The following is a 61,492-nucleotide window of genomic DNA, read 5'->3' on the forward strand; positions in this document are numbered from 1 at the left end:
CATGTCTCCAATGTCTAATTTCATACCAACGTCCTTGATACGCATGTAACGTTGTCCGTCCAATTCAACGGCATTGCCTTTTAACATCCACGAACCGGTCACATCATCTACGCACAAAAATTGAATGTTTTTATAATTTAATCAAATTTTAATGATAAGCTCATGAGTGATTTTGTATTTACATGACGTCACGTTGAATACGCCTTTGCCCATGATTGGCATCTGGCCAATTCTTCCCTCACCCTTGAATTTTCCATTAGAAATTACTTTTGGCATGTAAAAATCGACTTCTAATTCTAATTGTTCTGGGTCTTCCACAAGAGATCTAAAAACAATATTTACAATTAATTTAAAGTGCATAAAATCAAAATATATTTTCTTTAATCACTAAATATTTGGTTTTTGAAATATCCAATATTTTACATCTGACGAGAAATTATTTAGCACAAATTAACTTTAAGGGGTAGAAAAATATAATGATTTATTACTTATTTCTAATCTAATTACCTGACATCGACGATTTTTATAGATCCTAAACCATGATTGTACACATCTTTGAATAGAGCTTTTCCTTCGATTTGCGTAGACTCAAAATGCATAAGATATTCATTCAAATAGAATGGGTCCAAAGATGTGATATTTAATTGTGGAATTCCCTCTGAAAATTATATGATTAATTGAGTAATTAGTTTTTAAATCGTTGTAGTATATAAATATAAGAATATTAACCTTTGCTGAATTTTGGGATCAAGTATTGAAGAGTTCTCTTCACACAACCACTGAAGTCCTTATCATTTCTTTTACATGGATCTGAGTAAGTCGCTGTAACAAACAATTTATAAATGATATTATTTTATATTACTTAATGAATTATGATAAACATAATTACTTTTATAAAATCTTTTTATTGAATAAATTTACATTTTTTTTTTATCAAATATCCAGTTGAATATATTAAAGTTTTAATATATATTTAATATTTATATTATATATCTATATTATTTAATAATAATTAATAAGAAAAGTTAGTGTATTTATTAATCGATTTTCATATTTTTCGTTTTTCAATTTAAAAGAGCCCATTTATCCCATAGTGTATAATGTACATATTATATTAATGTTTTAAGCGTAATAAATAATAATGCATGGCTAAACCTTTTTTTAAAAATTACTATTATTATCTCATCGGATGATGCGTTTTGCGTGTGTAATCTAATGATGTTTTCATTTATGTATCTACATATATATATAATGTATCGTACAGTAGTTGACCTTCAGGTAAACTTCGTGTGTAGTACGATGTATTATAATTGTATATGTATAGACACCAGTACCAAGTCTCAACTAATTGAGTCTTGAGAGGACGTATACACATAATTATTTATGTTTCAGGGCCATACGTAGATATTCGAAAAAAAAACAAGCGTAATTTAAATTTATTATTATTTATTTCATAGTAAGTTTCCTTCGTAAAACATAAATGGAATGAATATTTGTTGTAAATTTAAATTTAATGTCGTTGCTACATACCTTTACTTTTAAACTAAATTATTTTCTTTGAACTAAAAAGAAACAATATGATATAATAGACTTGAGCTTTCGCATATTATTTATGCTTTATTGTATACGAAACAACTTTTACTCGAAATTCACTTTCAAATTGAATAAGTTATATTTATTTTATTATATGCATTATAGACTACCACAATCGTACCGCTAAACCGCTTATGTATGTCAGTACTTAAACGTTTTTGTACTCGTTTTAATATTCTGTTCTTTTGATCACGTCTATAACCTGCGGTCAATGATCTGGTCCTGCTAAATATATACCTATAATGAAAGTGTAACGCTACCTTCTGCGTTTATTTATATATATAATAACGGTGAAACCGTTAATTTTTTTATTTGTACGTCCTATTATAATATTTTATTATGGATACTCATAATATATATACATGCAATATCAGTGAATGTGAAATTTCCCCTGCAATGACAACAATCAATGCGTGTAAATTTGTTTTTATATAGACTGATACGCGGTATTATATGGCTTGCATTTTTTTCATTGCATCTGCATGAAATTTTACATTTTCACTGTCTTTCTTAGAGAAAATCCAATAGACTCTCACCAGATTATAATTTTCAAAATGCGATAATATCTGCGTATAAAACGCTACAGGGAGAAAAGGATTGATGCGATTATAAATTTATCGACACAGCTGCGTGCCAATTATTATTTAACGACACGCATCTCAAACAGGTATAATTAAGTTCTTTTTTTAATCACAAAACGTTAATAAGTCGAATAATACAATATTGTGACATATTGTTTTGTTTAGGATGTTTGGGTTGTACAGGAAAATTCAAACAATAAATAAATTATAACAATGCTGATTTTTTTATACATTATATATACCTACACAGGCCAATCTCGCGTATATTTGATTAGTTTTAATAACAACCTATACCAGTTGGTGTCCAATTATTGAATCGGTTCCTAACTTTTTAGATTATAGTTGAAAAGTTAATATGTAATATTTAACCTAAAACATGTCACATGGAGATTTTTTCAAATTTACACAAACATAGAAGTGTAACCTAAATCAGTCGTCAGATCTTAATAATATTATCTATAGCAACTAATTTGAACAGTGGTACTATTATGATGTTAAATATCTTTTTTTCGAGGACTAATTCGTGCATTTTATTTTAACCTGGGAACCAATCTAATACTTCTTCCTGTTTTAATAATCCAATATACGAGTATTATAACATTTATAACCGATTATAAATATATTATACAATATGTATATTTTATATATATATATTTTCTAAAAACTAATTTAGTAAACGTTTATATAACTATGTCAAGTATACAAATTCACAAACTGGATAATTTAAATTTGAATAACTTTATTCATTGAGATGTTTGAAGAAAGGTCGCCAAAGCATAAATAATTATTCTCTATACAAAAATATAGTCATACCTATTACATAAATTATTTAAGTATTTCTACTGTAAAGATATTGAATTAATTTAAGTATTTTGTTATGATATTCATTATTGCTGGCAGCTTAAATCATAAATATATATTAGACGTATCATATTATTAGGTATTATTAGTTTAGAACTTATACAAATTATTAAATGTAGTTATAATTTATACTATGATTTATATTTAAAAAGTGAAATTATTCTTTTAAGTTTTAACCTAGTTTATATAAAAAAAAATTAATTTTTACTTAAACTGCATTGTATTTATTATATTACTCAATAAAAATATGTTTTTATTTTGCAGCATACATGTTATTATATTCATTGAATTAAATATAATAGTGAAAATTATTAATTAAAGAAGATTATAATCGTTTTAATTCGTAGTCCACAGCTTCACAACGAGTAATAACATAATAGTAAATATAAATATAACCTATTATCGTGATTAAGATTATGATTTTTCTTATAGTTCATAGAAATGATTGCCTAATAGTTTTAGAAATCCAAAACTTGATATCTGGCGAACAATAATAATAGAAATGCATACCTAAATTATTTTTATATACAGTTAATATAAAATTTAATAGACGAATAATTTAAATAATTTCTAAACAATAACATTTTTTTAAAACAAAATAAAATTAGTTTCTAAGAAAACGCAATTGATTATTATAATACATAAGTATAGTAGTCGAAGCTCAAATTCTAAAATAACGCAGTATTAAAATAGATATATAACCACGGTTACGTGTGTTCACTGTTCACCCATGCATCAGATGATACACAGTAATACGACTTCCGCACTCTGCGTGTAGGCACAAAAAGGTGCAATTATTTAAAGATCATGTACCCATACCACACTCAACAATAAATTATATAACATTATATCATTATTTTATGCATTCGGCTATACATGTTATAGAGAACATGAAAGGAAAACAATAAAAGAAAATCATAACGATCGCGCTATCGGTATAATAGAGTGATATCATTATTTATTTATGGATTTTAATGGCATTTCCCTTTTTACAAAATATATAACAATGAAAACATGTACAGACTAATAACAAAATTATAACTGTAATTTAAAAATTAATTTGATATAATGAATAATAGAAGTTATGGATAGATAAATAAATAAATAAATAACAATAGATCAAGTTTCACGAGGAACAATTTATTATAAAAATAAAATATTTCTATACTCATAGTAGTTTAATATACGAAGTGATATTTGATGATGTTTTAATATTTCTGTCAATATTCTAGCTTACATAAGTAATGAAAAAAATATTTAAGTTTTTAAAATTATGAGGAAACGCAAAAAATCCCACATCAACAAAATTCAGATTTTCCAAAATATTTCAGTAAAAAAATTAAATAATACTCTTCCATACTCCTTTAAATTCTAATCATAAAATGCATGCCTATCTAAAAATTGACAACCGTCCACGAAGAAGCTAAAGGTACGTATAACGAGTAATTTTAAACGCATATATAGTAGACAATAGTCTATAATCGCCCTAATCCACTAATAAAAAAATCGAAAATAAAATTTAATAAAAATCAATCGGCAGGTGTCATCATTGAGAGTTAAACATTTTCACTTTTTATTAGTAATTTTTCATTTAATGTTTATTATATTGAAATAATTTATAATCTATTTAGTTATTTAGGTAAGTACTTGCGTATTTTTATGTATACTGTTTATTTTACCTTATTTTATAAATATTATACTTTTTGTAACTATAGGATTATATATTTCATTATTGTATTTTTTTTAAATATTATTAAATAATTCTTAAACGAATGAAACTCCGCTTATTGTTTTTTGAATAACACAAATTAATATTTGTGTGTACGCTGATGGCCATCGATGTTTAAGGTACAATATATTTCTTATAAATATATGTAAATATATTATAACATGTATTATACAATTGTATGATACGGGTTTGTTTAAAATGTATATACTTACGCAATTCGACGCCGCCGGACCTGATGATTGCCGCCCTGGCGACCGCGGAAAACGCGGCCAGTAAAAGTATAACTGCGTTGCGCATATTGTTGCAGTACAAGTGATTATCTTACTCGGTGTGTGTATGTGTTGTGCACGAACGATGGTCGAGCAATACGCTATCCGTCAGATTTTTAGTGCGCTTTATAGACGAGCCTCGAGTTCTTGGAGGGAAAGTGTATACATAATAAAATTTTATCGAGTCGTACGGGAAGGAGCATCATGATGCTAATCCGATACGTCTTCACCGTTGGATATAATTTATATACGTACATATATTATATATGATATATATGTATGTGTGTTTGTGTGTATAGGTGGGCGATATTTTGTGTTATTGCGACTAAACGATATTATACTATTTTTAAAAAAAAATTGTTGAGTATACGATTTTTAGGTAAACCCAGACACTCAGTTCTGTTATTTTAATTACCATAGGTCATCTGGTTAACACTGCGTTGTATTATTTTAAGAAATTTTTGTAATTTAGCGAAAACTGTAGAAGACAAACTAATGTAAGAAGAATTCCCCACAAAATATACAGCATAAAACTTATAGAAGCAATGTAAGACTACCAACGAACCAATTTCTTGTAACGCGCATTTTTACCTCAAAAATTGAAAAATATAACCGAAAAGATACATTTCTGGGATTTTTTTGTAAAGTATTGACGATAGTATTATATTGAAGAGACCAGTATGCCGATCACAAATTAAAATTATATTTAGGAAATATAATTATATAAAATCCTGTAAAAAAAGTAAGTAATAAGATATTTTTACCTTGTTTTTACTTGCAGGGAATTAGTTTGTTGGCATATACATTACGCATTAAGCGTTTATAAGCAAATCTATACTTGTGTTATTTTGTCATAATTAAATTCCAAAATTGTCTAAAAATAATATAGCGTAGTGTTAACCCTGCGGTAGTTTGCAATCACAATAACAGAATTGAATTTACCAGAAAATCGTAGATAGATTTGGGTTTTTCAAAAATATTGTGATGTTCATGATTTCAAATTAATTTATAAAAGCTATATTATAACTGTTAAATTTATTATATTATATAACCTATTGCACTTACCTACTTCAACAGTTGTTTATTATACTTGATTGTTCAAAGGGATACTTTTATATTTTTCAAACACACTTGCATTTATTTTTAGAGTTTTAAGGTCATAACATCCTACTTCTAGAGACCTAGACTTATAGATACATCTCTTTTCAAATAAAAGAGATTTTCCTTTAACGTTGTCAAACGAGTTTATGCAGCAGCGATCAATAACCGTAGAAACAACAAACTGGTATGTATACAAAATACGAATTGCATAAGAATAATTACAGTATAAGTAAGTTTCTAACAGTTATTACAAACACAAATTCGACCACGAGTACGAACGAGTTACATGGTATTAGGTATATTTAATATTATTATACCTACTAGATATATTGGTATATATTATGTTTTGTAAAATATTTATTGTATCAAAAATAATTACGAATCATAAAAAAACTATATTAAAAAAATCATTTTGATTTATTCGAATATAGTTTATCACAGGCATATATATTAGGTACATAATTAATTAATTATAATATAGTATTTCCTGATTTCGGGGCTGACAGTACAGGAAGTAGGTATATCGCGTAAAACTATATAACTTCACTAAAGTACATACTTGCACATCTCGAGGTCTCAGAATGTGTTACGGACACAGATGAGTATATTGGCCATATACACACAAAATCGAATATACCTATACACTGTTTATAATTAACAGTGTTAATTTCTTATTAATTTAGTATTATTATGCATAGTTAGGGCTTTAAGTGGCAGAAAATGACGAGGAGGGAAGAGAAACTATAATATTGTTTTAAACATTCCATATTCCATTAGTCATCATACATATGTATATTTAAATATTAAATAATACTACTCATATCTAATTTCAATCGAAACACAATATTATACATATTATGTGCTTATATATAATATACATGTCATAACAAAAAAATTGTATAAATATTTGACATAAAAAAACAATAAAAATTAATATACCTATAACCTAACATAACCTTAATATCATATTATAGAGATACCTATGAAATAATACTGTGGTATTATAGGTCTTATTTTATATACACAAACGTCACAAACTTTGGACATGATTTGTTAGAAACTTCTTGTACTTTACTTTTTCGGTTGTATACGAAATATTGATGTTTTTATGACATTTTATAAGTTAAAAAAACATATATGATATTGTAGTATGGCAGTAAGACGAATAACGCATATCCCTCTTCTGAAGATGGAAACTGCAATGCGGAACTGATATTACAATGACATAGTAAAATAAAAGTCGATAAAGGAAATGTAATATAATATATAATACCTAGTTAATTAATATACATTATTCTATTATACTAAATTAAAAATTTCAATAAAATATTTTATACTTCGGTAAAAACAAAAAGTCAATCAAAACAATATCATAAGAATTTTCTTGAATAAACATACTTTATAAGGTTCTACGAGTGAAAATGATAAAAAAATTAGTGTATTGCCAATAAAGTGTTTACTCTCATAAATGTAAATAGCATCTAAATCTAATTGTAAGCTATAAGCAAATTTCTTGTTATTATTTTTAAAACATTACGATGTCAATTATTATATTATGATCCCTTGAAAACATAAAAATGTTGCTTATTAATTTTACAAAATGTATTAGCATAAGAAAAATCCAAGGACACGTTTCCGGTTTCCGGAGGTTACTGTTTGGAAAAAAAAATAAGTGGAGAAATTACTATATTTAAATATGTGGCCAGGTTTGTAGTTTTTAAAAATAATGTTATAGGTACAAAAATTAATTCAGTTGGTTCATGTGTATTACATATAATAATATTACCTATTTAGTGTCAAAACTAACAAATGTTTTATACATTTATAATGTATCTACCTATTTAATAAATCAAAACAAATTTTTGATTTATATTATTCCTATTGTTATAAGTTATAACTTAATTTTATTACTATCACTAACTCTAAAGATTAAAAATTCATTTGAAACACAAGGTGTGTACTTCTCGTTTTTAATTTTTATCTTTTGCATTTTTCATAGTTCGAGTGAGCTTATATATAGTACTATATTTAATTTTCCAAATTCGTTCTTGGTTTGCAGCTTAGTCCTGTATGAATTTATTTTACAAAAATTAGGATATATGATCATTGATCAGCCGTTAGACAAAAACCATTCCATTTTATTTTTAAAATTTTTGAGGAAATGAAACGATGATAATACTATAACTTAAAATCGTTCAAATATATGTGTAATATGTGTATTGTGTACGTATAATGCGTGTAAATGTGGAATTGTATAACAAAATCTCAAGTACCAGATATTTGAAACTGTTTTGGTTTTTAACAAATGCAATAGGTTATTATTTATTATTATTAATATTGTTGTTGTTATCCATTTATACAATAAAAAAATAGGTCTGTGGTAAAACTAGTTTGTAGATGTTCAGGTTTATTACCGTACAGTAAAAGTAAAAACATGAAAAATAAATACACGCCGATTGACCACACAGTGTTATTGTATTGAAAATATACAGTGTCCCGTAAGGATTTGCTCATTGCGATATCTCCTGAAATAATGGAGTTCTCATAATTTTTTTTTATTTTAAAGTATTTCATATTATAATTCAATTTAATTTTTTGGTACAAAAGTTGAAAAATTATTTCTTATTAATAATTAAAAAAAAATTCGAAGATAGCCATTTTCTAAAGTTTATTTATCTGAACATTTTGACGTTTCAACATTTTATTTTCATCAATCTCATGATTTTTAATGTAATAGTTGTGTTAATAATTTAACAATTAAATACTAGTTAAAAACTTTTATTAAAACATTAAATTAAATTAAAATATGAAATACCTGTAGTTCGTGTTTTTGCAAGTCTTTTAAAAAAACATAATTATAATATCTCCATTAATTCAAGGGTTATCGCAATGGATAAATCCTCGCGGTACACTCTGTATTATGTTGTTATTACATTATGTTATTTGTCAATATCATCGTATTTAATCGTGTCTTACTCGAATGTGTATAATATATAATATATTATACTAACTCAGCCATTCCTTTTAAACCAGTTATAAATTATAGAATTTTAAAGTTTGGAAATCCTTACGTACCTTTATAGTCAGAATATGACGTTTTGTCCAAGTGCCGCAGTTCACAGAGGTATTACGAGTATATGCCTGGGCATTTATAAGGTTTTCTAATTTCAACTATTCCTCAAATCTTATAGGACATGGAATTTAACCTAGGGGACTTGATTATAAATTATATTTATAGATATACATTGATAAATTGGTAAATTGGTTATATCACATTAAATTTTCTTTACGTTTTTTTAACACAGCACCCTTCTCCAACTCAGTGTGACGCACAGTTTGAGATACTTCTTATCTAAAGTAATGTCGTCAGCTCTAGTCGCATACAGTCTGTGCTCTCGTGTAAGACATGATATAACGAGTAAATAATAATTTCAAATTTTAATAAAATTTATCTAATTCAAGAAAATTTGCAAATCATGGTGACATGTTATATTACAATTTTATTTACTAAGTGATGAAAATGTAGTGATAAGCTACTCATAATAAGTTATATAAAAATATAAAAAAATATATGCATATATATCACTTTTTTACATAGACATTTCAAGTTTAAATCGTATAGAAGGATATGTTTATATAATATATTGTGGTATTTTAGTATAAATTTAAATACTATTCTTATATGATTGTCATAATATATATTATTATTATTATTATTATACAATAAGTAATAACACGTTTCGTATTATACTATTATAATTTTAATCATTTATTTGAAATGTTTACTAAGAAGCGTGAATTTATACTTATATATTATTTTAAACAATAGTACTAATACTAGGTATACCTATGTATAGTAAGTTATAGACTCTTAAATAACAAAATACAGGACTATTAATTTAGATTTTAGACAATGAATTTTAACAGCTATTAAAAAATCAAAATAGTTATTCATAAACTACCTCCCGTAGTACTAAACTCATAAATACAAATTAATATTATAATAAAAGAATACGTTTGAAAAATATAAGTGTACATTTCTATTAAATTCTACTTCAAAAATATTAAATGTTTTTTTAAAGTATTTATGTACGTTTCAAAATTGTTAATACATTGATTCAACAATATTTCTTCAAAATGCTCTTTTGTACTTTCATTTTTAATTAGGTCTTTTAAATCTTTCATCTGTTTGTCTATATCGACCACATAAAAACTCTTCATTTGTTCAATCATAATTATTTTTAACATTTCAAAAGTACTCAAAATTTTACTCAAATCGTTGTTATAAATTGCGATAATAGTACCAATAATGTACGTTTCAAACGGATCATCGAATTTCATAGATAAAATTTTATCTAAATAATTGAACATTATACTTGATGAACTATTCATTTCAGCAATAAATACATCTTCTTCGTCAGTCTCTCTTGTTGTGATGGCACGGTGTTCAAAAATAACAATCCATACAATATAGAATGACGAAATGATCCATTTGAATAATAACCTTTGATAGTCTACAAGTCGATATAAGCTTATTATTATGCTTTCGGACATGTCCAAAGATGAAAACGGTATTATTTGCCCATACCAATTAAAAGTTATAAAATTAGTAGGTGATAAAAATGTTATTTTATTCTTAAAAATATTACTTTCAGCTAAATACGATAAATCATAAAAATTGGAGGGAACTTTAATAATTGGTTGAATAATATCCATCATTGTGTATTCTTCTTCAGGAGAAAATTGTTCTTGTGTATTTAAACTCAATTCAATGTCAGTATCATTAGATAGTTCTAGGGTTTTAATAGGCATGGTGATCGGTACATTGATTATATACAAAATACTATCATCAATACGATAATTATTAGACAAAATATATATTCTTTGGTAGTATTCAAAGTAAAAATATCGATTATTTACACGTTCACAGTTAGAAAGTTGGTAGTTATCTAATAAATTAATAATTAAATTTCCAATTCGCACAATCTTGTCTAATGTACTATTAATGGTCTCTTTTATACACATGGAATCACTGCATGATTTATTATATGTATCAAGTTCTATATTTTTTGTATTACGTAAATGGATTATTACAGCAATTAAGATTTTCAAAAAGTCATCACCATAGTATAAATATGCAAGATCAGAGAATATTTTCATAACCTGAGATAAATGATGAGCTAAATTTGTATGAAGTCTTATAAGTTTTTTAAATAATTCTTGTGCATCATCAGGACTCATGGGATCATCATTCTTACTGTTTTGAATAAAATGTTCAAAACGAAAGAAATTTATATATATGTTTTTTAATGATTTGCATTTAAAATTAGATTTTGTTTTTGCATTAATATTAGAGTTAACCGATGTAAATTTTAAGGATACTTCATAAACATAATCGGATTTTTCTGCTGCTTCCCGATGTAACAAATTGAAAACCCACCAAAATTGTTTAAACTCGTGGTTACTAATAAGCTCTATGATTTCGTCCAATGTCATAGAAATGAATTCAGGTTTATCGGGTAGCAGAACATGTGAAAGATTTTTCAATTTACGCTCTACTATATTTTTTGCTTGAATGATGTTTAATTTACCGATTTTCAACAGGATATTAAATTCATTGATCAAATCGATTGGAACATTTATCAATTGTAATTTTTTTAGCGATGTACTAAACGAATTCATGTATACCTTGGAATTCTTAATTTCCGTATTATTTATAATATTGTAAATAATTTCATTGATTTTGTGGTACACAATTTTTAATTGTACATCGTAAACCGACTTTAGATATTCATAAACAACATCGATTTTATAAGCTTGTATAGTTTTTTCAAACATATCTTTGAGCGACAGTTTTTGATTTTGACCCTCGTTACTTGTTAAAATTATACTTGCTTCTGTTATATATCTAACGCTAAGTGGATGAAGTTCATTCAAATCATTGGTGAGGGATAAAAAAAAATCAGACAACAACACTTTGTTTATGTTAAACATTGTAAACACAACGCTTGAGTAATAAAAATTAATTTGATTATCTAAATCGATTAAGCTTTTCAAATGTTCGTTAGCAAACTTTTGAAAATCGTAGTCTATATTATGATGCATTGTAAGATCATTACAAGTTTGAAATATAAAACGCTCAATTAAATTTATCATCTGTTCAATGATATTGAATATCGAGGTTAAATTTGTTAAAAATGCAATGTTATCATTATCTATAGTATGATCTGTGACGTTTATGACATATTCAGTAGCCACAATTTTCAATGTACTGTCATTATTTCCAATGTTTTGTTTTTTATATTTCATTTTTTCATTAGTATTAAAAGTGTCTGGATTTTCAAATGTTATATTTACATGTCGGATTAATAATTTATCAAAGTACAAGTATATCATGAGCAAAGATTTTAAAAAAAACGGTTTAGTTAGTTTAAGAATTGGTAAGAGATCGATAATTTTAAACAATAGATTCATTGTTAAATGTACGTTTTTCTGTAAATCAATTATTAAATTCGGAATTTGAAATTTATTCGAATTATGTTGTTGTGCCAGCCAATTTACTTCTATAAATTTACCAATGGTGTCTAGAAACACATATATAGAATGAGCGCATTGACATTGTAAAGCATTATACACTTGAAATGAAATAATGTCGATATTTTTTGCATTTACCTCGAATGTTTGTGTAAACAATGAATCTAAATTTATTTTTGAACCGTTGTTCATGTATACCGACTTGTAATAGAGATTATTCCAGATTGTCGCCTTGAGTATTTTCTCGGTAACTTGTTCTTGAGCATTTCTGCAGCATCCGTATGTTAGGCAGGTGGCTAGACTTAAAATGAATAAAAAAAATGTTTTCATACTGTACTATTTTAGTTAACTATTAGTTATGACTTATAAATGATATAATTATTATAAAATTTGGTATCGGATAGTGTTTCTTAAATTTTAATAGTTGTACTGAAATTAACTGTTTCATAAAAATGTGTTCTACTTATGTCTTACACCATCTGTTATCGCCAAAACAATTATTTGAAATTATATACGAAAAAGTCTGTGATTGTTTTTCTGTAACATTGTTTACCATAAGCACTAAACGACGTACACTTATTTATTTTTACGTAGTAGATACCTATGTAAAATAAACTTGAAAACAATAAAATAGAAATATCAAAAATGTTTAAAATATAATCGAATATAATCTGTAGAAAACAATAAATTATTTTTTGGTAGTGGATAAATAATTATAATTATTTTTTTATACTTAAGATAAACGTCATATTGGGTCAAGTACAGATGTATTACTGATATTATATGAAATTAATAAAATTACAATTACATTTCTTAATTTATAAATCACATAAATATGATAAATAATTAATACATAAACTTAAAATTAAATAATATACATATAAAAACTGGTATACTAAATGAAATTTATTTTTGATAATGGAAAAAGTCTAAACCAGACTCATATCTCAACTTCAAAATTCTTTCAACAGTGTTATTCTAGCCATAATTGGTTCGATAGGTTTTGATGTGAAAGTGAAGTGGGGCATGATCTGGAGTTATATTGTGGCTAGTGCTCGACTTGGCAAAATTAAAGTAGGGGGACTCTGTTAACTTTAAAAAAAAAGAGCGTCCCCATCACTTATTAAACGTTACTAATCCGTGGGGGCTACGCCCCTATACTCCTTATACCCCTCTTTAAATCATATGAAAAATATTTATGAATAATCAAACTAAAAAAAAAGTACTGTAAATATTATAATGTATATTTTAGTTATAACTAATATAATAACAAACTCAAAACTAACTAAATAAAAAACAATTCATTTTAACTATTTGTTTAAATAGTTCCATAATTTATCATAAAACGTATATTCTAGGATGCAATAGTAGTTAGAACAAATATAATGTGGAACAAATATTTTGTGGCACAATTTGTAGTGATGATTTAAGATAATTAGTTAAATAATAATAATAAATATCTCAATAATTATTAAATCTATGGTAAGAAAAATTATTATGAGGTTATCACGTGCGTTTTGATAAAAATTCAGAATGATGTAGTGTCCCCTGCGTTCCCCTTAAAAATAAAAATAGGGGTACACTAAAATTTCTGAAAAATTAGTTGGGGTACTCCGTCCCCCTGCGTCCCCCCCAAAATCGACCACTGATTGTGGCATGTGGAAAGGAATAAATTAATTTATCAACTAAGAAAGGAAAAAATCTACATTTTCCTATGGGTATATAAAGTATTAATTTAGAGATTATTTTTAATACAATATGAATTACGGTTGTTATGTCATTAAATATATTATTTTTTAGCATAAAAATCTTTTCTGCACTTTTTCCAGTTTTTTAATTTAGCAATAGACATTACACTATTAATTCATATTTTGATAAATGGCGAACTAGAGTACTACAGTATATAATTTTTAAACAACATATATCCTTAAAGTATGATGTCGATTTAATTAAAAATCCTAATGTTCTTATAGCTTTCAAACTAATTTGATCAATATGGAATGATGTAATCATGAGATCTTAGTTTGAGACCCTGGGGTAAATTTTATAGATTTTATTTTATTTTTCATTCGATAATATGACATTTTAAGACATTTAGAAACATTAAGACTTGACTTAATAAACTCGCACTACCTAATTAAATTATTTAAATCATTTTGAAGGGTAAGGCAATTCATTATGTTAATAATTGTGTAGTATAGTCATCAGCAAAAAGTTGAAACTTGTAGGATTTCAAACAAGAACCATTATAAAAACAGATATTAATATAATAATATAAAATTAAAATATAATGTTTCATAAAATATAATTACCAATTTATTAGACACGAACCTGTAAACTTTTTGGCTAAGAGGACTTCAACATAACTCAAATCTTTAAGGCTTTAGCTTTTAGGTACATGCAACGGGGGTTAATCAGAAAATTTAAAAAAACACAATTCCCGAGATATTGTGTCTTACAAGTACTTCTATAATTATGTAATGATATGTATAAATATTATGTCATTGTATTATACATTTTCTATCAAAATACTTCTAAATAATAAATAATAATATTGTTTACATACGATTTGAGTATAGTAATCTTTGTTTGTATTAGTTAATAGTAAATATTTATACTATAATAAATGTGAATGCAATGTTTTTCTAATTAAAGCCTTAATATAGATTTTATGAAGGGTTTATTTAAGTTAATAAAAAAAATCATAATATTATACTTTATATTGGTGACTTATGATTATTGATGGGTTTATAGATTTGAATACGATAATGATTTATTCTTGTACATTCTTATACATTATTACAATTAACAACATTCTAATCTTAGTCTAAACATATTAACATGCAGCTAATAGATCATTGCTATATATATATATATATAAAATATACTTATTTTAACTCTATCATGGGCAATTGGATTTACACCGCCTTATTATATATAACGCTTAGGTCGCTTATGACTTTATGTACAACCACTTCATCTGTATGACTATATATCACATAATATATGACATAGTTTTACCATTTACATTATTACGTATTTACGTATTTATATTATTACTTTATTTAAATTCACAAAAAATGATTAACTAAATGTCTAAATGCAATGTATATAAAATATGATAAGCAAACATTTTTCACATTTTTGATTTCTATATATTACCTACATGGATGGTTAAATTATATTTATTATTTACAGTGTTAGATTTATTTTGTTATTTGTGTACATATTTCTGTAGTGCGTTTAGGAATTTTTCCGTTTCCGTTATTATTGTTGAAATAACCAAAATGTAGTTGTATTTACCAGATATAATTTTTTCCTTAATATTGTTGAATGTTTGGTCCACATCGACAATACCAAATTTTTCAATTTCAGCGGTCACTGAGTATTTAATCTCATAGGCTTTTGCAAAATTGATAGTTTGATTGGTGCATATATTTTTGATAATATCGATGTATGGTTTACAATTTTCAGGGAATTCAAGAGATGTAAATCTAGTTAAATGATCAGCCAGATTAATTTGATCTAACGCTTCATATCCAGGTTCCATTGGACCACTACAAAACAAATTAATCAATGCAAAATACATCGAGGAAATAATCCATTTAAAATAGTTTGATACATATTCAACAAGGTACTTTAAACTCAACGTAGTTTTTAGTAAGTTTATTTGATCACGAATATTATTTACAACTCCATTCCAGTTGAAACGTATGTTTTCCGCGAACAATTTCATTATAGTACAACTAAAAAATTGATTTTTTTTAATAAAAAATAATAATCTATACCATTTTTTAGGTAAATATTGTATACTTCTACTTTTTTCAGTGTTTTCTGAAACCATATTATAATCTGGATCTTGTTCAATTGAGGAAGTGACTATTGGAATATTAAACAATAGTAAAGTATTATAGATGTCATAATTTAAAATTGGATTCTCTTCGAAGTATTTATAATTCGAATTGAGGTTGTTTGTTGTTTTACAATTACAAATTTGATAATTATCTAATAAATGCATAACATATTCTCCAATTCTTCCCAAATTATCTATGTTATTGTTCAGAATATTTGTTTGAATAGTTTTTTCAATTCTTCGATTGAAAAGATCAATATAAAAATGTATGTTTTTTAAGCGGATAAGCGTATTCATTAATATTTTTAAAAGATCGTCACTAAAATTGAAATTTTTAGATTGGGACCATACTTCGATGACTTCAGTCAAATGGTTCATAAAAATTAGATTATATTTGTGTATTTTTGCAAATATATTATCATCTTTTGTTAGATTAGGATTTGTAGACTCCAAATCTTTAAAATTTTCAATCATTATATTTATGCGGAAAAAGTTATAGTAAATATTATTCAATGTTTCGCATTCGTAATTTAATGTATATAAGTAATTGTCATTTTCAGCAAAGCCTGAATGATAAATTAACTTTAATGATGTTTCATATACATAATCAGAATTTTTTCCTGCCTCAGCAAAGCGTAACGAACAAAACACCCGCCAAAATTGTTGAAACTTACTATCTCCGATAATAGTAGCGATTTCATTCAAATTATATTCGGATGTTTCAGGTAGTTGTATATGTGAAAGTGATTTCAATCTATTCTCAACTATTTCTGCGGCTTTAAATATTTTATTTTTATAAAATTTCATCAGTAAATTTAAATCACTGATTATATCAATTGGAAAATAAAATATATCTTTTATCAGTTTTTTTAACGAATCAGAATATACATTATCATCATTTGATTTGTTTTTATTGATTATGTCGACAAGTTTATTGATTTGTTGGTAAATCATTTTCAACAATACATCGTAAATTGATGATAGATATTTGTAAACAACTTCGATGTCATAGGTTCGAATACTTTGTTTGAATATGTGTTGAATAGAAACTGCATCATAATCCTGCTGGATTTTTACACTAGCTTTCATCAAGTAGTCAATGAAAGGAAAGCAACATTGTTGCTCATCGGTAGGACTATTGTCTGAATTGCCAACCACACTAAACACAGAGTCACCGAATAAATCTATCAACATCGCATCGTCTACGTTGTACACAGTCGTAGTGTCTGTGTGCAAACCGTTCGAAAGAAACGACTGTATTCGGGCTTTTAAATTCGTTAGGTCTTCGCGAAGTTCGTCGAATGCGTATTTATCGGTTGTGTTTATGTCACTGGAACTGCAATTCAATACTATAAAACCGTGTAATAAATTCATCATCTGTGAAATCATGTAATGCACCTGAACTGAATCTGTCATAAACACATCGTCGACGTAATCCGCTAAATAACGATTTTTCTCGCCGTTGAACCCCGCGTCAATGATGTCACCTTGTATACTGTCCACCATGACAACGTCCTTTATTTCGTTCATATAATTGTGGAAACGGATTAATTTATTCAAATACAAATGCATCGAGAGTAATTGTTTCAAAAACGACGGTTCGTTCGATTTTAGATTTGGAATGATGTCATTGATTTGGAATATGATATCTATTGATAGAGCAATGGTATCGTACGTGATCTTCAAGTACGACACATCTACATCATTCTTCGAGTACTCCGGTTTTGGTGAACTATTGTCGCGATCGTCTGTCGAACCGTACTGCGGTGTCATATTTTGAATGACGTATCCAAGCGAATCGCTTATACTATGAGCACATTGACATTTTAAACCGACGATAAGTCCCATCAAAACTCTGTTTACATTCTTTTGACCTATAGTATTTTTGTCTAACAGGAATGGTTTTAAATCAATGTTTTCAATCTCGTTAATGTATACCGACCTGTAATGAAGTTTTGACCAAATCTTCACGTCGATGATGTGTTTGACGAACTTTTCTACGTCGAATTCGGGTTTACCTTCATTATTGTTGTTATTCTTATTCTTATTATTATTGGTGGCATAATTGGCATCATTGTTATTCATTATGGTATCATAGTAAGCATTATTAATAATGATGGCATCGGCGAGACCCAAAACCAGTAAAACGTTAACTATAATTCTTACACATAACATTTTTAATAATTGTTCTATTCACTTTTCGAATGTAATATGAGATACATTTTTTTCTTCAATTGTTTTAGTATTCATTTAAAAAAAATACGTTTTCAGTTTAAATGCTTTACACGAAAACAAATTGCGACTTTAATTTATTTGTACTAAGCAGATAGATTTGTTTGTTAAACTGCAGTTATACCATAAAAGTCAAATATTGAATTTTTTCACTTTAAGTAAAAATTTTAGATGAAAAAAATATCATATTCAGACGAATGCAATGAAATAAAATTTAGGTCAAGTAGAGTATACAATATTTTAGTGGCAACTGAATTTTACGTGCCTGATATTTAGGTATATATTATTTTTACGGACAATTGACAATTCACGGTGCCTATTTCATAAATAATTGTTTCACAAACTATACATTTTTATAATGTATGCATTTAGTATTTACTTTGAAAATATCTATATCTAATAATCAAAACCGATTAAACTATTTCTATTATAAGTCATAATAGCGCGATTCTATTAAGTTACTACCTGCAGATATAAAAGTTTCATAGGAACAAAAGTCTACAATATTATAATATTTTGAAAATTTCTAGAGTACGTCTTGTTTTTAATTTTTATCTTTTGGATTTTTTTATAGTCCGAGTACATGGAATATTAAATTTGATAAAAGTTATAACTTATGAGTTATGACAACGAACAATACATTTCTTGTGTTAAATGTCCATTATCTTAAGCTGCCATATCACACACGCATATTAGTTGTCTTCGCCTTACACAGACGTACATCATGACAAATTTTGCTTGCACAATCAACCATTATAATCTTTCATTCATAAAAATTAGAGGGAATTCGCCTACTATTAAATTCAAATGAAAATTTATTATCCAAGTCGACTCGGTTATTGTTATTGATATTTTCATTTTAAAGCAAGTACCCATACGATCGTTTTGAATTGTAAAATATGTGGCTTTAAAACATTCATAACTTGCTACACAGTTTTTATGTACCTATGCAATTTATTAGGTACCGGTACCTAATCTTTGTTTATATTAAATGTTTCACATTTTTTTTTTTTTTTTAATGTATTGTTAAGCTTTTTTATCAAATGCTTAGTTCTTCTAACATCAGTTAAATCCTTTGTAAATAATTTCTTAATTAAAATAAATGTCCGTTTGACCACTGATTCTTACCTCTTGTGTTTCATAGGTACTCGATTTTTCATTGTTGGCTCAATCTAACTTTATGATCAAGTTTACGCAATTTACATTTTACATACAGATTTTTCTAAAGCGCTCAGTCCTGTTAATCAACTCGTTCTATCTGAATACTCTAAAGTATTATTTAATCATAACTAATAAGAAACAACGTACCAAGTTATAAAATAGAATAACGCAAAATAATTATTATTGAAACTGTTTGAAAATAAAAATACTCAGAGCAGTGCCGTTAAGATTTGGCGCCCAGGGCAAAATCAAAAATATTTCCCCCCCCCTCATTTTATTTATCATATATGTAATATTATATGATATTAAAAATTAATTTGGGGCGCCTGCCCTCTAGGCCCTCCTCCCACTACGGCACGGCTCTGCTAATACTAATATTTAAATATCACATAATAGCGGGTTCAAACCCGTCCCGCACTCTAGTCAAATTTTATTCTTTGCCTGTACACTACCTATACAGCTATGGTATACGTTATTATATTATGCGATGCAGATAATAGGCTTGCACCGGTTGTGTTTGCTCAATCCTGCGCAGTGCACGGAGTAGGTATAGGTTTATTGTAAATGTCGATTCGACAACAACGCCGAAAGACGAATTCGTTGAGTAGGTAGTCTTGCATTCGTGTGTATGTCTGTTTACAATGCAGTGATGTACAATATATTACATAAACCAGCTAAATAGTCATAGACTCTTAACGCTTTCACTTGCGACAGCACTGCCTGCACGGGAACAGCTTCCCGTTCAAGGTCGGTTAGCTGACTTATGTCCAAACACGTAGTTAGTCTGTTAAATGTTAATGCGTTATTATTAGCAGTGGAAAATTCTTTAATGACAGACTCGTCCGAACAGCGTACATTACAATTCGGATATTAATATTAAAATATATTATGAAATAATTATATATTAATTAATAACAGAAACCCATTAGATAAGCGTCGCTTTTGTTCGATCTATGGTCTACACACTCTATACAAATATTTTAAATTGATTAATTTGATTAGCTATGCTAATAGCTGGATTTCCGTCTTGGTTTTCTACAGACCATAAATTTCCGACACTTTGCATGAAGTATAGGTACCTACTTATTTACCTAATGTCGTACATCGTTGTAGATATTGCGTGTCAAGGAAAACCGACTGTATTTTTTTTTTAATAAAGTGAAATTCGTCTTCGAGAATTAATTAGGTAGGTAGTAGTATTTCGGTATTCACGTTAGTTTTGTACAACAAGGATATATGTAGGTAACTGACGAGATGAGTAGCTACCAAACTATAAACATATTTAGTATTATATATATATTTGTACACATACCTGTATGTATCTACGCCATAAACCCATAAGCATATATATTAAAACGTTAAAAGTTATTTTAATTTTAATTTTTGTTAAAGTAATTAGTACTTTACTATATTAATCATATATTGAAACTGACTCATCCATATTTATGTAAGTGGTTTAAATATATTTTGAGTTTTGCTAGCGCAAAGTTTATACACCTTTTAAATTAATTGACGTAAAATAAGTATATATTTAGTATTTAGTATTTATATAATATATATATTATTATTCAGGTAGTTTAAGAAAATCGACACAATTGACGAACATCGAGGATGAATTAATCTTAACATATATGGTACATAAGGCAAGTAGTTATATAATTACCTTATTGTTTGAACAAGTGCTGCTATTATGTCACCGAAAACACTTTTTCGGAAAGACGAATTCTTTAAAGGAGACGATCGTCATAGTCTATATCACGACTATATAAGTAGTCGTATATTTCACGATATGTATTTTTGATACCTTTAATTATTCAAGTCATTTATTTTACTTTCAGTATTATCAAAGGTTGATGTATGTTTTTCCGAAAATATTGCATTTATTACATTATTAGTATTTAACTTTTAACTATTATAATAATATATATTTATACTATATTTTACAACTCAAAATTTAATAACAATTTTCTGAAAATACTGTAAAAGATTAAAAATATATAAAAATACACTTTCATAGTAAAAATAGATAATAATATCTTAAAATAATCTACATATTTTGAAAATGTCATTGTAAATAGTAAAATGCATAATGATATAATTTATGTAAAAGTTTTAAGTCCCCCGCAATAATGTTTATATATATATATATATTTTTTTTTTATTTATAACAAAAAGTTAACATCGTTATTTATTATTGAAATAGGTAATTTCGTCCAAATTTGAATTATGTCAATAAAAAAAATCATTTTTTTTATATATATTATTTTTTCAGATTTTGTAGTTCCCATACTTATGAGGAATATTGTAATTAATGTACATACTATACCTAAAAGAATAAAAGATTTTATAGTGTTTTTACTACAAAATATTTATGGTTTGTATATTTTCTTAATTTTATAAAAACTTGAACTTTAAATACATTATTAATTAATAATATTTATTAACATTTTATAGAAAAAAAAGTAAAATAATTGAAAATTATAGCAATTATAGAAAATGATAATATAAACATTTGATAAAAATTTCAAGTTTCTACTGTTATTAATTTTTGAATTATAACAAAATTAATTTCTTTATTTTGTCAAAAACTGATTTAGAATCAAATTCCCATTCTTCCTTATTTTCCTTATCTTTCCAACTAGATTCAATTTACTACTAGAAATCACCTCCAAAGTTGAAATTTCAAGCATTTTAACTGCCTCTAAGGGTGATAATACATAGGAAAAAATATTTAATTATAAAACCAATAGTTTTATGGATCCACTTAGAATCTAAAACTGTCTGAACAAGTTTCCCATTTTTATTAGAAAGTTCTTGAAATATTTGAGATTTTATTACCTATGACTAATTACATAACTGTGGTATTATTATTTTGACTGTTTGTACTTGGGCACAATAAAGAAAAAATGGATAAAATTAATGAGATTGGAAGATGTTTTGTAGTTGAAATGATCATACATATTTTGAAAATAAAGTTCAATTAATTTAATATTAAGCTACAGAGGAATAGATGACAACTGGAAAAATAAAGTGTTTAAAATTCTTTTGTGTTAGGAAACAAAAAGTAAGTGACAAATTTAAATTTGAAAAGTGATGCAAAACCACAACATTTAAAATGGTTTGTCTAGAATAATTTTGTTAGCTTTAATTTCGTGCACTCTATGCTCATATGTAAGGCTCTGTGAAAAATATTTTTTTTTTTTTCATAAATGTTTTATTGAAAAAATAATTAACTATATTGTAACAAGGATAAAAAAAAAAGCTTTAACAGATTTAAAGATTGTAATTGCATTTGCCAGATTACTGTCTCAAATTATCTGCCATGTGTTGCACTGAATGTTTTAGTTTATCTGTAACAACCATTTTGAGGAACACATCAGTTAAAAATAGATTTCTAAGGTGTTGTTCAGATTTCTTAGCGATGTTCCTGATACGATTGCCTTTTTTTCCCATCACCAGCTTCTCTATTCTTGGTGTATTGCAATGTATTAATACAACAATGTGTATATTTCCTGTGTATCATTTAAAAATTATTATATTTTGTATTACATATACCAAATAATATAAATATATTTAGAAAAAAAAAATTAAACTTACCTTCCTGAGATACTTCGTAATATTCCATTTCTACTTTTAAGTTGTACGGAACTTCGTTAGGTAAAGAATCATACAATATTGATTCTATCATGTGTAGCACCAATTTATGATCTTCTTTGTCAGTCAATATATCTTTGGAAAACATCCAAGGTGATGGTTTACTTTTTTGTAACAAATAATCCTAAAAACAACAAAATATACACAAAACTATGCAAATAATTCCCTTGTAATTAGAATGTAGAATAATTGTAATAAATATTGTATATGATTAGATTTATTCTAATTCTATTTTTTTTAAATTTTTAATTACAATAATTATAATTATTTATTTTCCTCATATAAATTTACAAGATTCTAAAGAAAAATATGTGTACTGACAAAATGTAGGCACTACCTTGATAGTAGATTGTCAATCAAGAGGTTATTATAGTAAGTAATACTATTTCTAATGAACTGTATTAGTTTTTACTATAAGTTGAAAATTAAAATAAGAAATTATGTGTCAAAAAAATATAATATTAAGTAATTTTGTTCAATATATTATTTAAATAAACACAATTTGGTAATCAATAAAAAATATTTAACGACTGACCTCAATATCTGATGAACCAAGACTATGGATTGCCGATACCATAAATACATCTTTAAAGTTTGCCCAACCAGTAGACTGTTTTACTGTTTTTTCCAACTTTCTCTCTTGAATTTTTGAGCTTTCATGAGTTCTTATATTTTCAGATGTCATAGCATATGGTTCAGGAACATGAATATTGTTATGTTTATAGCATGTTAAAGATCGTGCCAAATCTAAGAGATAGCTTTTTGATCTTAAAAGATCTATCTATAACACAATAACCTTTTGTTTATAAATGAGTAAATACAAAATAAGTATATTGAATGTACAGCAAAAGTTTCATATTACAAAGTCTCATGGATAACTAAAAAGTTCTTATTATAAAGACATTTTTTAAATATAATTACATAAAATTGGATTTATTATGGTTATGGTTCTCAAAAATATTTTTTAAGTGGAAAATTATTGCATGAAAGTTACACTGCATTATTAAATTAATTGTTTACATATTACATTGTTAATGTCTTGAATTTTTTATTCTATAATTTAGGTAATTTTACGTTCAAAATATTAACATTCAAATAAAATAAAAACTTAATCAAGAAAATATATAAAATAAATAGCTAATTATTTTATACAATTTAAGATAATTAATTGTTAACATATTTATATTATTAAATTAAAGTAGGTACACAAATTATTATTATTACTTGAAAAACAAATTTTAAATTTATAATAAAATACATAAAAACAATATAAGTTAACTTTAAAAACTATAACATTTTGTACCATTTTAATTATTATATTTTATATTACATTTATAATGTCATAAAAAATAAGTAAATTAATTTTAATTATAATTTATATTATAGTCATAGGTAACTTATAGACCTTTAAGGATACAAAAATCTTACCTTAATATGTTCAATATATACAATTCAACTGAACAATTATGAGGAACTTATAAAATGCCTAATTTAATATTTTAACTATAACTCATGTATATTAAGGTTTTAGGAATTAATATTATAAGTGTATAAATGTCTAGCAACAGCTAAATAATACCTTAGTTCTCTATACTAATAAATAATACGTAAGCATACAGAAATTATTTTATTACTAGAAGAAAACTTATGTCCATTATTAATTTTCTAAGTTTAAATAAACATGAACTCACTTTATTTAGTACTAGAAATGAATCTTTATTAGGATAAAGATGTAAAAGCCTCAACACTTTAGGATCTAAGCGGTTTCTCGTATACCGATTGGATACATCATGAATAACACCAATTATGTCTGCTTCTTCTATTGAGTTTACTGAGTCCTTAGCAAATGTCTTTTCTAAATTATACCTACAACAATAGTATAGTATGCATTAAAATGTATAACATCATTCATTTGTAACAGTAAGTTTCCATACTAAAAACAATGAAATTACTTTGTAATTTCTGTAGAGTCAACAAGACCAGGAGTGTCTAAAAACACTAATTGTGTATCATCCACAGTTCGCACTGCACGTACACTAGATCTTGTAGTGTGAACTTTACAAGAATAAGGACATATCTGCAAAGTTATAAAAATGTTTAAGTATAATATGATATTGAATTTGTTAACTAAATTTATTTAAGTATCTAAATACTTGTGTACTATAATTTATAACTTTATAATACTTTTTCCTATTAAATTAAATAGTACTCACATTTCTCTGGACAATAGAGTTGATTATTGAGCTCTTTCCTGCATTTGGTACACCAATGATGGCAATTTTTAACAGACGCTGACGGTTTATTTTGACAGACTCATTTTCGTTTTGGTTGTCACTATTGATGTAAAATTGTTCTGAGTTTAAACTATAGTTACATTTCAATAATGAATGAACACGACTCGGTATTACAATTGGTTTTAAACCAATTGATAGAAAGATAGTACTGAGATATTTGGCCATTGAATAAATGCAGTAAATTAGAAGTTAAAAATTGGACAATCTCACTGTTCCTTAAAATTTAAACTAAATACCTAGCTATGTTTTGAATGTTTTTATGTATTTCAGAAAATTACACTGTAAAACGCAAACATTTTATTAGAATTGGAATGGATAATGTAAAAAAGCTGACAGTGTGATTAAAGTATTGGAAATTCAACATCGAATTCTGAATTTTTGAACGTCAAAGTTGAAATAATTAAATGAAACTATTAAAGAATATTATGGTATTAACTAATCAAAAAACTTGATTATTAAGCCGGACTAATGTTACAGTGATAACTGATAACCACTAATCCTTATCATATCAAGTTTGGGTCTCGTCCTCTCGGTATCGTAACCTGATAAAAAAAAAAACCAAATTAAAAAATACTATATTTTAAAATTTAAATTTTAAACATGAAAAAAATTGCTTAAAGATATCTCCGTTTTTTCTTGATTTTTTCGTTTTCCTAAGGTACTTCGCTGTCATACGAGACTACGGCTATTAACGCAAGTACGCAATTACCGCAATCTCAACGACATCCTTGCGATGTGTTCTAGTGCCGAAATTTACAATTTATTATCTATCATTACGACATTAGTACATTACCTACCTATAAACTATACTACTACAGTCATGAACAATGGTTTTTATAATGTTATATTTCCTTTGAATTACATTTTACAGACTTTTTTGCAGTCTCACTCAGATTTCGCTATAGTAATTGACAATTGTGTAAATCCAATCCTGTACAGGAGGGTGTTAAGAGTTCAAAACGTTTTAATGTTTTTAATTCATGCATTATAAATATTTTAAAATCTATCCAGCCACCACCCCCCTCCGACGAATATCGATTTTGAGTACGTGCTTTTGTTAATCACGTCTGTTGTATCCAGTTGAAAAAAAAACTATTTATTAATTAAATGATAATATTATGAACATTTGGTCTCTACCTACTACCTAGGACTGACCAAAGAAACAGTAAAGCTACTTCAGTGACGTAGTAATATGGTATTTTACACACCAAAAGAAAATATAAGAATGGCGTCATGAGTCATGATGCAAAACTATACTTCGGAAAACTTATATTTTTGAAATGTAATATTAAAAATTGTCAAAAAAAAAAAAATGAGTGTCCGAATAACATTTAGTTTGAACATGGTCGTTTTACATTTGTAACTACTTTACGATATATTTTTGCTTGGATTGAACAATCGACTTCTATTATAAAATGCGAAAAAAATTTTAAAATAAACAGAAATAATTCCATGGACTGAAATAACTATTTGCAGTAAGTTTATGTTCATAGTATTGGCAAAAGACCAAGCAAAAATTGTCGAGATAGACAAAAGCTTATTTTCTAAGCGCAAGAGTTATGCAGGCAGAATACTTTCGCAACAATGCATTTTGGGAGTAGTCGAGACAGTCGAGTAGGTATACCTGCATGTTCTATATGCCGTGACTTGGTGAACTAACGAAAGTTTTTTAGTCTAGATTCCTGATAGAACCATGTTTTATCTTGCTCAATATTATTAAATATTAAAAGGAACAACAATTTATTTAGATTGTTGGAGGGAATACAACTCTAGCAAATTTGAAAAAGCTGGTTTCAAACATTTGTCTGTAAACCAGTGCAAAAACTTTGTAAAATTCTCTAAATAGGGAACATCATACACACAATATAGAGTCTCTGGCCTTCTGAAGATCAGAAAAATAGCAGAACAAAAAAAATCGCGTCATAATTTTAAATTATATTTAGCTGAGTGTGGCGACAAAAGAATGTAAACTCACTGAAATTTTAAAAACAATCAAAATCCAATGTCCCCAGGCTCCAATACATAATTTATAACGAATCATTTATTAATGTAAACTTGCAGTAAAACTTTTTCTTACATTTAACATCTTATACACAATACCTATAAAAAACTTCACAAAGAATTAAATATGATTTGTTAATATAAATAAAAATAAGGAAGTCACTAGTGTCTATGATAATTGATAAGTATATAGCCATTTAGACAAATTTTAATAATTTTGCATAACATGATAATTTTTGATACTTAATTGGTAGAGATAAAAAACCGAATAGAAACTTAGATTAAAGTAAAAAAAAAATACTTGGATTTTTTTCGAATAAATTAATGCTCGAAAATTGCAATTATTATATTGATATAAATATTAAGATCTATTGTATATTCCAACTATTACAGTTAAACAATGAAAGGTGTTAAGACTATTAAGATAGTTTTAGGTGTTAGGTGTTAACACTCCTAACCCTTCTAGTAATTGCGCAGCAAGTTTTAATAAATTGCATAAAAAAAATTTTCTATTCAAATATTACAATTTGACGTATTATGAAAAAGTATTTATGAATAATATAAATATTACACTAACTTCGTCCGCTCAGCACCACTCTATAAGTTTAAAATTTCATAGTGCTTATAGTGTATTTTATCTATTATGGTATTTATTATTTGAATTGTTTCAAATAAGTCATATTTGCGTGATTGTGTACAGATGTACAGTTATATAAAAATATATAACCTAAACTTATTATTAGTTATTATATCCTTTTTTTTTAAGAAAACATCACTAGATGTTATTGATTACTGTATATTTCATTAAGTATTACAAATTACAATTACCATTATACGACTGTCACTAGCAAACTGCTTAAGGTTTGACTAGAGATTAAATATATTATAGAGTATAAACTATAGATACCTACCATATCTAATCTTTGGATTTATCAGCAATTATTAATTCTTCAAAAAGTAGTAATCTGATCAATGATAGTGAAGTTACTTAGAACATATTTGATGTAGTAAGTATATCATAATTTTGTGATCGATCTATGGTTACAACTTGCTGTTTTAGTCAGTAGTGTACTACAAACTACAATAAGTTATAGTGGTACTATAGTAGTATAGCGATTCTTTAAGGAAAGGCTTTACTAAAAATAATACCTAATACAACAAATGGTATTAATGTGGAAAAATAAATAAAAACAGTTAATTTTGTTGTTTGATGTATCCATGTTATTATAATTATTATAAAAACAATAAAACTATAAATTCACATTCCTAAAACTGAGTTCTAAGAAAAAAAAAATCGTATACAATAAAATAGAGTAGATACAATAATAATTTATTAAGGTATTTGTATTAGAATGTAATGCACTGGTCATGATTAGATGAATTAAATTTTGGGATCTTCTAAACATAACACGGAATGATGTTTGTTTAAAAAACGGTTTTTAAATTTTTTTTTTTTTTATTGCAGTATATAAGCCAATTTTGGAGAACCTCATTCCACGTTACTGAAAACAAAAAAACAATAAGTACTTAACGTCACTAAATTATAACATTTATATGAATGATGCCTTTATAATACAAAACTTCCTTAATTAATATTAGTTGTTTTCAAACTCCAAAGCTTTATTATAATATTTAAAAGTATAAACAAGTATAAGATATAACATTATTTGATGCGAAAAGCGCTATTGCAATATTATTGTTTAAAAGAAATATAATCATCTACAAGGGTACTATAAAAGAAAATAAATAAGATGTTTTTAAATATTAATATAGTTTTATGTAAAAATGTATTATTCTAAAAAGAGTTTAAAGTTAGTATAATTTTTTAATTCACATTGCAAAATGGTTAACGAAAAAGTATTCTTACTCAATAACCAAGAGATCTCATGTTCTATAAGCTGATACTCAATACATATCATATACCTGTAAAATTACTTAAGCAAAAAATAAGTTTATCATATACAATTAATAATTTTATCAGCAGGCTCAATATAATATTATGTATTTGTATTCAGATATAAAATTTTATGTTGATTAAAACGTATCAATAAAATAGTTTATTGTAAGCACAACAAAGTTAAGTACAAAAGCATTAGATTATAATGTCGCATAAAAATACATTGTTGTATAATATCTAGTTTAGAGACCATAGCATTTCATGAAACAAACATCAGCCAAAAGCAAATATTATATGATTAATTAATTTTAATAATAACATAAGCACATTACAATACAATTTATGTATGTCAAGTGATTGAATATATTTTATATAAATCATGAATAGGCATTGAAAATGGAAGTACTAAATTTCAACAAATACTAGCAGAATAAAAAAAAAAAAGCAAGCAACATTGTAATATTCAAAAATGAAAACACTATGTGATGGAAATTTATATTTAGTTCACGTTTTGCCTATTTTAATTTGTTTAATGCATTCATAATTAAAGAAAAATAAAGGCTTAGTATACTTTTCAAGCATTATTTAACTGCAATAAAACCAGTAAATGTAATTAAATTAAAATCCTCCTTATGAAGGATACAACATTAACTACAGAACTTATTAACATAACATTATAACCGAAAAATAATCATGGAATACATTTGTTTGTATCTAGTTTAGTCTAATGATCTCATTAAATATTAAACCTAGTGCCCATTGTGTTTTTTTTATTATATATAAATTATTAAGACGTTAAACAAAAATCTTCTTGTTCAGGTACATACACGATGCGTAAAGTGTTGGTGTATCCAGAACCTTTCTTCCATCCAGTGACGACTACTACTGGATCTCCAGTTTTAATGAATCCGCGGGATTTACCAAAATTAATGGCATGCACTACACGGGTGTCCACATCTTTCAACCAGTCACTTAATGGTTGTTCTAAAATAATACAATTTTATTGACGAATTAATAATATTACGTACTACATAAAACTATTGAAATTAATATGTAGTCACTATTCATATAATTTATCTAACGAAAACATATGCTAATTATGAGTATCTCCATTAGTCATTGAGACTGGTTTCATTATGGTTTTGTGTCGAATGGAAGAAATCAGGAGAACTGAATTTTTTAGACAATGGCATGTTTTCTTGCTGGATAGAAAAAAGATCTATATACTTACCATTATAGAATAAGGGTAGAATACCACGATAAATATGACATTGACGTGCAACTTGGACATTTCTGGTCAAAGCTATGATTGGACTACGTGGGCGATATTTAGAAATGAGATGTGCAGAATGACCAGAAGTTGTAAGAACAACAATAGCAGCAGCTTTACTTTTATTAGCTGCATCTACAGCAGCAATAGCAGTTGTATGTGAAGCATCCAAAGGCAAATTAACCTTAAAAATTTGAAAATGAACAATTAGAAAATGAAAGTTATTATTATTTTAGTAATTAACTTACAGCAGACGATAAGTCAGCAAACAATTGTCTTTGCCAAACGGCAGTCTCTGCTTCTTTACAGATGGTAGCCATAGTACGTACACACTCTAATGGGTATTCTCCTTTGGCTGTTTCTCCAGATAACATAACACAGTCAGCTCCATCAAGGATGGCATTTGCCACATCAGAAGATTCTGCACGGGTAGCACGAGGTTTCTTAATCATAGATTCCAACATTTGAGTTGCACAAATAGCTGGTTTGCCAGCCTGTAATTATTTCAAAAATAGAAATAAAAATAAAATCCCCAAAACAACTTGAATAAATATAATGATTAGCAATTGATTTACAATTAGTATTAATACTCGTATAACTATTTAAATATTAATATTTAATAGTGATATTAGAACAATAAATTACAAAATTTATAGTGTGTAAATAAACATGTATATTATATATTTTTATGAGGATGCAATTGTATAGTTTTCATCTTAAAAATGCATATCACAACAAATTTATGCTTATAAATAAAAGTTTAGCTTTGTTAGTTTAAAAATTAAAGTAAATAGATCTATTACGAAACATGAAGGTAAGAGCATTATATGTGTTTGTATGCTAGTTATATTATAATATGAAATCATATTATTTATATAAAAACAATTCCATTATAACTATGCAACAAAAATTGTTAAAACATAATTATTAAAAGATTATAATTAATATTTTTTTAAATAATTGATTAACAACAATTATTTTTCTTTTTTGTTATAATGAAATTAAATTATTTCAATTCTTTTTACAACCTATTCTGTTTGGAACATTGATACATAAAGTTAAAAACTAGAAATAGTTCTAGTTTGCTGCAATGAATGGCAACTTATGCAACTATAGCATAAGTTATTATACCTGTATTTTTTTTTTTTTTTTTGTTATTTACCTTATTACAACGTGCAATCATAGCTTTTTGAGCCAAAAAGACCTTTTCTGGTGGGATTTCAATTCCTAGATCACCACGAGCAACCATAATACCATCAGAAGCTTCAATTATTTCTTGCAAATTTTTCATGCCTTGGTGATTTTCAATTTTTGAAATAATCAATATGTTTTTCCCTTTTTCACCTTCAAAATTTAAATTAAATTAATTGTTAATGATTTAATTGCTATAACTATTCATCAATATCATTTACCTAAGATCTCTCTGATTTCTTTAATAGCTGCAGCTTCTCTGATGAATGATGCAAAAATCATATCTACACCTTGTTCAACACCAAATTTCAAATCACTTTTGTCTTTTTCGGATACTGCTGGTAGATCCACAGGTACACCAGGTAAGTTAACACCTTTACGACTTCCTAATGAACCACCATTTTCAATAGTGCACACAATAAAATTGCTGCCTAAAAAATTAAATTATAATCGTTACATTTGAGTTACAACAGTAATATATTATTTAATCTTTTTACCAATTTCTTTGACAATTAAGGAAATAAGACCATCATCAACATATACTCGGTTGCCTGGTTTCACCACTTTGGTTATGTTGGGATAGTCAACATACACTTTAGAGGCATTACCGCTGTTTTCAAATGCTTTGTCTGTAGATAGACTGATTTGTTCACCTTTTTTCAGTTCAACCTCAGCTGATCCACCCTAAAATTTGATTAAATAAAAATAAAAAGTACCTATTAAAATGTATTTAATAATAAAGTTTACATACGCCTTCTAATAAACCAGTTCTTATTTCAGGTCCCTTGGTATCTAGAGCAATAGCTAATGGGCTGTAAACACCAATCTTCTTGCCATAATTTTCAGCAGCTTGTCTTAAGTTTTTAATTGTGTTTGCATGGTATTCATGTGAACCATGAGAGAAATTCAAGCGACCAACATTCATGCCAGAGTCAATCATTTCCTCGAGTGTTTCCACAGCAACCGAAGCAGGTCCTAGAAGATACAGAAGTTATATTTAATATCTTTCAATGAATGCTTTAATATCTCTGAAAAAAACTTACCAATAGTACAAATGATACCAGACAATCGAACAAATTGAGCTTCAACATCGATGTCCAAGGTGCTCATATAATCCAAGTGAGTAGTAGTGTTGTCGTGTAATAATTGTGAGGTAGGCATCTATAATAAAACAATTGTAATAGTAAATTATCAATTAATTTAACTGAATAATTTAAACAGACTCTATATGGTTGATCACTGAAAACAGGCCAAGTTAACTTATTGGGACTAGTATGTAAAGAACTTTTGTTTGTTAACAAATTACATAATTTTAATCTATAGTTTTTAAATGGAATAGCATTACGACCAACAATAAGATAAAATCGAATGAACATAGTACAACAATCAAGTCTAATTGCAGAAATGTCAAGCACAAGGACAGATTTGCAAATGTTATTTTAGCTAGCTAAGAAGTAAAATAAAAAAAAATCTATTGTAGCTATGCCAAAACAATACACGTGGTTTTCCATTAGGATATTGGCATACTTTATACAAGTTCAGATAGTTTGTATATTCTATAGTTAAATATCTAGGTGGCAATCAGAATAATTATTTAGTATAATAAACTAAGAATATTAAAATAAAATTGTATTTGTTTATATATTGAAATTCAATATTTTTTTTTTATCTATCTACATTTAGACATAATTTGTGTCATTGAGACTAATTATTAGGTAAAATATAAAAATTATATGTATATATATATATATATATAAATTAAAATAAATAAGTATTTAATGAAGTGCATACTTCAGAGGTCATCAATAAGCTTAATTGGTTTTATATTGGCAATTCAAATATATAATTTACTAAATATACATAACATTTTGAAAATTTTGGATTAAATAATATAGTTAGTTAAGAGGACACCATACCCGCATGTGTTGTTTTTGTCTTACTAACGTACATCATAACAATATTGTTCAGCAGAATTTATTTTATGATGTTAGCTTTAATTTAAGAGTAAATTTACCTATTATCAAATTTAAAGGTAAGAATATTATATAGACAATGATAGGTGATTTTACTGATATAATCGTTTTAAAGTGAGTTATGAACATTTTAAAGTTGTAATATTTTACATAGCTGTAACTCACTTTAAAATAATAATATCATTAAAAGCTTATGCCATTGTCTAGATTATTCTTACCTTTAAATTTGATAATAGGTAAATTTACTCTAATATTAAAGCTATCATCACAAAATGTATTCTGCTGAACGAAAATTTGTTATGACGTAAGTTAGTAAGACAGAGACAACACATGCGGATATGGAATCCTCTTAATAGTTTCAATTAACATTATTACGAAATTAAAATGTGATTATTTTTTATATTCTACAAATAAATAAATATTCTACATTTTTTATGCACAGCACGTAATATTTTTTAATATTTAAATTTTAGAAATAATAAGTTAGTTTCACATCACTTATTATGTATTATTATTATAAATATAAAATAGTGGTAAAAATATTTATATTTTTTTTTATATAATATATTATTATGTATCTCATTTGTAGGTCAATAACCTAGGACATTAGGTCAGAACATGGCTTGACCCATAATTTTGCTTATGTATATCAGGTCAAGCAATTTTAAAAACCTTATAACAAAAGTAAATATATGAATATAAGTAATACAAGTAAATTATAATTTGAGGACTACCGTACAATACCAATAAATAAGTTATTAGTAGGTACATAGGTAAGCAGACGTACAAAAAATAAAATTAATTTTAATATATTATTATAGTGATAAACTGGATACACTTTATATTTCTGAGATCAAGCTTGATTATTGTTAGTTAATAGCTAGGTACAACCTTAGAATTCAAGGTCAAAACATAATTATATTTATGAGATTAGAATATATCAGTTGAATTCAAAGCCTAATATAACTTTAAGAACTAAAGTAAGTAATATGTTGTTCTATTTTGTATTTTTCTCAATAAAATGTGTCAAATGAGTAAAAATTATTTAAATTTTTACAAAAAGTAAAATAAATAATAGGTATGAATTATAAAACAAATATATTTATTGATAGATTTATTATGTCATAATTGTTATGAGATCAACAAATAAATGAAAGATAAGGAAAGTATCAAATAATATACTAGGTAAGTATTAGAAAAGTAATGGGCCTCTATTAAAAATTTATTTTCATGAGGTGGTAAGTAGGCATCCAATAACATATTAATTAATTTTAATACCTATTTTTAATTGATATTCTTTACTTAATGAGTACATTATATTTATAATAATTATTATGATTGGGTACTTACTACTGTTTATAAAATTAAAATATTACACAGTGAAACAATTATATTATTATTATAACAAACTTCTATTTTTGAGAACCAAACCAAATTAGAACAAAATTTATTTAATTCTATTTAACAAATTTATCGATAGGATAAATATTGCTCAACTAAATGTACTATACCAAGCAAAAAAAAAAAATTGGAATGGAATTGCATAGGTTGTGGTCAGTAGTAAATTGCCTTCGAAAATATATCATAGTTATTGTGCTGTATGATGTACAAATGTAGACACCAAGATAGTCCACTATGTGATAGTGGCAACAAAAGCCAAACCATAAGTCATATAAAAACAGAATGTCAATTGAGAAAATTTAACTAGAGTAATCTGTACAATTACACCGCAGGTAATAAAAAGGATAAAGGAAAATGGATGTGCGTAAAATCTGAGTCAAATCAGTGTTTATTCAGGATTATACACCTCGAGTGGTGCAACGTAGTTGGATTGCATGCGTTCTGTGTAACGACCAAATCTGTAGGCCGACGCTGTGGCTGCCGCAGCTCGAAATCTTTTTGCACAGCCGTCTGTCACGAAACGTAAGACGACTGCTGACACACGGTGCATTTAAACACGGTAATACAGCAGTGGGAAAAAGAAAAAGAATTACTAAGACGATGGTAAAAAAAATCGAAAACGATGAGTAAAACGCGTAAATCGACACTTGAACGAGTGTGCAATGCGCACGATGTTTCTATGGCCAGTTACGATTAGATAAGTACATATTTAGCATCTGTGGAAAATATTACAATATTAAATATGGATGAAAAATCATTAGCGGGTGCCAAGGTTACCGCAATGTCATAGAATGGCACTAGTACAACACCACTATGTACCATATATAATATTAATATATTTAATATTATAGTATTATACGTAAATCGCTCAAGAGAACGGCGGCGAGACGAACGGTTTGTATAAATTAATTATATTAATTATTACTTATAATACACCTAAAATATTATTTAATTAGTTTCATCTGATACTCACTTTGGTTTCGATTATTAAGGACGTTAGACGGGATACGAAACTAAATACACACACAGATACGCCGGCGATAGGAAATAATAAAGTACGTAAATATTATTATGATTTAAGAAAACGATTTCGATCGACTGGGTCACGTTAGAGCCAGAGGAACGTTCAGCGTTGTTCTTCCCAAAAGTGATGCCGAAAGAAATCGACCGTGTATACCAGAGCACCGCTGACTGAGTGAATGTGGTAACGTTTTTTCGTTTTCGATGTTTCCAGTGATATTTTTGTAAACGTGACCGGCTTTTTCCGTTTATAATAATAGACTTCCACTTCCCACTAGGTTTTCGTTACGGGATTCGAATGGGAATAACACAGATAAGTTATCTAATTAACCCACCTGGCTCAATCAAGGTGAGACGTCGGTGAAACAACACAATTAACTATTAATTAATATTTAATAATTATCGCTATCGTTCCAAGATGTATTTAACTGCTCTTTACCGCGATTGTGTGAAATACAATCGACTAAATACCGATTGTACGTTCATATTGTGCGTGAAACCGATGCCCGTCAGTTGATAACATCCAACTGTTACTGATAAGTGATAACGATATTTTTGATTTTTCATCTTCAATCTTCATTCGTCATTTTGTCAATACTTAACCTTGCACAAACCCAACAGACAAAGTCTAATGCCCATCAATATTCAGTACCACGGTCTTAGATATAATTTTTTTGTTAAAAATTCGATTCTATTTACAACTGTGTTCAACACTTTCAGACAATGGTACAACTGTACAAGTTTAACCGCATTATATAAGCTGTTACCTACTTATATTATATTACTATTATACAGGACGACTATTTTATGAACAACACTCATTATTTCAAAATCTATTTATATCATTAATAATTTTGAAATATATTCTTAAATAATTTTCAGTTGAAATAAAACAATGACCCCTTAGCCCCCCTTAGATACGGCTTTGATGATTATAATAATACTATAATTATTATATTTACTATACATTATAATGTTTGTGTCTTACGTAGTATCATTGATTATAGAATAGATCTATTCTATAATCAATGGTAGTTTATAAGTCACTAACATTAATCATAGACCTTATACTATAAGGTCTATGACATTAATTTATCTGCTGTAGAGTATCGATACCCATTACCCGGTATAATAGTTTTATTTAGTGCCTTGAAGATTTCAGTCTTTGAAGTACCTACACTGGCTATACCGGAATTTTAAATGTTGAGGACGTTGAGGTGTTTGTATCCATTGGCCATAGCCCATTGCAATATATTTATCTATAGCCCATAGGTACTTGAGGTCCGGTAGTCGGTACTCTTATTATATGACTTTTTTTATGAAACTAATCAGAATCGCATAATTATTATTCATTGCGACGATAACGTTTTATTTTCTGTCTGTAATTAAAAATTATGAAAATTAAAAACCTACTTCACTACATCAAAGCAACTTTTTCTGCTTTTAATTTTAAAAATTAAAATTACCTAGATACGAGGTTAACCTAAAATAATTTTTTTTTTAATAGTCAGAAATATTTCAAGTGTAAAATATTAATAGAAATTGTGCTTATTTGGTTGTTAATACCTTTAATATTAATCTAAATATTATTATTTTTAAATGCCAATTTATTAAAAAATAGTAATTATTTAATTAAATCATTAATAATTGAAATATTAACATAGTTTAACGTCTACGTTAGTTGCGTATTTAAGGGGGAGGGGGATTTTTTTTGGGGGGGGGGGGTAGATTCCCCCCATTGGTCTTTTTTAATAATATCGTACATATATTACAGAAATACAGAATAAAATTATTGAAGTCGCTACATTTTATTAGAGAGAATTATAAGAATTTGGAAATATTATGGTTGATACTTGATGGCCATAGTCAATACACAACTTACTGCTAAAGTGCTAAATATGTATATGATTGAAAACAATTCGTATTGTAAATTGTAAAATTTCGTCAATGGTCATTATTGTCAATAACGATCCGGCTATTATTATGCTTTTAATAATAAGCGTTTGGTTGCTATTTCAAAACATATTGCAAGGCGAAGGTATATATATATATGTATAAATAGACATTCTAAACAATAAGTTTATTGTTATATATATATAGAGTTATTAGTTTATTACTTATTTTTATAATATTTATTATTGTATTAGTTAATTTTTAATCCAGCATAATAAATAATAATTCATTATTCATTATAATCGAACACTCGCGTTAGTGCCAGTGCCGAACTTCCGCCTAGGCAAACTAGGCAGCTGCCTAGCGGTCTTTAATCTTTACCTTCCCAGGGTCCTGGCCCCGGCCAAGTACTAAAAAAAGGGGCCCTTCTTTAGTAGTTGTATTGAGACCCCGAGACCCTTAAATTCGGAGCACTGGCTGGTGCATTATTTTTTACGGTTTTGATTTTTCGTTCTATACATATATGATGTATATTTGTATATTTATCAATAAATACTAGATAATACTATTGTATTCTTATGGTTTTCTCCATTTTATAAAAAAATGACAATGAATAATAAATCTTCAAAACAAAAAAATACAGTCTTATATATTTATGTGTAGGTACTTATTGATAATAAGTATATAAATGTTCAACATTTTTGAGAAACGATAATAATGGTAAGTGTACCCCCCCCTGGTAGAGGAAATTATATGTTTGCCAATGTATATCCCCCCCTTAGACAAAATCCTAAATACGCCACTGGTCTACGTATATTTTTGTTTAATGTTTGGCTTATTAAATATCAAATAATAAATTTGTTTTATCTTAATAATTAATTTATCCTCAATAGAATTTAACTAGTCAAATATTGTATGGTTTAAGATTAAGTGTTTGAACTTTGAACTACTATCTTAGAATAAATTAAAAGATAATGAGTTGTTTCGGGGAGGGGGTGATTTATTTAAAAGTCCTCAATAATTACACTAATCTAATAAATGGAGTATTACAATTGTATATCAATATTAAATTAGGTTTAAATCATAATGTAAACATTACTTAATAATTTTGTGAGTTTTAAATTTTAAGATAGAAATGGTTAGTAGTTTTTAATAAACGTAACTCTCAAGTACCACGAGAGTACATGACAGATCTAATGATGTTTAAATAGTTTGATACGAAAAATAATATGAGTTAGGTTATTGATATTTGATTATTCATTGTACGTAACAATTTAAATTTTAAGTATACTTATACCTAATACCTATTTACTAGGTATACGTAGATAGAATTAAATTGAATTTACTTAATAATTGTGTAATAGTAGGTAGTTACTTTTAATTATATTTATACTTAGATTTAATCTATATTCATGACTATTTCACTATTCAGATTATAAGTAGGTGTAAGTATATTATATAGTTACACATAAATTGAACTTAATTGAAAAGTTCAAATTACTGTTAAACATATATTATTTTAATTATTGTTAGTTAACATTATAATGTAATATTTATAACAAAATACAACAATATAGACCCTACAACAAATTGATCAACTTTTATAATATTATAGATTATAATTATTAAAAATTATTTTAATAATATTTGAACTTTAATATATCTACATAGTTATCGTAATCCTATTCAATTATTTTAAATACCCATGTTACATAAGTATAGGACCTTTCCAAATGGTAGATAAATTATGTTATTATTCTGAGTATTGAGCTTTCACAATATATGTTCAAACTAATATTAGTAATATTTACTATCGAGTCATTAGTTAAGGGTATGGAATTGTTGAACTATTATTATTAAGTTTATCAGAAAATTCCTATCTGCATTTTCTGAACGCATTTAAAATACTGGAATTATTAAGATTAACTTTATAAACATTTGAATTGTATCGAACATTATGGATTTCACACTTCACATCATAATTTTAAAAATTTAGCATATAAAATTATCACTTTATATTTTATACAATTTATTCTAAATACCACGATAGCAATACCAATTTGTCGTTGATTATTATTATTTTTAAAGTCTGATTGTGTGCAATGCATGGTGTATAAATACAATACAGTTACAGTTTTTGTACTGTTTCCTATTATAGTATAGAAATATATAATCTCAAGTAGGTATGGCTTAATAATACAATATACTGTTACTGATAGTACGACACTGAAAGGCCACTTGAAGTTGTCAAGAAATTAATCTCACTTCAAAGCGTACCTATAAGGTTTCGAACTGTGGAAAACCTGTACAATATAAAAATATAATTATTAAATTTGATGGAAGAAAATAAAAATAAATGCATTGGTTTATTGAACAAATAGTAATTTACAGGTAATAATTTGTAGACAAAAAATGCACATAGGTTTAATAATTAACGTAGGTACTATAATAATATGTCATGATTAAAAATTTAATATTTTATAATACCTTTAAACTTTTTGATCCTTTTCGTGAATTTTTTTGAATTTAGATACGCGAAGCGATTTCAATACACATCACATTATTGGTATTACACATCCAACCTTATTATAATATATAGGACAGGCACACCGCACATGTATCTGCGTTGTGGACCACAACTTGTGGTGTATGTGTTTATGCCAGCCTTTTATAATTAGCTTGGTATACCTATAGTGAAGTATTCTGACTCTTTAAAACAGAAACGTTTTATTTTTGAAATCTTTAATTTGTATTCACTTATAAAAGATCACACTCAGTCTCTTTTATTCAGATAGTAATCAAACAACAATTTTGTGTATTTAAAAATACTATTTTCTTCACTGTATTGTGACTAGTGAGTAGTGACTATTTTAGTCCAAAAACATAAATATGCATACTTATCAATTTATACATAGTTTATGGTTTACTCGAACTATATATTTTTTATTTTGTTGTATTAATATGAAACATCGTTGTATTAATTGGTGTATCATCGTGGTCAGGAATTGTATAAAATATATAAATACATTATTATATGTTATTTTTTAAATTTTATTTGTTGCATCGTGTTTATTAATAAGGTCGCAATATCAATAAATAATAATTATGGCTTTCGTCGATTCATTTTTTGTTATCATTATATACATTATATAAGTTTAAGTACACTATAGTATACACGTATATTGTATATAGGCAGTAGATATATATATTACATCGTGTAAGGTTTATTAAATTAAAAAAAAATTATTAGTGTTACGTATTACCATGTAATTTTTTTTCAGTGAATTTTAATTCAAGCATTAAAATAATGTTTGGATCGATTATTTTGCGATAAGTTTAAGTATAGACATCTACCATTATTAATGTTATAATTGTATTGAATTTCTTATATATTATTAACTTAATTAATTTAAAATATTTAAATATTACATTTTTTTATTTGTTATAAGTACCTTATATAAGTAATACATAGGTAAGCGAGTGCATAATATATTATGTAGGTTTATATATATATATATAGATGATGGAATCTCAAAATATGTGAGTCCCATATTTAAGGCTCTGGCCCCTTATTGCTATTAAAATAATACATATTCATTCTATAAATCACATTTATCAGTTTTACAGTACCTACTTAAATATTAAGGATTTCATTGACAAGTTTAGGAAGTTTGATATATAATATACAAGTTTGGAAATTCATATAACTAGCCACCTTCCAAAATGTACAAAAGTGTTCAGACAAATAATGACAATAATTCAACCTTCAACTTCTCGCCATTATGCAGTTCATAAATAACATTGTATTCATAATTCATCGGCAAACTAATAATATAATAAATTATTATCAATCATAATTCATAATATATGAAAAATAAAGTTTGAACTGTACATACTATAATTTTCGGGAAAAAAAAAATATTCCTATCTTAAATAGATAGTAGGTTGTAGGTGTATAATAATATAATTGCTATTAATTGGCAACTGACAAGAGAAATGTAATAATTATGTAACTATATTATATCTTCATATACTGTTAAAATTTTATATTATTTTTGACAGTAATATTTTGTTACATAATTACATTAAATTAAATTTTTTTATTAATTGTTTATTATTTTTATATAATAAGATATTAATGGTAGTTGTACGTGAAAAATTAAAATTTATATAACGAACACCATCGTGAATTAGAAAAATGTTTAAATTATACTGTGCCTGATATGAACTATATACTCTTACAGTCTTACTATTTGATATTTATTTATTTTTGTTTACCTCTGTCATACTCAAATTAAAGTTATGTTATGATAAATTATTATTATATAATATTTTATATAGGTACCTAGTTTGAAAAATAATAATTTTTAAATTAAATTATTATAGAAACAAACATTTAATATTGGAAAGGATGTCAGACAAATACTACCCCACTTTACAAATTTAAAGTTATAATACTATAATAATAAAGTAAACAAATATTAATAATTTTTTTTTCTTTTAAGATAGGTATCATAATATTCACGATAAAAACTTATATGAAAAGAAAATACAAGTTTCACATAGTGTAAATAATTTTTATTATTTTCCGATACTTGAATGTAACTAACCAGTATTTCAGAACCATATCTTATTTATAAGTATTTTTAAAATTCAATTCCATTAATTGCTTTAGCTGTTAACTAAAACTGTAAATACTGTTCATATCACATATTCATATTATATATGTTAGATAAAAAAAATACTTGTAATAAAAAGGTGCTATAAATAAAATGCGATTTTTACAAACACCTATCATTTATATTTTTTTAAAAATCTTGGATTGAAAATCCAATAGTAAAAGTATTCGTCAGAAGAGCTCGACAAATTACAATCTGTTGGAAGTCTTCACGTAATCCGAACAACATCTTTTTGGCAGTTTGTCATATTCACCGATGACTGAGCCATGAATAACCATTTGTCTACAGTAACCCTTTGGGAGATTATTACTTATCTTTAACATATGTCATATGAGTATACGAAAGTTTTGTTAATGATATCGACTACGATGTTAACATATAAGATAAGATGACAGATGCCATTATGTCAACACTACTCAACACGTTATTATTTATATAAGGAAATAATTCTTGAAAAATTATTGCAGACGCCCGCCGTGCGTGATGTATCATGTTCTGTATTCATGTCTGATTATATTATTATAGGTATATGCTTATTCTGTGTTAAGCAATATTTAATACTATATTTTTACAGTATACGAATTTTGACTAAAAAATTAGTTTATTTAGTTTATTTATTTAAAATATCTGAAATTACTATTTCAATTATCAATAAATGAATGTTATTTACTTATATGTTTACTTAAATTACATTAAAACAATAAACATAATATTTAGAACTAGTTGAAATATTTTACATTTGACTATCAATCTATTATAATTTATAAATTACAATCTTTGATGTTTTTTTTTTCAAAGTTATTTTACTTAGATAATTCATTTAAATTTATTGAAATAATAAAAGTTTAGGTTTTTAAATTTTTAATTAAAGCATTAAAAACCATTGTTGTTTGTACCTATAGAAATATTATATTTATACACAATACACAACAGTATTACACTGATGAGAATTTTTATTGAGCGAATTTATTATCTATACATATTGAGTAAATAAGGTCATCTGTGTTTTAAATTTGTAAAGTTTTCACTGTACATTGACAATATTTAGAATGACCTATGTTATCACTTTTTTCATTTAAAAAGCGATAACAAATGTTCTTTTAAATGTCTAAACCCGTTGTTTTTGCAAATAGAAATACATTTATATTGAATCAGACTTAGTTACATAATATAGGTATTGTATATTTTTATATGAAAAAATGATCTTCGAAATAAAAATACAAATTTCCCAAACTCTCATAGTAGCAAAATCTCATAAGTGGAAGTGCAAAATAATAGTTAAACTGTATCATGATTCATCCCTATTATTTTAATAAAACGCATAAACAGTTCTTACACAATAGAACAATACATACCTATGTTTTTGTTATAAATTCAAAATTGATTCATCCATAAAGTACAATATTATGTTATAGAATAGAACTATAGAAGTATGCATGGAAAATATTATATACAAGAAATATAATAAATTATATATATGGAAAGAGATATCCAAAATATGTTACAACTTAAGTTCATTTACACTAAAAACTGAAAACATTTCGGAGAAGGGTCACTGACTTTCTTTCAATACCTTTTTTTTTATTATTATTAAAAAAATATATAAAATTTACAATCTGTATACAAATAATACAATAAATAATTTTGTTGACATTTATTTGCTTTTACTAGGCTGAACGGCTTGAGGGAAAGGAGCGCCCATTGACACTTCTTCCAAGCTCTTTCAATACCTAGGTACATAATCATTCGGATACTATAAATGAATATTACATAGTATAAAGCCCATTATATTAATATTCTATTTACAGAAAGAAAATTATAATAATAATAATTAGGTATAATATTTATAGTATACATTATATCTAAATTATAGGAGGCATAGCCTACTAGGACTATCAGAATATCAGAAAATTACCCCATGATCTAAAATTGGAAATTAAAATCTGTGTAACTTAGTTCAGATTAAGCTACCAAAAAAATATATAATATTTATTTACACAGGCGATATAAGTTAATTCATAATTATACACCAATTATATCAATTGATTTGATTTTCAGCATAATTGTTTTGTATTATCAGGATACACTCTACTTACCATTACCTATTCTACATAATATTGTATTTAATTATTTATAATAATTATAATATTATATGTTGATACAACTTTATATTATATATAATATATACAATGACCAAAAGATATTTTAAATAAAATTACAATATTATATAGCAATACACTTATATTATTTTTATTTTAAATATTATAGATAATTATTAATTACTAGTAGGTATATAAATTCAATTTTCTTTTACAATAGAATAATTCCAAATTATAAATAGGCTGTAGAATATCATTATCTGTTACAATTTTAAACAAGATACAACAATTTTTATAATTAATTGTATTGAAAGACGATCATTTATTTATCAAACGCACAAAACGTTAAAGTTACTGCAAGTGCCAATTTTTAAAGATACGTGGAAAAAATACGAAAAATACAAACATATACTGAGTTCATACATGATAGTATGCTACATATATTAAATAATAACTATAAAGATAAAATATATATATATATAAGCATTTATATTTATGTAACTGGTTTACATAATAAATTAATAAATATTATATTATAATTTAATATATTATATTATAAAGGATGGATTGGTCTGATCGGGTTATTCTATCATTGGTCTAAATAGGTGCTGTAAACCTACATGACAGCTAATGTATATTCTCTAAGTTCGGAAGAATTTGTTTCTAAATTGGTAATTATAAACGTTGAACGGTAATAATAACGGTTAATCAGTGTCTTGTATTCATGGGTTTGATGTTTTTTGGATGGCGGGTAGACTTAATGGTTATTCTAAATTGCAATAAATAGAATGACAGTTGTTCGTTTTTACTACACCTAATTTGTTATAACTTTTAACTACAATTTTTTTTAGTATAACTTATAAGTTTATATATAGCTTATTATTTATGATAAAAAAATTATTATATAATTATAAAAATTATTCATAATTGCGAATTTTATATATTTTGTATAATGGATTAGTTTAATTATTATTAGAGTTAATAATAATAGTTGAGATTATTGATAATTGCCAATGTTCTTTAAATAACATACTTAAAATGTTTTATTATAGATTTATATTTGTAATATACTAATATCAAATAGGTACATAAAATAATATATTAATTATATATCGTTGTAGTATCGTAGAAGTGGAGTGTTTTTATTGTTGGGTAAGGTAGCTGCGAACCCTTATCAAGAAGTTTTAGAAAAATTGTTCTTGGAATACCTATAATCAATGCATTACCATACTAATACATAGGAACATTATGATGCATTATTCCAATTTTATTGAATTTAATACTTAAAACGAAATAATTTAATATTATAAAGCAAAAATACTATTATATAAACATTTATTACTTCTACTAATAATATCTAAGGGAAGACAGGGCAATATCGTGGTTTATAAATCTTGTAATTTTTTTACAAAATTAAATATTTTCAACTGGTTACATAGAAAAACTTATGGTTTATAACTTTTATTTGAAACTTAATTACGTATTTTTTATAAATACGTTCAATTTGTGTTTTACTTTTTTTGGAAAAATACGGAATTACCCCAAGTGTGGAGTGAATTCGTATGTATCCTGGAACAAAATTGTACGAGGGTAATATTCATATAATCAATTTATAAAGTGTGACAAAATATAAAACAATATTTAAAATATCAAGTAGTAGGTAGTAAATATTATATATAATTTCAACTTTGTTAATTAAAAATTCACCTAAACAATATTTTTAATCTTTCAAAATGCTAACAAATTTTCTATATAATTCAATACTATTAAAAGCTTGATTAAATTGAACCATAGCAATAATGAAAATAAAAATGTGGTAAAACCATATGGCGTATAACTATACGATTTTGCCCTAAAAGACTATCAAAAGAAATAAACTTCATATGAAACATTAAGTAAATAAATGAATGTATCTAAACTACAAATGTAAATTATGTATCAAAATATCCCAAATGATTATTTTTTCAGTGTTATGGCGGACAGACATCAATAATTCAATAATAAATACGTTTCTAACTATAGAAATATTGTCATATAGATACACATATTATTATTATGTAAATAACTATTTTTTAAGTGAAACCGAATAAAGTTTGAATAAGTCATCTAAACTTAGATATGCTGATCACATTACACAAATGAAACTAATTCTAAGGTAACATTTAGTACGAATCATGAATTAGATTTAATTATGAAGGTAAACTGAATCTACAATCTATATGTAAATATTATACACAGCAATACTTCAATTGGAATTTACCTTCAGATGAAACACAAAACAGTAATAATTTATAGATGGTTCGAACGATACACTACACTTAAAGTCAGTATAAGCTAGGCTATAATAATATATTATACTCATTAGCGCCATACGGTATTTATTGTGTATTTACGCGTGGTAAACTGCCTTAAATGTAAAAATAAATACATATATATCATTCATTGCCAGTATGAATTAATACTAATTATATTAAAATATTTTATTTTTTGTATTTATTATAGTGGTGATAATCAGTGGCATAGCCAGGATTTTTTTTAAGGGGTTTTTTTTTTTTAATAAAATAAAATAAATTTACAACTGTGGTAAAATAATAAAATAATTGAATGATAATGATTATTATCATTTATCACCATTGCAGTCGATAACGTATTAATGTGAATTCGGCATAGCAAAATACATTTTACCACGACCAAATGATTCTATTACTATATTATCAACATAATGTTTTTGATATAAATACAGCCGAGGGGGGGGTTAACACCAAAACCCTCCTGGCTACGCTACTGGTGATAATGATAGTAAATTAGTACAATCATCACACAATTTAAAACTAATATTTCTATTGTTGTTTGTAACTTTGAATAATATAATATTAATTCTTAAAAACTTAATAAAATAAAATACACTATATTAAGTTGTTATACTATAAACTATTCTTAAATTATATCATATGATATAATTTTAAGTTGTACACAGAATTGATTTTTTCGGGCATAATCGGTTTTAGTACAAAACTGCAATTGCTAGTATAGTCTTTTGCAATCTAATCTAATCTAATCTACTTAATTATCTGATCTATAGATCATGCCTTAATTCTTATTGGAAATAACTACATCAAATTTATTTAAAAATATTTATTTGCTAGACGCTAATAACAGATAATATATTTGGGGTTCACCATTCGATAGTTTATGTTTGTTGTGCATTGAACCCTCATGTATGGACAACATGCTTTTTAAAAAAGTTTGTACTTATCCGATAATATTGGTAAATGAAAATTAATGATAAATTTGAAATTCGAAAAAGTAATTTAAGTGTTATAATTAACGGCTATATAAATTTAGTAAAAGTAGGACAATGAAAGATGGAAATTGATTATAATTAATTGATGTTACTAGATTTTGAAAAATCAGTTCATGTATCAGTTAAAAATGATTTTTCTGATTATCGAATTGGTTGTCGATTTTACTTACACCAATAAAATTAGTTTTGTAAATGACAAAGTAACAAACATATATTGAAACATTACGCTTGACAACTCTGTACTTCCAGATTCACAATTTTCACTTCAAATTTAGGTCGAGGAGCAATTTTTATACCAAGAACAATTATTGGGCCAGAATTTTCTCATTTAAATTATAACCAATAATTTTAAAAACAAAATCCAAATCATTAAAATTGTATCAATGTATTAATGGAAACTCAAACATAGACCAATTTAAAAATAAACAGCACTGAAGAAAAACAATAAATAAATTATGAAAAGAAACTGAAGAAAAATTAAAATTTGAACAAAAATGTTGGGAAACTTATTCAAAAGAAAAAAATAATAAAATAACATACAAAAATAAGGACTACGTTTTGTGGCAAAAAATTAATTAATCACATAAAAATGAAATTAGTACGTTATTTAAATGAGATTTTTTAAAAATATTTTTGAAAAATTATGGGCCAGCTTTCTTGTCGTATATTTTAAAGGAACTTTAAAAGACTCGGAATTGATAATATATGCAAATATACGGAAAGAAATAAATATAATATATTAAAAAGGAAAATATTACGTCCAAGCATTGTATAGATTTACTCCCAAAAAGTGTTTTGTTTTGTATAAATTCGCCTCAACTATATTTTCATCGATTTTTCAGTTTTCTATACCATGTTTTATTTTAATAATCTTCATATTCAACTAAGGTTAATTTGTCTTGCAATATAGTAGATCATTAGTTGGAAGTTAAAGTTCATAACGCTTATTGAATTACTTCCACTTAAATGTTAATAAGATATTGCAAATACCTATTTGCGCTGTACCATTATCCACTAATAAATATGTAAGAATTATACATTGTGTACTCGTATATTACACTGTATAATGATGTTTTATATTATAATACATTTTTATTTTATTAGTTTATTTAAAGTTGTATTTATAAAAATCTAATTAATAATAGTTAATGTATTTTATATTGAGGACTTTTTGTCCAACTATTGTTGAAACGAACTTTGTGTCAGGGTTCGTGATAGCTACTAATCGCTACTGTCTATAATACACATATTTCATTAACTTGTATTCAAACGTTCTACGAGGTGAGAAGGAATTATAATATAAATTATATAATAATAATTTCTTAAGCGTTATTTTAATCAATAATATAATAATTGTATGGACCACCAATCACAATTTATAAAGTGGTCTTAATTATATGATCCGATTGAGATTATAACGTGTCAAACGAATATTTTCCACGAATCAATTACTATTTTCGTATGACATTAAATATATTAATATAATAATAAATTATCGTTTTTGTTTTATCGGTTTCGTCATTCCACGATGATTTATTCTCATATCGCCATATTATAATTCCCAGTCGAATTATTACAATACTTAAATACTACGACTGTTACTATTAATAAAAATAATCGTACTAATTTGTAGACGTATTATACTGTGTAATGTGTGCGTGCGTATACAGAGACTTGTTGTAGTGGATCTACGACAATAATGCATGTTATCTCTACACAGCGTATAAATTATTTGCTGTCGATCGCGCGATGCGATTAATCCCCGGGGCAAATAATCGTTAAAAAACGACGAATGATTATCAACATGTAGTGGCGACGCCTATGTAGTGTACGTGCTACGTAGTGGTAGTGGTAGTAGTGGGACAACATTACCTACATAAAAAAAACCAATTTATTTATCCTCCTCCTCCAGGGAAACGCGTCTATGTAACGATTTAGCAGATCATACACACACCGGACAGTCTTATTTTTCAACCGGTTAGGTTAGTTCGGTCGGTCCGTTCATTCAGTCGGTGTCACTACGGCCACGCGCTCGTCGACGTTGTATTTCGTGGGATCAACCAATATTATTGTACGTCCGTGGCTACAAAATCTATTCTGTTGTCTTCTTTCTTTTGTACGAATAAAATATAGCAGGTAAATCCTGAATCTAACCCACCTATTGCTGCTTATAAGAAGTGTTTGTGTATCGATCTGTACAAACATAATTGTGTACTTAATATTATAATTTATAGGACGTAATATGGCGCAGTCTTCATTGAAACAAGTGATCAACTTCGGAGCCGGACCGGCCAAGATCCCTAAACAGGTAAATTATATAACTATGTATGAAATGCATGTTTAAGGGCTAATTCTCTTAACACGAAACAGTAATTTTTTTTGCATCTTTACATGTTTATAAAAGCAAATTTATTTATTTATTTATAATTTGAGTTTGAAGTTATTACTACATAAAATTTTCAAAAAATAAAATTATTTTACTACTTTTTATCGATATACTCGTAGTTTTTAATTTTTGACTTTTCACATGTCCCATCAGTTTACTATAGTACCCCTGTGCAACTCCATTCATTGAAAATGAAAGTGTTTATAATATTTATTATTATAATTGTAACTATAATTAAAATTTATTTTCTTTAATAATTAATGTGAAATATTTTTTTTTTCAATGAGTGTTGTGATGACTTAAAAATATTTTTTTTCCCGAAAACACTTAAGCTTACTGAAAAATTATAGTTTTAAAAAGCTGTGGAATAAATAAGTTAAAAATTTAAATTATGGTTAACTAAGTTAATTATTTTCCATGATATGCAGACATGTAGTAACAAGTTAATCAATTTTTAATTATGTTAAAAAATTAAGTAATTTTTTTCTTGATATAACTTATAAGTTATAACTCCATTTATTTAAAATATATTTTGTTTTACAGGTACAAATAATTTATTTAATAGAAAAAAAACGGAAACATTATTCATAATTTTATATCTAATACCATTCATTATAGTATATACGTTTACGAATATCTAACTTTTTTAAATACGTTATTTTGCATTATTTAGTGGTTTTATTTACAACTCTTACAATCAATTTTTTTCATCGCAAATCAAAAAAAAAATAAAAAATTTAGTTGATAAAAAAATTTGACTCAATTAATTGGTTAATTTCACCAACATGTTAACCGTTTTTATTAAAAAAAAATAATTATTCTCAAAAAAAATTGAATGATAGTTTGTAAGCTTACGCAAATATCCGCAAAGGTATATAAATGAGAAAAGTTAGGAATTCGTAAAATATGTACACGCTGATAAAATCTAAAATTTAAAATCTTTCAATAATAATATTACCAAACAACTTATAGTTCAAAATTTAAAAGGATGTCTGAGAAATCACGATAAATTAAACAAATAATAACTCTTGTTAGGAGTATTCTATCTTTGTATGACCTCTTTTTACAACTTATTATTTTCTTTTTCAAAAAAAAAAAAAATATATCTAACTGAATTTTAATTAAGTTACTTTTTTTCTATTTAACTTGTAAGTTGTAATTATTACTAGTTAAAAAAATAAAAGTAACTTTTGACTAAATTTTTCTATATTTATCTACTTAGTTGACGAATTAAAAAAATGATTAACTGTCTGACCCTCTGTATTGTAAATTAAACAATCATCATATATTATTTTATATTATCCCACGTGAGTCACGCACCCCATTTATCTTATCTATCGATAAGGAAGATATTGGTACAGTAGATACATTTTTATTTCCGCATTTAGGTTCTGGAACAGGTTAAAGACGACCTTTTGGATTGTGGTTGCGGCATCAGTGTTATGGAACTTAGTCATCGGTCATCCGAGTACACAGCCATCAACAATCGAGCTATTGAGTTGTACAGAGAATTACTGTAAATATAAATACAATGTATTCATAATTTTTATTATACATATTGGTATATAATAGCATTAGTGTGCTGGTTTTGACAACGGGAACAATAATCTGTTTTTGTTCATTAGAATATTTTATATAACGTAAATAAGACTTGTTTCACATAGATAAATTATACGTGTAACTCTGAAACCAGCCTAATAAGTAATAGGTACTACTGATTTATACTTTTGATTCCATTACACATATCAATTAAGTAATTTATGTAAGCATAAGTTGTCGTCAAAAATAAATAATTAAAAGTAAAATAAATCATATTTAAAAATTAATATATTTAAATATTTAATATATAATGTTTTTGAATCAAAATAAATAAAATATATTGATTTTTCTGTAGAATATTTGTATATAAATGTATTTATATTTACATGATATTGGCAAATTTAAGATTCTGAGTGAAACAATATTATGTGTTTTTTATTTCAATATGTCTGGATGTCTGGGTCAAAAGATTCTGAGTAAGGCTAGGAACACTTTTATAAATTAAATTAATAATATAATGGTAGATTTAATAACTATTGGCTATTGTATGTATATAACCTTGAATAATGCTAAATATACACAGAAAAATAAAAGTGATGAGTTAGTAATAATACAGATAAATGATAATATACAGTTAATAATACTACTAATATATAAATCAGTGTTAAATTATAAATGCATTATGCATATATAGTAAAAAAAAATTGTGACAATATTATACTGTATATTATAATACAATTGAAATGTATAGTGATGGCTTAAGAAATGTTATCTTGGTATTTAAAAGTGTATAACTATCGGCTTAATAGAGATTATTTGAAAGTTTTAGTCTCTTTTATACAAATAATATATGAATTTAGAATTACGTAGAGGTACTCATGAATTTTACTTTTAAGAAATTTAATTTTAAACTATCAATCATTTTTTAGAAAAATTATATCGTACATTCTTTCGTATAGATATAAAAATGACTAAATTTTAAGTTTCGAGGAAAGCTTATTGTTGAAAATTTAATAAAAAAGGTACTTTGGTCAAAAAAAAATTTCTTAGTGCTTTTCAAAGTAATCAGAAAAAATAAAAATAAGAATTTTACATACACCCATTTTTAATTTTATTTTTCTAGTTGTAATTCAATAATAAATAACTGTACCTAATGATATTAAATTATTATAAAATATTTATATTAGTATTTTTTAGATAAAAATTTAAAAATATTTTTGGCCTTTTTAAGAAATCTGTTAATAGTTTAATACTACGAAAAGCTGCAAGTTATTTTGTAGTTAAAAATTCATACAGTTTTTGAGATCTAAGCATTAAAAATTTAATACAAGACTCTTCTGAAGTTTTTTTTTATTGAAAAATTAAAAAAAAATGTTAGTGTAGTCACAAACATTTTTTATGAGTGAATGTACTCGTAATTCAAATTTCGACAATACTACGATACTGGATATTTAAGTATATATAACAATTAATGATATATACCTATGTTCTAACTCTCTAAGTATATAGGTGGCTGGAATTTAAAATTTTTTGTTTGATAACATTTTTAGTCTCAGTTAAATATCATGAAAATATAATACAAGATTCCACGTATAGTATTGTATAGTTTTATAATATTAAAAATATGCATAATATTTGTATTAGTGTTTAAGGTAATACATTTTGAAAAAATTGGTTAAAATCATGAAATTTTGCAAAGTGTTTTATAGTAAAAAAATTATAAAATTTTCAATTTTAATATAGTTAAGGTTTAAAAATTAAATACATGAAACCTTATAAGTGTTTCAAAAAGAAACATAAAAGTTCAACAATACTTACAAATGCCCCCATTATTTTTTTACTTATAGACATTTAAAATTTGATAAAGTCATATTGTAATTTAAACAATATTATTTTAGACACTTTTTTTTCGATATTACGTATTTTTATTATTAGTTAGTGTGTACTTAATATACACATTACACAATGGATTTTTTTTTAAAGATTTATTGTAAACTATTTATATCGCAGATCTATACACAGTAGCGTATCCGGATTCTTTTTTTTTTTGTGGGTGGGAAGGTTAAAAAATGTTACAAATACAATTTTTTTGAATTTGTGGTTTTTATTATAATTATACATTTTATTACTGTATTAAGATTAAATTAGCAGTTTGAATGTGTAAATATTTATCTTTTTTAAAACTATAAATGTATTGTAGTCTTAATGTTTTGGCAAGTTTTATTTATCTAAAATGTTCTAAACGTTTTGCTCATTTTTTGAAGGTTAATTATTTATATTTTATACTGAATTATTATTACCTAAGAATCCTCAAATTTTCAATTTAATATGGTATTTATACAAATATAAAATTTATATTATAGTAACATCCCAGAAAACTATAAAATATTATTGATGCAAGGAGGAGGCACCGGTGCTTTTGCATCAGTAGCGTTGAATTTATTACACAGAGGTGCAAAAGCTGACTACATTTTGACAGGTTATTGATTTAATTTTAATTTTATGAATATATATTTATAATCTATGATATTTTCTTCAACAGGGGTTTGGTCTACTAAAGCAGCTAAAGAAGCATCTAAATACTTAAATGTAAATCATGTGTTTCCAAAACCAGAAAAATTTAATGGGATTCCCGATCAATCTACATGGAATCTAGATCCAGAAGCTGCATATGTATATTACTGTGATAATGAGACAGTGAACGGTAAATATTTTTTATTTAATTTTGAATTCTGAGTGGAGCGATGAATGTATTGATTTTATAACGACGTGTGAGATTTTATGGCTCTATACACCATATATACCATTGTAGGTTACCTTTCAAAAACGAATGTTACATAGATACTTGAAATTTCAACTAAATTAGTAGTAGTGTGGATTTCTATTTATGAAATATTTTGAAGTTTTTTTTCCTATAAAATGTCGATAAAAAATGTTTTTTCTGGGTAACAACAAACAAAGTTTGAAAATGTATTACAAAGTTCTTCATAAGTTGTTATTGAAGCTATTTAAAAATATAACTGTTACATATTTTTCCCTTTTTTGGTTATTACAGATATATTATGTTAAATTAATAATAATTAATTATAACTATTTCAATAATTATTAAATTATTTATTTCAATTAAGCATTATTAATATTATTGCTATTATTATTTAATCTTAATATTAATTAACGAAAAATTTAAATAAATTTGTAATTAGTTTAAACGAAATATATATGGACATATAATGTCTAAAATAAATGTTTTTTTTAAAACTTCCAAAGGAGTTGAATTTCCTTTCATTCCCGAGACAAATGGTGTTCCATTGGTATGTGACATGTCATCCAACATTATGACGAAGAAATTTGACGTGACCAAGGTAAATTACTTCAATATATGTAATCGAATACGACAGTCTTATTTTTTCAATGATGATGTATCATATTTTCGGTTTAAGACATGTAATCCTATTAATTTTGTCATTTCACTTAAAGTTTGGCGTGGTGATAGCTTGTGCGCAGAAGAATCTCGGTCCCGCAGGTATAACTGCAATTATTGTACGCGAGGACCTTCTAGGAAAACCAAGTCCGCTTTGCCCACAAGTCTTCGACTACACATTGTTCAATCAAGAAAATTCTTTGCTTAATACACCTCCAACTTTTATGTAAGTTATTAATTTTGAATATGTTTATATGAATATCTAATTTTTACAGTCTTATAATTCGAATAGAGTTTATATTTTTTCACTTGTATTACAATGGGTGAAAAACCAAGGAGGTCTTGCTGCTATGGAAGCTAACTCAAAAGCAAAAAGCGAACTTTTATATAAAGTCATAGAGAATTCTCGAGGCTTTTATTCATGTCCGGTGGCTAAGGACTCTAGAAGTCGCATAACTGTGCCGTTCTGTCTAAATGCGGGAGCTGAGGCTGACAAGCAGTTTCTTAAAGAAGCACAAGACTTAGGATTTTTGCAGCTTAAAGGACACAGGTATTCAGTTACTCTTCTATTTGTGTTTTATATTAGTTTATGTGTGATTAAAAACTACATATTAATTACTTGTTTGTTTACAGATTGGTGGGAGGAATTCGAGCAGCCATGTATAATGCTATGACTTTAGATGAAGTGACAATTCTAGTTGAATTTATGACTAAATTTCAGGAACGAAATCCACAATATTCCGCCTAAAAAGAATTAAACTATTTTATATCTATTATTTATTCTTTGTTTTGTTTTGTTTGTTTTGTTGACATCACGAAGAGAATGAGAAATTACAGTTCCTTTAAACAGAAAATATAAAAATAATATTTTGAAAATCTGATCTTTAAAAGTTAGTTTGTGTTCAAGTAATTGTACACCACAGGATTGAGTTTTTATACTTCGACAGTACAAAAAATTTGAGAAGTATAATATATATGTATATTGTATTCCTATTTGATTTGCTTTTCATTGAAAAATAAACAAATACACAGTTTTCTAAGGGAGAGAGACAAATAATGAAGAAGTGGGAGCAAGAAAAAGAGAGCTTTTAGCGAAATAGGATATTTTATTATTACCGAGGAGGTCGAAAGGATAAATCAATGTCAGGGACGGGTAGCGCCCAGATAGTGGAATAAATTAGCATTCCGTTTTCTCAAAAACACGATTTTCAACAGGAGGCAAACATGGAACTAAAGTAATGAATTTATAGACATACTCAAAACCTTGAAACTTGATGACACGGGCAAAAACATAAATAATCATATTATTTATCAATATTTGGGTGTCACTCTTATACTTTTTAAGAGTTTTGTAAAAATGTACATCATTGAATTTCTATTATTTTTTTTTTATTGGGTTTTGGTTTTACTTCTTTTCAAAAGAGTATTGGTTTTTATTAAAAATGTATTGAGTGATCACACGTAAAATATTAATATTTTTATGTAGGTATATTAAATTTAATTTAAAATTAAATGCAATCGTTTTAATTAAATACCGTTAAAACTTTTATACATAATTATTTTACAACAAATTTCTAAAATTAATTTATTTGGCATATCTAAAGGTACGAGTATTTATTCTGGAAAATGTAATAACTTGTAAAGTCAATATGTCAAAAACAATTTCTAGTCTTTTTTAGTTTAACTTTTAAGGTATTATATTATAGCTAGAGGTTAAATTAACCAAATTTAGGTATTTGATTTTGAGGGATAGGTTTAACATTACAATTTAAAAATTATAATTGAAACGAGTCGTTTAAACTTATAAATTAAAACTGTTGATAGTATATGTTTTTTGCACTATTATATTCCAGAAAAAAACTGTTTTATATATATAAGTACTAAACCACTAAATATTATATACTAATATATTACAAGGATAGTAAAAACATATTCCTCATAATTTTATAATACCTATGCATATGGCTATATAAGTACGATAATTAGAATTTAAATATACCTTTTCAAATACATTTAATTTTAATTTTTGATATATATTTATTCTATAGTTTAAGGTTTTAAGTCTTTAAAAAGTCATCTTAGCTAAATCAAATCAAATTAATGTACCATCAGCAGCAACTTAAAACGCATTATTATTGGTTATAAACTTATAACGTATTATCATTCAGTTATATAAATTATTACTTAGCTTTTATACTTAACTAATTTACTATGATTTATTTTTATTTTACATCCATAAAAAAAATTTAGATTTCAAACAATGTATTGAAAAACATTTTTATTATTTCGACAGTTTTAAACATCATCAAAAAGTGTACCCATTATATTACATCAGAATAAAAAATATGTTACCGGAGAAATTTCAATTGAATAGTTCAATAGTCTATCTATAGATGATTTATCTGCAAAGTACACAATAATACTGTGAAACTATTTATTTAGGTATTCATACAAAAGCAAGAAGAGACAGTGGTCTCTATTTTTTTCTGTTTGGACCTCGGTAACGCATATAGTAAAGTAGAACCTCGCTTTTTGTAAAAATATTCTATTGGGCCAATATTTTATGACCATCGAGATTTGTGGGTATCAATAACGTATACATATTAATATTATATTATACGAATATATTGTTATTCTCGGTCAATATGTACATATTTATTTTTCATTTATGCGTTTATACATAATAATAATACTTTATGTATTATACATAAATACCTAATTTTTACCTGTTTTCAATTTTTTAATAATAGAACTATCATAATATGATAAGTATATGAAAAATATTAAATCATGTGAATACAAACTAATTTTTGAGCTATATTCATTCATACTTATATTATTATTTCTACATTGTATAGTAAATGTATATTAGTATAATACCACATCTATAATTTGCAATATTATTTTAGTATGTTACGTATATAAGCAAACTGTATAGTATACACTTATACTAGTTAACTAGTTATAATGAGCTAAACATTGAATATTACAAAATCATACTAATAATTAATATTATACAATAAAAAATATAAAAAAATGATGTAAAATTATTCACTTTGGCATTGCTCTTCATATACCTATACCCATGATATTATTGATATTATTATAGTGGTATGAATATAATATATTTTAAACAAACTTAAATCTTCGCTTTTGTAAAGAGGTAATAACCATGTATAGAGTTAAAAATTATATAAATTTATAAAAAGTCATAAGGTTTTTGAACTATATGAGATGTATATTACTCAATAATACAATTATTTTGATTCTATCAAACAAAGTATCTCATAATAGCAAAATATCTTTGCTTACTATTAAACTGAAATAAAAATATGTTTTTCATATGGTACATTTAAAATCTAATCCATCACATTTGACACACGTAGCTTATAACACGACTAAATTAATACAATTATATGGTGTATACAAAATTATAGATTTTACATTAAAACTTACATATATATTCTTAAGACATAAATGTTGTGACAAATGGCCATACACTATAAATATATGATAAAATATTTGTTATCTTTATAAGATACAGCGATGAGATTTACTAGGTCGAAATGCTAAATCTTTTGCAAGATCTTTGTGTAATCAATGTGCATACCACTTGGTATACATAAATGGTAAATCAATTGTGGGTATTCGATTGGACGAGCGGTGATTGAGCAAGGCGGTGTGTATTTATTATTTATAAAAAAATTGACATCGTAATACTAATAATAAATAAAAAGAAGATGAATCTTTCGCGTGGCAAAAACTGTCAATACTTATCGACGTTCCGAACGGAAACGTTGTTACTCGTACTATAAATCATTTATTAGGATACAAAAAACATACGAATTCCGACGGAAATGAAAGGAAAATTAGATATTCCGTTAACGTAGTTTCTACGTCGCCTAAACGGTGCTTTTTGTTACACCGTCGCCTTGCAATATTAAGTAAATAAAATTATAATAGGCATGAGTATTGATTATACATTTCTCCACCATGAAACTGCTCTTCAAAATAGGATTTTGCTATCTGTTGGACATCTACTAACCTACAATTAAAATATTGTGATAGTATTTTATTTGTAATAATTACAATAATAAGTAATAAATAATAACGTTAACCGCACAAAACAGGTTTAAGTGTTTACAATGTTTTTCCTACCTGATAAAGTCGGTGCATCTGAATTGCATGCCAAAAAATAAACATAAATTAGAACGTCCAAATTGTATGTTATATAATATTTTGTTAAAACAACATTTTCTAAGATTTTGTTCTACGAATATAATGAATATATTTTTTTTTTTTCGGATGTAGCTATAATAGATATAACGCTGTCGTCTTTACACGAAAAATACTGATTTTTCTGTTTTTACCTAAAGTACTTTACACTGTATTATTCCATTCATGATTTAATATATTACGTTAGAATCTCAATGTTTCAATTGACTATTGACTAAACGCATATGTTTTTTTTATAGTTTATAATATACCATACTATCAATTATCAAGTTTTATAGTAGTTGAAAAATATCCAATTTATCGTCATATAGTTAGTTTTAGATCATATACTAGTACTTTACATACAGATATATATAGTATACGATCTAAGGTCATAATGGTCAAATGGTTATCACCTATACTCGTGATAAAATGTTTAAAACTATAAAAGCTTATACTGAGTTAACTTCTAATCTGGTTCTAAATATATCTACCAACATAATCTGGTTAAACAAAATATCACAACAAATTATGAATGACACTATAAAGTGTAAAGGCACCTTCACACACTTAAATAAATTATTGCTCATAACTTGATTTTACATAACGTATATAATATATATATGTGAAGTTATATACGGTAGGACACATGTTGCCCCTAGTAACGCACCTGGACCGCTTTTAAATGCTACAAAACCCACTGCGTTTATAGGTATACGATTCCTAGGTTTTTACCTCATCGACCGAATACACACACACATTTTAGGAAAAGCCTGCAGTATATACTCGCATACTTATATATCAATTTCCCCTTAATTAATTTCAGAACATTCAAACTTTTTTCTTCGTGTACAATATGTATTAATTTATACAATAAGTAATATATATAATTTATACAGGGCTGGGCCGCTTGATTAGGGATGTCCAAACAACACTACTTCACATCCAAACTTAAGATTTATGTTCATAATAATCTACAGTTGACTACAGCAAAATTTAAAAACAATATTTGTGTGAAATATTTCACTAAATACCTACTTGTATTAGCATTTTCTAGAAATGATAATATTCTAAATATTATGATATTATATATAAAGATATAACATTTTTGAGTATAAAATATTGACAATTTAATACAAGATTCCTCATAAGATGTTCATATCCAATTAAATGTCGAAAATACAATCACAATTATTTTTTTTTTATAATCATAATAATTAAAATTATTTATAAATTAATGAAAACCATGAAAATATGTAAATTATATTATATTATAATTAAAAATAAATAAAAATGTTCATTATAGAATAATTACATAAGACTTGATAATTTAATAAAAAT

The 61,492-nt window shown here is 26.0% G+C and overlaps 4 protein-coding genes across 5 annotated transcripts in view; 1 reads left to right on the forward strand and 3 right to left on the reverse strand.

The window, feature by feature from the left end:
• Positions 1-5,147, reverse strand: part of LOC113560750 (protein takeout-like) — a 5,747-nt gene extending 600 nt beyond the window's left edge. The window contains exons 1-5 of the mRNA XM_026966805.1: positions 4,977-5,147; positions 730-822; positions 508-658; positions 183-325; positions 1-107 (exon numbers count right to left, since the gene is read on the reverse strand). The exon at positions 1-107 is cut by the window's left edge and continues 43 nt beyond it. Coding sequence (XP_026822606.1) covers positions 1-107; positions 183-325; positions 508-658; positions 730-822; positions 4,977-5,061 — 579 coding nt within the window. The 5' untranslated portion in view covers positions 5,062-5,147. The remainder of the gene's footprint in view (positions 108-182; positions 326-507; positions 659-729; positions 823-4,976) is intronic.
• Positions 5,148-22,484: 17,337 nt separating this feature from the next.
• On the reverse strand, positions 22,485-26,311 carry LOC113548172 (GTPase Era, mitochondrial). Its single transcript, XM_026948905.1, has 6 exons — positions 25,782-26,311; positions 25,521-25,645; positions 25,260-25,434; positions 24,104-24,349; positions 23,512-23,692; positions 22,485-23,426 (listed from the first exon to the last, which is right to left on the reverse strand). The coding sequence occupies exons 1-6, from the start codon at positions 26,025-26,027 to the stop codon at positions 23,215-23,217; spliced, it is 1,185 nt and encodes a 394-aa protein (XP_026804706.1). The 5' UTR covers positions 26,028-26,311; the 3' UTR covers positions 22,485-23,214.
• Positions 26,312-29,290: 2,979 nt separating this feature from the next.
• Positions 29,291-36,906, reverse strand: LOC113550718 (pyruvate kinase-like). 2 transcript variants are annotated; one of them, XM_026952739.1, is made up of 10 exons: positions 36,569-36,906; positions 33,265-33,382; positions 32,973-33,196; positions 32,719-32,905; positions 32,443-32,652; positions 32,193-32,374; positions 31,279-31,524; positions 30,992-31,214; positions 30,588-30,744; positions 29,291-29,365 (listed from the first exon to the last, which is right to left on the reverse strand). In XM_026952739.1, exons 2-10 carry the CDS (start codon positions 33,380-33,382, stop codon positions 29,353-29,355), a joined length of 1,560 nt encoding a protein of 519 aa, XP_026808540.1. In that variant the 5' UTR covers positions 36,569-36,906; the 3' UTR covers positions 29,291-29,352. The 2 variants fall into 2 exon arrangements, with proteins under 2 accessions (XP_026808540.1, XP_026808539.1); XM_026952738.1 differs by lacking the exon at positions 36,569-36,906 and adding an exon at positions 36,002-36,220.
• A 13,609-nt stretch (positions 36,907-50,515) lies between these two features.
• Positions 50,516-56,716, forward strand: LOC113560764 (probable phosphoserine aminotransferase). Its single transcript, XM_026966822.1, has 9 exons — positions 50,516-50,726; positions 50,825-50,898; positions 52,365-52,492; positions 54,879-54,994; positions 55,058-55,219; positions 55,783-55,877; positions 55,993-56,162; positions 56,229-56,486; positions 56,570-56,716. Exons 2-9 carry the CDS (start codon positions 50,833-50,835, stop codon positions 56,682-56,684), a joined length of 1,110 nt encoding a protein of 369 aa, XP_026822623.1. The 5' UTR covers positions 50,516-50,726; positions 50,825-50,832; the 3' UTR covers positions 56,685-56,716.
• Positions 56,717-61,492: the final 4,776 nt, after the last annotated feature.

This window comes from Rhopalosiphum maidis, chromosome 4 (genome assembly GCF_003676215.2).
Source record: "Rhopalosiphum maidis isolate BTI-1 chromosome 4, ASM367621v3, whole genome shotgun sequence".
Taxonomy (NCBI): Eukaryota; Metazoa; Arthropoda; class Insecta; order Hemiptera; family Aphididae; genus Rhopalosiphum; species Rhopalosiphum maidis.

Bases quoted from the DNA above. Each gene is read 5' to 3' on its own strand.
- LOC113550718 (XM_026952738.1), bottom strand. From the start codon at position 36,145: ATGCACCGTGTGTCAGCAGTCGTCTTACGTTTCGTGACAGACGGCTGT. The intron at 32,906-32,972 runs GTATGTAAACTT...ATCAAATTTTAG, and splicing joins GAACTGGTTTATTAGAAGGC to GGTGGATCAGCTGAGGTTGA. The intron at 32,653-32,718 runs GTAAAAAGATTA...TTAATTTTTTAG, and splicing joins CTTAATTGTCAAAGAAATTG to GCAGCAATTTTATTGTGTGC.
- LOC113560764 (XM_026966822.1), top strand. From the start codon at position 50,833: ATGGCGCAGTCTTCATTGAAACAAGTGATCAACTTCGGAGCCGGACCG. The intron at 52,493-54,878 runs GTAAATATAAAT...TTTATATTATAG, and splicing joins GAGTTGTACAGAGAATTACT to TAACATCCCAGAAAACTATA. The intron at 55,220-55,782 runs GTAAATATTTTT...AAACTTCCAAAG, and splicing joins TGATAATGAGACAGTGAACG to GAGTTGAATTTCCTTTCATT.
- LOC113548172 (XM_026948905.1), bottom strand. From the start codon at position 26,027: ATGGCCAAATATCTCAGTACTATCTTTCTATCAATTGGTTTAAAACCA. The intron at 23,693-24,103 runs GTCAGTCGTTAA...TGTTGTTTTTAG, and splicing joins TTGGTTCATCAGATATTGAG to GATTATTTGTTACAAAAAAG. The intron at 23,427-23,511 runs GTAAGTTTAATT...AATGATACACAG, and splicing joins TTACGAAGTATCTCAGGAAG to GAAATATACACATTGTTGTA.